Below are 71,294 nucleotides of genomic sequence, written 5' to 3' on the forward strand. Positions count from 1 at the left end.
CAGAACACATCTCGTATCCTGGCACGGGGCCTGGATGCGGCAACTGGATGAAACTCACCTCAAGTTCGCGGCCAAGAGCATGTACACATGCTACGAGATGCACAGGTGGATCGTTGACATGAGGAAGTGCCTTGTTACGGAGATCGACGAGGCCGGATCGAGCCACAACCAGAGCAAGCGTCACAAGAAGTAGATGATGATCAGATGATCTTTTATCCTTGTTAATCATGCATGTAATATATAGTTTACTTTGGTGTGTGGAAATGTCATGTGTGTAGTAGCCACCTATGTAATTATGCATGTAATAGTTTACTTTGGTGTGTGCAAATGCCATGGTTGTAGTAGCCACCTATGTAAGTGGATGTTTAATTTGGTTATGCAACCATGTCCTTATAAGTGTGTGTGTGTGTGTGTGTGTATGTATGTATGTATATGTATATATATATAGTAACACTATTCTGATCTTGGGATCAGAATAGTTATTTGGATCACGGCGAGCGCTATATAGGGGCGACGCACATGTTTCTGAGATCGCAGAAATGCCAAAAAAGCAAAACTGGTCGGTCCATCTAACCCCTCCGAGCGGCCCACCCTCCCTCCCGCACCACCTCTACCTGATCCTCCCGACCACCTCCCGCCACCGGCCACCTGGCCCCAGCGTCACCCGCCGCCGCCACCACCTCCCCCCAGCCTGCCGCGCCTCCTGGCGCCACCGGACCCCCGCACGACCACGCGTTGCCGGATTCCCGTGATCCCGCGCACAGCCGAGACCCGGCATCCCCACGCGCCGAGGCGGCCGCTAGATCCACTTCGCGCCGCCGCCGGAGCCACGCGTCGCGCCGCTGCCGGAGCTCCACTTCGCGCGCAACCAACCTACGGCGGGGCTCATGGCTTCCGCCTCCTCCTTGCTGCCCCGCCTACTTGCGCCTTCTGCCTCCTCCCTGTGGGGCTCCGCCACCATCAGCCTCCTCCTAGTGGGGTGAAAGGATCGAGAAGAGGTGTCTAGAGGGGGTGAATAGACTCTAATCAAGAAAAGCTGTAGTTTTTAATTGCTCTTAAGTTGATGTGGAGTTTTAGCACAAGTTTAAACATTCACAATACATATCAAGCAAGCATGCAAGCATACGAAGAGTATATGAGCAGCGGAAAGTAAAGCATGCAAGTTGCAAGAATGTAAAGAGAAGGGATTGGAGTGTGCAAACGCAATTTGGAGACACGGAGATTTTTTATCCGTGGTTCCGATAGGTGGTGCTATCGTACATCCATGTTGATGGAGACTTCAACCCACGAAGTGTAACGGTTGTGCGAGTCCACGGAGGGCTCCACCCACGAAGGGTCCACAAAGAAGCAACCTTGTCTATCCCACCATGGCCGTCGCCCACGAAGGACTTGCCTCACTAGGGTAGATCTTCACGAAGTAGGCGATCTCCTTGCCCTTACAAACTCCTTGGTTCAACTCCACAATCTTGACGGAGGCTCCCAAGTGACACCTAGCCAATCTAGGAGACACCACTCTCCAAGAAGTAACAAATGGTGTGTTGATGATGAACTCCTTGCTCTTGTGCTTCAAATGATAGTCTCCCCAACACTCAACTCTTTCTCATAGGATTAGATTTGGTAGAAAGAAGATTTGAGTGGAAAGCAACTTGGGGAAGGCTAGAGATCAAGATTTATGTGGTTGGAATGGAATATCTTGACCTCAACACAAGTGTAGGTGGTTCTCTCTCAGAAAATATGTGTTGGAAGTGTAGGTATGTTCTGATGGCTCTCTCCACGAATGAAGAGTGGGTGGAGGGGTATATATAGCCTCCACACAAAATCTAACCATTACACACAAATCACCAAACTCGGTGGGACCGATTCAGAGAACTCGTTCAGACCGATTTGGTTCATAATGTGACCGTTAGGCATTTTTGTGGGACCGACTAGATCAACTCGGTGGGGCCGATGTGCTAGGGTTAGGGTAAATCCAAAACTCGGTTTGACCGATTACTCAAACTCGGTGGGACCGATTTGGGTAATAAGCGAAACAGAGAGTTAGCCAAGCAAACTCGATGGGGCCGATTGCATATCTCGGTGGGACCGAAAATATTGCAATAGGCAACAGAGATTTTGCAAGCCCATCTCGGTGAGACCGAGATCCCATCGGTGAGACCGAACTGATTAGGGTTTCTGGCAGTGGCTATGTCAAGTGAACTCGGTGGCGCTGGATAGATCAAATCGGTGGGGCCGAGTTTGACTTTTGGTTTGGGACATATTTGGAAGTGAGGAAGTGGTTGAGGGCTTTGGAGCATATCACTGTGCACTTTGAGCAAGCAAGCCATTAAGCAACACCTCATCCCTTCTTAATAGTATTAGCTTTCCTATGGACTCAATGTGATCTTGGATCACTAAAATAGAAAATGTAGAGTCCTGAGCTTTGAGCTTGAGCCAATCCTTTGTCCTTAGCATATTGAAGGGGTTCCACATCCTCTAGTCCATGTCACTCCATTGTTGAACTTATCTGAAATATACTAGGTAGAAACATTAGTCCAACAAGAGATATGTTGACATTAATTACCAAAATCAACCAGGGAGCACTTGTGCTTTCAATCTCCCCCTTTTTGGTAATTGATGAGAACATACATCAAAGCTTTAGATAAAGATATAGAGAACAACAAGTAAAGCTTTGGAAAGACATGTAACATGCATAGGCTCCCCCTACATGTATGCAATCATATAAATATGAAACATAGGAGAATGTGAATGCATAAGCATGACAGAGTAATCCATGTGTTACATGTATCTTGGCTATATGCATCAGAGCAAATGATGTGAATATAGGAAATGTACCTTCATGCTCATGAGTCCTTCTTGCAAACAGTATGTACAACAGCAAGAGATCCTCATACACATGACTGTGATGCATATACTTACCTTGTGGTCTTGAGTTGGCTTAGAAGGGAATGAACCTGAGTAAACAAGGTTAGATAACACAGATACATCTACTAGCCAGAGCAAACAAAAGAACCACAAAAGTACCAAGACTGGAATGACATGTAGAGAGTGAGTACTGAGTACTCTGTTTGATATAGACATGTCCCCAAAAGTAAAGATGTGCAATGAATTCAAGGATTTCCTTCCCTTAGATGTCTTGCTCCCCCTGAATCTAACATGGGATATTGGGAGAAGATGGGGAACAGAAAATCAGAGCAAAAGAAAAGACAACAGAGCTAAAGCAAGCAATCAAATATGATCAAATATGAACATGTCTTTCCCCTCTTAAAGACATGTAACTTCTCTCATCTTGAACACCAAGCATCTGGGGTTTCTTACACACTCCCCCTGAGTATCCTCTCCCCCTTTGATGTGATCTCTCTTTAAGCTTTGATGTGATCTCTCTCTCCCCCTTTGACATCAATTTCCAAGAAGGGCTCTTCTAGATTTCTATTACAAAAGGGTTTGGTCCTTGAGTCACAAAGCAAGTCGAATGTGATGCTGGTAGAGGACAAGAGTCATTGAGTGGAGCTGGAGCAAAAAGACTGCAGGAATAAGTGGCAAGTTGTCTTTCCTGTAGTGAAATCGGTAGCACCGAGTTGTGTGCTTCGGTGGCACCGAGAGAATTCGGTTGGACCGAAAAAAACAAACCGGTGTGACCGAGTCCATCATAGAGAAAACACTTGTCACCTCAGCTCACTAGGCACTTAAGATCTCACAAGGATTTGCAAGGAATTTGCTGAAAGATTTGCAATGAATTGGATGCAGAAAATGCAGAACAAGAAGAAATGAAAAGATCTAGATGAAGTTTTTTTTTTGAAAGGGGAAACACATATGCATGTGACAAATGCAAGAGGAAACACAGGAGAACTTCATCTAGAATTGGGCGGTGACAAAGTCACCTATGTTAGAGTATATTGACATAAGATTCAAGTGAGGTCACTTGATCTTTGGTCATACTCATCGTTTAAGCTCAAAATGGGGTTACCATTTTTCGTTTAAGCATCTTGATGTATTCACATCTTGTTGAGTTGCTTTGCCCCATGATTTGGAGTAAAGCTTCTCTAAGATGGAATAACGTACCTTGGGTGGTGGTGTTGATCTTGATCATGTAGTTGAACTTGTGTGGGTTGCTCAAGGTTGATTAGCTCATCAAGAGTTGGGAGCACCACTTGGAATTTGAGTTCATCTACCTACATGGGTTAGTCTTGCAAGGAAGAGCACTTGTGTATCCAAAATGACAATCATAAATCTTAATGTAGAATTTGTCAAAGGATATGTTTGAAGAGTTTTGTGCTTCCTTGTCTTCAACCACCATTGTGTAGAGACTTGATGATGTAGAGATTGCTCAGGATGTGAGTGAGTTGCAATCTCATGGATTTAGTTTCATCCAAGTACCTACAAGGTTTAGATAGCATGCAAGGGTGCAAAAATATCCAAGACATATAGATGGCATCATGAAAGAAATATCAAGGATTAGTCAAAGGCTCATGCCTAGCATGTATCCAAATGGAGTTCCTACTCCAAGTTTGAAGCATCAATGATGTTCAATTCACCTCTCAAACGGCAAAAGACTTTCTCATCAAGCGGTTTGGTAAATATATCCGCTAATTGCTTACCGGTACGAACATGCTTAAGATCAATGTCCCCTTTGGCAACATGATCTCGAATGAAATGATGACGAACTTCAATATGCTTAGTTCGAGAATGTTGCACGGGATTGTGAGCAATCTTGATAGCACTTTCATTGTCGCAAAGCAATGGAACATGTTTCACATATATCCCATAATCTTTAAGAGTTTGGGTCATCCAAAGTAATTGAGCACAACATGATCCAGCGGCAATGTATTCCGCTTCGGCGATGGATAAGGATACCAAGTTTTGTTTCTTGGAGGACCAAGAGACAAGAGATCTACCAAGAAATTGACAAGTACCCGAAGTGGACTTTCTATCAACCTTGTCTCCGGCATAGTCCGAATCGGAGTAACCAACAAGATCGAAAGAAGACCTCTTAGGATACCAAATGCCAAAAATTGGTGTGTACAAGTATCTCACTATCCTTTTCACAGCCTTAAGATGACACTCTTTAGGGGCCGCTTGATATCGTGCACACATGCACACACTTAGCATAATGTCAGGACGGGAGGCACATAGATATAACAATGAACCAATCATAGAGCGGTAAACTTTTTGATCAACTGGTTCACCGTCCTTAGTCAAGTCAAGATGTCCACTAGTAGGCATGGGTGTAGACATACCTTTTGCATTCTTGCATATTGAACTTTTTGAATAAGTCTTTGGTGTACTTTGTTTGAGAAACAAAGGTACCTTCCTTAGTTTGCTTGATTTGCAAACCAAGAAAGAATTTGAGTTCACTCATCATAGACATCTCAAACTTCTCCGACATTAGCTTTCCAAACTTCTCACTAAAATGAGGGTTAGTTGAACCAAATATAATATCATCAACATAAATTTGGCACACAAATAGTTCTCCATTAACCCTTTTAGTAAAAAGAGTAGAATCAATTTTACCAATTTCAAAGCCTTTTTCAATAAGGAACTTGGTCAAGCATTTATACCACGCTCTAGGAGCTTGTTTAAGACCATAAAGGGCTTTGTGAAGTTTCTAAACATGATTAGGTTTCTTACGATTGACAAAGCCGGGAGGTTGCTTAACATAAACTTCCTCCTCAATTTCACCATTAGAAAAGCACTTTTAATGTCCATTTGGTATAAGGTGATATCATGGTGATTAGCATAAGCAAGTAAGATGCGAATGGACTCAAGTCTAGCAACGGGAGCATATGTCTCACCATAGTCCATACCTTCGACTTGAGTGCAGCCTTGGGCGACTAGGCGTGCTTTGTTGCGGACGACTTGACCATCTTCATCTTTCTTGTTGCGAAACACCCATTTGGTACCAATGATGTTGTGGTTGTTGTCGGGCTTCTCGACCAATGTCCACACTTGATTTCTCTCAAAGTTGTGTAGCTCTTCATGCATTGCATTTATCCAATCCGGATCTTCCAATGCTTCTTCAACCTTCATAGGTTCAATGCTAGAGATGAATGAGTAATGTTCACAAAAATTTTCCAATCAAGTTTTAGAGCGAGTGATTCTCCCGGTTTGGATATCATCGTAGATTTGCTCGACGGGATGATCTTTGGCGATTCTTGCTCAAACTCGTGGGAGCTTTGGCTTGGCTCGGGGTGGAACATCCTCTTCATCTTGTTCTTCTTCTTGGCCTTCTTCATTGCTGACGTTGTCATTCTCTTGTCGTGGTGGAGAAGGAGGTTGTTGATGTTCATCTTGGTGTACTTCCTTGTTTTCTTCGTCTTGGTGTGTCCCACTTGTGGATGCTTCCATATCAATTTTTGGTTCACCTTGTCGTGAGGTAGAAGCTTCCACTTGGACGGACGAGGTACTCTCCTTCACCTCCGTTGGACGAATCTTGCCAATAGACAAGTCTTGAATTGCTTCCGAAGGGTCTTTGTCTCCTACATCAATTGGCAATTGCTCTACTTGCGAGTCGTTAGATTCATCAAACTTCACATCTACCGTCTCTTCAACCTTTCGGGTGAAATTGTTGTAGACACGGTAAGTGTGAGAGTTTGAGCCATAACCAAGTAGGAAACCTTCATGAGATTTAGGAGCAAATTTAGAACGACGATGCTTATCAAGAATGTAGCACTTTGAGCCAAATACTCGAAAGTATCCAACTTGGGGTTTGTTACCGGTGAGGAGCTCGTATGTTGTCTTGCCGAGTAGCTTGTGAAGATACAAGCGATTTGTTGCATGACAAGCTGTCTCAACCGCTTCCGCCCAAAAGTGTTTTGGAGTCTTGTACTCATCAAGCATCGTTCTTGCCATCTCAATAAGAGTCCGGTTCTTTCTCTCAACAACTCCATTTTGTTGAGGTGTGTGCGTAGCCGAGAACTCGTGTGAAATCCCCTCTTCGTCAAGAAAGGTATCCACATTCGCGTTCTTGAACTCCGTTCCGTTGTCGCTCCGAACCTTTTTGATCTTCACGTCAAATTCATTTTGGGCCTTCCTAGCGAAGTTTTTGAAGATCTTTTGGACCTGCGATTTGTCTCAAGAAAGAACACCCACGTAAATCTTGAAAAAATCATCAACTATGACTAGACCAAATGAGTTACCACCGAGACTTTTGTAGGCATTGGGACCAAAGAGATCCATGTGACGTAGCTCGAGTGGTCTTCTCGTGGTCATGATGTTCTTCGCGCGATGACTTCCTCCAACCTGTTTTCCTGCCTGACAAGCACTATAAAGTCTATCATTGTCAAATATGACATCTTTTATTCCAAGGATATGATCACCTTTAATAAGCTTATCAAGATTTCGCATGCCCACATGACCTAGTCTTGTATGCCACAACCAGCCTTTAGAAGATTTAGCAATTAAGCAAGTTTTAGGTTGAGCCTTTTTAGTGAAATCAACAATGCAAAGATCACCTCTATGTATACCGGTAAAGACCATTTTACGATTGTCTCTACGAAACACTTGGCAATCTACCTCAGTAAATAGGACATTGAAACCGAAATCAGCAAGTCTAGATACTGAAAGTAAATTGTACCCAAGAGATTCAACGAGCATGACATTTTGTATGGAGCTATCATGTGAGATGGCCACCTTACCGAGGGCAACCACCTTACCCTTTGAGTTATCACCAAAGGTGACATACTTTCGAGGGCTGTCGTTTTCAGCAAGCTCACGGAACATATCTTTATCTCCGGTCATATGATCAGTACATCCACTATCAAGGACCCATTCCTTTCCTCCAGCCATGTAGCCGCGAAGATTTTCCATAAGACCAAAGTGTCTCATTGCATCATCAAGATCATAGTCACTATCATCATCATCCTCATCATAGTATCCATGTTCAACATCATCTTGTGATTGATCAACTCCTAGAGAGGGTAATTCATTAGATAAGTGATCATTCCTATGGTTATATTTATGAATTCTAATAGCTTCGGAAATGATATTGCTAATGATTCCAACATCTCCTTTGGCACGCATGAGATTTGTAAGCTCAAATAGACAATCACCAAAGCTAGGATCACTAGAATTCATCTTACTCAAGGCGGTAGATTTATGAAGGATTTCGTCTAAATTTTTCAAGGAATAATCTGGAAATCGTTCCTCAAGAAATCTCCATATAGTATAGGCACAATCAAGAGTAGGTAAATTAGCAATCAAATTTTTGGGCAATCCTCTAATGATAAGATTGATGGTTCTAAGATTGCGAATCATGTCAAGATCCTCTTCGGGTGTAGGATGAAAAGGATCAATATGAGGTGCACAAGGGCTAGTAATGTACTTGTTCAAATGATATTCATTGAAAATCTCAAGCATTTCATTTTTTTCCACTCATAGAAAAACTCTCCATCGAGAATAGGCACTCTACGTCTAAGACTCCCCAAAGTAGACACATCCATCTTCCTCCAAAGGTGTTTAAACCAAGGCAATGGAGACCAAAGCTCTGATACCAATTGAAAGGATCGAGAAGAGGTGTCTAGAGGAGGGTGAATAGACTCTAATCAAGAAAAGTTACAGTTTTTAATTTCTCTTAAGTTGATGTGGAGTTTTAGCACAAGTTTAAACATTCACAATACATATCAAGCAAGCATGCAAGCATACAAAGAGTATATGAGCAGCGGAAAGTAAAGCATGCAAGTTGCAAGAATGTAAAGAGAAGGGATTGGAGTGTGCAAACGCAATTTGGAGACACGGAGTTTTTTATCCGTGGTACCGATAGGTGGTGCTATCGTACATCCACGTTGATGGGGACTTCAACCCACGAAGGGTAACGGTTGTGCGAGTCCACGGAGGGCTCCACCCACGAAGGGTCCACGAAGAAGCAACCTTGTCTATCCCACCATGGTCGTCGCCCATGAAGGACTTGCCTCACTAGGGTAGATCTTCACGAAGTAGGCGATCTCCTTGCCCTTACAAACTCCTTGTTTCAACTCCATAATCTTGACGGAGGCTCCCAAGTGGCACCTAGCCAATCTAGGAGACACCATTCTCCAAGAAGTAACAAATGGTGTGTTGATGATGAACTCCTTGCTCTTGTGCTTCAAATGATAGTCTCCCCAACACTCAACTCTCTCTCTCATAGGATTAGATTTGGTAGAAAGAAGATTTGAGTGGAAAGCAACTTGGGGAAGGCTAGAGATCAAGATTTATGTGGTTGGAATGGAATATCTTGACCTCAACACAAGTGTAGGTGGTTCTCTCTCAGAAAATATGTGTTGGAAGTGTAGGTATGTTCTGATGGCTCTCTCCACGAATGAAGAGTGGGTGGAGGGGTATATATAGCCTCCACACAAAATCTAACCGTTACACATAAATCACCAAACTCGGTGGGACCAATTCAGAGAACTCGGTCAGACCGATTTGGTTCATAATGTGACTGTTAGGCATTTCGGTGGGACCGACTGGATCAACTCGGCGGGACCGATGTGCTAGGGTTAGGGTAAATCCAAAACTCGGTTTGACCGATTACTCAAACTCGGTGGGACCGATTTGGGTAATAAGCGAAACAGAGAGTTGGCCAAGCAAACTCGGTGGGGTCGATTGCATATCTCGGTGGGACCGAAAATATTGCAATAGGCAACAGAGAGTTTGCAAGCCCATCTCGGTGAGACCGAGATCCCATCGGTGAGACTGAACTGATTAGGGTTTCTGGCAGTGGCTATGTCAAGTGAACTCGGTGGCGCCGGATAGATCAAATTGGTGGGGCCGAGTTTGACTTTTGGTTTGGGACATATTTGGAAGTGAGGAAGTGGTTGAGGGCTTTGGAGCATATCACTAAGCACTTTGAGCAAGCAAGCCATTAAGCAACACCTTATCCCTTCTTAATAGTATCGGCTTTCCTATGGACTCAATGTGATCTTGGATCACTAAAATAGAAAATGTAGAGTCCTGAGCTTTGAGCTTGAACCAATCCTTTGTCCTTAGCATATTGAAGGGGTTCCACATCCTCTAGTCCATGTCACTCCATTGTTGAACTTATCTGAAACATACTAGGTAGAAACATTAGTCCAACAAGAGATATGTTGACATTAATTACCAATATCACCCAGGGAGCACTTGTGCTTTCATGGGGCTCCGTCACTGCAACACCAACGACGCTCGTCGCTACTTCCTCCGGCCGTCGTCGTGTTCGGGCTCATGCTCCTTGGCGGCGAGGGCCTTGGCCGCGGCGGCCTTGTGGGCAAGGGGCGCTGCGCCGGAGGAGGAGGAGCGGTGGAAGAGGAGTGCGACACCGCAGCCGACGAGTACGGGGACGGAGGTGGTAGGTTGGCGAAGTTCACCGAAGCACGTTACCAGCAGGGAGAGGTCCACGGCGAGGTGGCAGGGAAGTTCGCCGGAGGGTCAGCGACGACAGGAATCTCCGTGCAATGGGCGCTGCACTTGGTCTGCTCGACAGCTGCCATTGTGGCTGTACTTGGACGGCTGTAGATAGTGCAACCGAACGTCCGTGTGTGTTTTTGGAAAATCTGTACTTGGACGGCTGTAGATGCTGCCGAAGTTTGGTTTCAGGTGTCTTCACAAATTCTGGCATAACCTGCATAGAACTTTCCTCACTTAATGCTTCCAATTTATGTGTGCTACTATGCACTGCATGTGTTTGTGTTAATGCGTAAGTGTGTGAGCACTCTTGTACGTTCTCATAGCTTTGGAGAAAACAAAGTACGGGTAGTTTTAGCCATGGAGCCGCCACATGCTGCATGCCTCTGCTGGTTTGCCATGTTCCTCGTGGAGGAAAACAACAGCAAAGGCGCTGGCATGGCCAGCGGGGATGCCGCCACCTCTCCCCGGGGCTCACCGGCAACGGCCCCAGGATCTTGCTGGAATACTGGTCAAGCGCAACACCCTACTTCCCAACACATACAAACCCAGACAGAAGTTCAAATGTAAATTTGTGATGCCATCTTGTTCATGCTCACTGTTGTAGTAGCAGAGAGACCAACTATGTTCCTGCTCCATCGTTTATTTCTCCGATTTATTTCTCTGACCATTTTCCCAACGTCTGAATGCTTTCCTCACAGGATCTAGAGAACAAAAGAACAACTCTACTCCTGCTCCATCTACCTGGCCGTTGTAGTTTCTCTTTCATCCAATTATTATGTGTTACTTGTGCGCATGTGTTCGACCAAAAGAATAATAGAATATATGAAGAGAGCACATGCGGTGGTAAATGGGTAGGGGGAAGTCAAAATCCGTTATTTTTCCCGTGGATTTTTTAAAACCACCATTTCTATGCAAAAAAATTGTACATAAAAAAACTCTATGGAAAATCCCTGCTTCTAATGTTCTTGTCACTTGTTTTGCAGATGCACATCATGAAGTCCAAATCTAAAAAATGGAGCAGTGCGATGGTTATAAAAAAATCAGATTTTCCTCATTATTAAGGAATAAAAACAAGAAGCTCAATTATAAAAATTAGTTCAATTACATGTTTTAAAATGGCTAAAAATGACGTCCGACCTTCAATTAAGTTCATATTTCAGAAATTCTTAAGTTCACGTGTAGCACATACTGAAAAAATTCATCTATGAACAAAAAACGGACCGCCTAGGCCATTTCATCGACGGCAAAAAAGCCTAAAAATGCCCCGAGACAAAAAAAAACAAAACTTCAAATGATATAAAATAGTAAGTTCGTAGAAAGTGGACAAAAACATAATTTTGTTTTGTAAGTTTAACCATTTCTAAAAAAATACCTTGAAGTTCCAATTTAAATAATAGGGCGGTTCAATGTTTATTACAAACCTGTGATTTTCCCCGTTACCATAGAATAAACCAAGAAGTTCGAAAATAAAAAATGTTGCAGTTTGAAAAGTTTATAAAAAATGGTGTTTCTACATTTTACAAAAAAAATTGGAGAAGTTCAATTTTATATTGCGGGACGTCCGACCTACAACTACATGTTTTAAAATGGCAAAAAATGACGCCCAACCTTCAATTGTGTGTAATTCGACGTATACACAAAAATGCGACAGAAGTTCATAGTGAAAACAACGAGAAGTTCAGGTAAGAATAAAAGTATAGAAAAATAAAAGCTTAAAAGGTTTTGTTGAAAGAAGTTCAAGTGCTTTGTCCGGAGAAGTTCAAAATTTCTTGCGAGAGAGGTTCACCTTGTATTTCCATGTTCGATTTTTTCCGTATAAAAATTGAATACAATTATTACTCAAAATAAAAAAAAGGTGAAGTTCAAATTGAAATAACATAGAAGTCAGAGTTTATTAAAATCTAGGATTTACTTGTTCAAAAAATAAAAAACACAACGCCATTTTTTGCACTTTTAAAAACAACTCATAAACGAAAAAAATGGTTGCTAGAAGTTCAAGTGCTCGATGATGAAAAGTTCAAAAAATTCTTATGAGAGAGGTTCATCGTGTATTTAGATGTCCAAAAGACATAAAAAATATGTTGTTTTTGTGTTTTAAAATAATTTTCTCAAACCAGAGAGAAGTTCAAAGTGATAACAACCGTAAGTTCACGTACTACATGGTGTGTATTTCATATAAGAAAAATACAATAAAGTGAAACAGAGTGAAGTTCAAACAGACATGCCCCAGAAGTTCAACTACTTCACGCAGTGCAAAAAATAGCACGTCAAAAACAGAGTAAAGTTCAAACAGACATGCCCGAGAAGTTCAACTACTTCACTCAGTGCATTTACATTTGCGATAAAGGTAGAAATCATGATCTCGTCATTTTCTATTTTACTTCAAAATGGCAGGAATATCATTTGTGTAAGTTCAAGTCCTCGGTCGGAGAAATTTAAAAAAATATTGTGAGAGAGGTTTGTACAAAAATAATATCATTTGTGTAACATTGACGAAATGGATGAGAAAATTACAAATGAAAATAGGTCACAGAAGTTCAACGTGAAAACAGCAGGAAGTTCACCAACTACACTGAATGAATTTCAGATGAAAAACTTTCAAAATCGTCGCGAGTATGAAAAAATGATCAGCGCGGGAAAGTTGCGTGTTTACAGCAGCTTTCCATCGGTATATCACTTGCTCAATTACGATGAGCGGATGGAGAGCTAGAGCAAAAAAAGCACGTGAAAAACAGAGTGAAGTTCAAGTAGACATGCAGAGAAGTTCAAGTTCTTCACGTGGTGCATTTTCGAAGAATCTGTTTCGCGATAAAGGCAGAACGAATGATCTCGCCGTTTTCCAAATTACTTGAAAACGGCTAGGAATCAGAAAAAACCATCAACATGAAAAAGTTTCGCATTTTCCGTAGTTTTCAGCGGTATTATTTGCCCCATTCCGATAAAGTTTGTAGAAATTATGGCGAAAATACGTTTTTATCCATTTTCAAAATTTACTTAAAACATAAGGAATTAGGAGAAACAGTATATACCAAAAAGTTTCGCATTTCCTCAAGCTTTCCGACGCCATATCATTTTTTGCATTCGGACATACGGTTAAAAAATTTGCTCAAAAATACGAACTCGGTGGAACTTATATCGTTTTCTAAATTACTTTAAACCATTCAAAATTAGAAAAAACATTTAACATGAAGAAGTAGCGCATTTTTATAAGATTTCCAACGCCATGTTATTTGCCTCAATTGGATTAGCCGTTTAGAAATGGCATCGAAAATACGAACTCGGCTGTTCGGTCTGCGAAATTCTACGATTTTCCAAAATACTCTTTATCCATAGGGAATTAGAGAAAACTTTCAACAGGTGGAAGGGCGGTTTTGCAATAGCTTTCCAACGCCATACTATTTGCCTCATTCTTAGAAATGCGATCGAAAATATGATTCACGTTTTTTGTGTGAAGAAAAAACGGTTTTCAAAACTGCTCTTAAACATCTTACATTTTGCCAAAAAATTAAGTTGGGTCATGATACTCGTGTCCATAACTTTCCAACGGTATATCACGAGCCTCATTTGGTCAATGTTTGCGGAAGTTCAACCTAGCACTGTGGGAAGTTCAACGTATTGGTGTCTGGGTAGGTCAGGTTGTGATCAGAATAATATATATATATATATATATATATATATATATATATATATATATATATATATATATATATGTATATTGTTCTATATGCAATCCCATCGCACAACACACACATCCTGTTAAATTGAACTGTTTCTGTTCTCTTGGCTCAACGCAAATAGTTCATCCAAGTGAACCGTATGCCGTATATCGCACACACCTTGATCTGGCTGACCGTTTCTTTTGTGTTGCCTAATCACAAACAGTTCATCCAAGTGAACCGTATGCCGTATATCGCACACACCTTGATCTGGCTGACCATTTCTTTTGTGTTGCCTAATCACAAACAGTTCATCCAAATGAACTGTATGCTGTATATCGCACACACCTTCATCTGGCTACCGTTTCTGTTCTTCTGCCTCATCGCAAACAGTTCATTGAACTGAACCGTATGCCCCTCATCACACACACAACTAAATTTTGAACCGTGTTTGATGCATCCGTTATCGCAAATGTTTTGCATATTTTTTTGTGGTTTTTACATCACCGTTTGCGATTATTGCATCGCACACAGTTTCGTCGAAGGGTCTCTGATCATAGTGTCGCGTTAGCAGCATCCTGCAGTAGTGTTTGCTTGTTTTGATATTTTGTTTCCTTATAAAATGCCTATTCATAGGAAGTATGTTAGACTTAAATGTGATCTTCACATGCTATATGATTCTCTCTTTACGCTTCAATTCTTGTCTTTCATGCGAGCATTATTAAAATTATCAATGCCTAGCTTAGAGGCTTTAAAGAAAAGCGCTTGACAACCCAATATATTTTCTTTTCTGTTTTATGTAAGTACACAAGTATGCTACTGTTATGATTGTGTTTTAGTGTTTTAGTTAGATTTTGTGACAATCAAAACCTTTGGGATGATTTGGGTGATAGTTGCTTTGATTCTGTGCATTAACAAAAACTTTTGCGTCCAGTAGCAGAATTGTTAAATTTTTTGGAGCACGATAAAATTCTAAAAAATTTAAACATGGTTGATATAGAAATTTCCCACGTTTTCCTAAATTTTCAGAATTTTTGGAGTTACAGAAGTATGGTCAATGTTCAAATTGCTACAGATTGTTCTGTTTTTGACAGATTTTGTTTTTGATGCATTGTTTCGCCTGTTTTGATGAAATTATGGATTATATAGGGGGGTATAAGCCATGGAGTAGTTAGAATACAATAGCTATAATGAACAAATAAAATATGAATGGGTTTGCAACAGTACTTAAAGTAGTGATTTGCTTTATTATACTAGCGGATCTCACGAGGTTTTGTTGAGTTTTGTGTGATTGAAGTTTTCAAGTTTTGGGTGAGATCACAATGGATGAAGGAATAAGGAGTGGCAAGATCCTAAACTTGTGGATGCCCGAGGCACTCCAAGGTAATATTCAAGGACTCCCAAGCAACTAAGCTTGGGGGTGCCCCGGAAGGCATCCCCTCTTTCTTCTAATGACCATCGGTAATTTTACTTGGAGCTATATATTTTTTTGTCACATATCATTAGTTTGTATTGGAGTGTCATGTATTATATGAGTCTTTGCTTTGTTTGTCTTTTCTGTCAATTGCCCAACAGTAATTTGTTTATCCACCGTATGCTATTTTTATGAAAAAAGCCTCTAGTGAAAACTATGCCCCCCGGGCCTATCTTTTATCATATATTAAAACTAAAAATACCTTGCTGCAATTTTCCTTTATTTATTTTATTTTGTACTTTTCCGATCTATTTATCAAAAACTATACAATTTAATCCTGCTGGTAACTGTCAAGGGATTGACAACCCCTTGTTCGCATTGGGTTCAAGTATTTGTTGTTTGGGTGCAGATGTTGTTCACTAATCGTTGCTTGGTTCTCCAACTACATTGATAACCTTGGTTTCACAACTGAGGGGAATACTTATCCTCTCCTCTTTGGGGAAATCCCAACGCAGCTCACAAGTAGCAGTTGCGCGTAGCGCGCGGGAGGAGGAGGAGGCGGAGCAACACCGTCGATCTCTAGCCGAGCTCGACGACGTCCTCCTCGAGAAGGGGCTCGCGAAGGAGTAGGAGTTCGTCAACAACCAAGAGGCATGGTGCCGCGAAGCCAAGGCGCAGGACGACATCAACGTCGACCTTATTTCCTCCAACGACGACTGAGCTCCTCCGTCGTTGCAGCATCGCCGCTGCACCCGCAGGGCTCCGGTGAGCCCCATTTTGGCCAGTTTAGGGTTAGGGTAGGCCGGCGCGCAATATGTAAATCGATGAACTATATGTATGTATGAATGACCATCTCTATTATATATATGTATGAGTGATCATCTCTATTGTTTCTTGTTCATTCCTCGCGCGAAACATTTTTTCAAAATTTTATAGCTTCATATAAAGTTTCTGCTCAGCCGCAGCCAAATTCGTCCCTTATAAGAGGGAAAACGCGAACCATAAACCCCTTATAAGGGCTAGCCTTATAAGGGGTCTGCTAGAGATGCTCTTAGGGTCGCTAGGCACGTAGAATAGGGGCGGCAAAACTCCATGGCCATGGGATACCTTTTCCATTTTAGATGTTTGTAAATGCAACCTTGTGATCCAAGAATCTTGTCCCAAAGTGCATGAATTGTGCATGCCTGCGTCTAAAAGCTACACTGCTCCCCAAGCAAGTCGCACTGTTGAGCCCATGTCCGCTACCATTTTTTGAATACCAAACAGGACCAACACATGGCTTGATATCGCCGAAGCGTACTAGTAGCAACAGACTTTCCCCAGTTATAATTTGAGAATTTGGATACTCACTTGAGGATGTGTTCCGAAAAAACAAGATACTCACTTGAGGCATTTGTAGTCTAGTTGTGTTCCTTTCTTATGAAAGGCGAAAGGTGGCATGACCGCGGACAACACGGAAAATAGCAAAATAAAGTAATTAGAGCATTCATAGTTGGACTTGGCAAATCAGGCCTCCTATATGCATCCGGACGCGTCCGCGGACAATGCCCGCCGGCCCCTTATATGCTGCGGCACACATTCACATGCCTCAAATGCCAATTGTCAAATCCATGCAATTCATATACGTCGATTATACAATACAAATTGTCTGAATTCAACAGTTCGAAACAAAGCAAAGAAAATCATAGTTCAACAAATCGGACATGCCAAAATAAAATCAATGTCCGAACATGAGGGATGCATGCTTGTTGGATCACTGGTCGGGCGCCATCCATGTTGCCTGCTTTGAGCCCGGGTGGACTGCATTTTGCTTGTCCTACTCCTCCTGCATCCTGGCCGCGTGATCTGCTGCCGTCCTCGCCGCCTCATACTCCCTACGGGCGTTGGTCTCCTTCTTCTTGTCCACAAATCACTTCTTTGCATGCTCATCCAAGAGGGTTTCGTCCGCCAACATGATCTTCGCATCCTCCGCGTCCTGTGTGAGTTGCAACCTCTCCTTCTCAAGCTTAATCTCTCCAATGTCTAGGCCTTCTCGAGTTCCCATTTGATCGCCGCCTCTTGCTTCTCCACTCGATCTTCTCCCTCTCCATTTTTAGCTTTTTCTCCACCCTCTTTCCGTCCCACTCCATCCTCTCCTTTTGCGCATCCAACATGAACTTGTACCTCTCCTCTTTCTTGTTCTCCCTTACCCAAAAAATGCATGTTTATGTGGATGACATTTTTGTAGCCGCGGCATCACGGGAGGACCGTGCCTTCTCTCATTTGTTTCCCTTGACTTGTCGGTTATCTTTTGGCACGGTGGCTCTTCCATTCATGATGACAACATCGTCCGACCCAATTGATTGGTGGGAGCTTGAGCCATCATTCCTCTTCTTGCCGGCCATGAGATCGGCCACAAGTTGTGTCCACTTCTGCTTGCCATTCAATATGATCCAATAATGGCTAAAAGCAAATGGCTTCTTCTCCACCTCGTGATACAAAGTGGTCGCCACCGCTGTCTAGCAAACAACATATGTATGAGTATGAGAATGCAAACACAAGAAGCAATGACGACAGGATGAAGCAATTGAGCTTACGTGAGTTGCCACTCCCATCCCACTTTGAGGGCGTTTGCTCACTTGTGAGTAGTAGCCGGCGTACTTGTTCACTTCCCCTTGAATGATCCCCCATCAATGTTGTAGATATGCCACATTGCGGATGGTCACGATAGGATGCAGCTCCACATACTCCTTTTGTTCGTGATACTCCTTCCAAATCTTATCTCAATACTTGTTCCTCTTTTGCTCGGTGCCGCATATTGGATCCATTGTTGTGGCCAACCAAGCTTTGACCAACTCCTCAAATCTTGATAATTCTGGACCTCTTGCCTTCGTTGTCTTGCTCTTCTTCTTCTTCTTCTTGCTCGGATTGGGATCGGAGTCCCAACTTCAACTGCGGTGCCCTCCAATTCATACTCCATTTCGGTCGGATCTTCATTGTCATTGATCATGTTTGACAAGAACGCCTCCTACATGATCATGGTTTGCAAGCATTCATCATGTGCAAAAATGAACTAGTGGTCTATGCAAAGCATTGAACATGTCGTATACAACTTTGACTGGACAGGAGAAAACAAAACATACTGACACTTGTTCTGTCATTTTGTCAAACATGTCGAGGGCAGCCCACGCGCCGCTGGTGCCCGTGCTCACCCGCGCCCAAACGAGCTGCGGTGAGTCACATACGTCGATCGTTGGCATCTCCGTGGGTGGAAAGCTCTCCAGAATGGCCAAGCCGGCCGTCGAATCCTCCTCTGTCCCAACGGGGTCGGACGATGTAATCCGCGTCGACGCTCGGATGAAAGGGATGCGGGGTTTCGGGCGTGGCGGGGGAAACAACTGCTCGACCATGTCCGCACGTCCCTGCGACGTTGCCGCCGCCCCCCTCCCGCTGCCGGCATCGCCGCATCTTCCGGGCGACGTTCTTCGCCTTGCAAGATGATGTCAAGTACACAACTTATGCTTGTAGACTCGTGTTGGGCCTCCAAGCGCAGAGCTTTGTAGGACAGTAGCAATTTTCCCTCAAGTGCATGACCTAAGGTTTATCAATTCGTGGGAGGCGTAGGATGAAGATGGTCTCTTTCAAACAACCCCGCAATCAAATACAAGAAATATCTTGTGTCCCCAACACACCCAGTATAATGGCAAATTATATAGGTGCACTAGTTCGACGAAAAGATGGTGATACAAGTGTAGTATGGATAGTAGATGTAGGTTTTTGTAATCTGAAAATAAAATAAAAACAACAAGGTAGCAAGTAACAAAAATGAGCACAAACGGTATTGCAATGCTTGAAAACAAGGCCTAGGGTTCATACTTTCACTAGTGCAATCTCTCAACAGTGCTAACATAACTGAATCATATAGCAATCTCTCAATGTGCGACAAAGAGTCACTCCAAAGTTCTTATCTAGCGGAGAATATAAGATGAAATTGTTTGTAGGGTACGAAACCACCTCAAAGTTATCATTTCTGATCAATCTATTGAGCTATTCCTATAAGTGTCACAAATAGCCCTAGAATTCGTACTAAAATAACACGATATGATACACATCAACCAACTCTAATGTCACCTAATTACTCTAATGTGACCACAAGTATCCGTGAGTTGATTATACGATATGCATCAAACAACTTCAGATTCATAATATTCAATCCAATACAAAGAACTTCAAAGAGTGCCCAAGATTTCTGCCGAAGAAAGTAGGACGAAAACGTGCATCAACCCATATGCATAGATTACCCCAATGTCACCTAGGGAATCCGCGAGTTGAGTGTCAAAACATACATCAAATGAATAAATAGAATACCCCATTGTCACCACGGGTATTCATATGCACGACATACATCAAGTGTTCACAAATCCAACAAATATTCCATCCGATAATAGTAAAAGGGTCTGTCTAGGACACATCTACTATGTCACATCTAAGCTGATGTCCACTCTATTTATGGTCTTTTTTTTTGTCCTAGTTTTTTTTTGTTTCTTGTTGCTGCATTATATATTTGTGGAAGTTTAGATGTAACATTCTTAAAAAACATTTAGATGTGAATTAGACAAACTGATAGTAAAACCAGAAAGGTAAAAACTCAATTTGTCACATAATATATTAAGCACGTGGCCTGCAATCGTACATATAATATGCTTTCACGACCATCTGTCCCGTCGTGCTCAAAAGTTGCCGGAGAAGATAACCAATTCAACAGTAGCATGCACCCGCCTTTATAGTTTATAACCAACCAACGCGTATTAGTATCTGTATTGGTGCAACAATTAATTTATTTATACCTCGTGTACACACTACTGACCGACACTGCTAGCTCAACGGCTGTTCCGGCCGGTACCATGTTGGCCTCGCGAGAAAGGAAGGAACACTCCCCAGAGTTTCTTGGGGATGAAAACGTGCAACGACTCTTTGCTAGCTAGCTAGCGTTCCATGATCTCATGATCGCCTCCAGGAAACTTTGGTAGGTCGTACTATTTCGTACCGTACGTAGGCATGCCTGATGAGCGATCACATCTCGCTGTTGGCGACGTGTGCCGGGCGGCCGGGCCCGATTCTGTGGAACACCACCGGCAAGTGCTCATGCCGGCGGTGCCGACCCTGTCCCTTCCTCTGCCTGGCTGCCTGCCACTGCCAATGTATACATACCGATACCGATGCTGGGTTTCAAGGCATCCGATCATCACCTCACCTCCTGTCTTGCGCTGTGACCACCACCAACCGGATCGATGACCGGCCGACGGACGAAAGGGAACAGAACCACTTGGAAACAACAACGAGCGGTAGCCGGTAGGTCTGCTGACTCCTGTGGCTGGAGGGAGGGCTAGCGGATGCTCGGCAGCACTATCATGTGCGGTCTAGCGCAAAAGGGAAGGGAGATCGCCGTATCTTCCCGCGCGTGCATGCGTGGGATCGATGGAGGAGCATATGCCCATGCAACGTGACAGGCAGGCAGGAGGGCGCGCAACATACAAACCCTTGCTCTTATTACTATTTTCCATAGCCTACACGTACGGCCGGACCTGATCAAGCGTAAAATAACGAGGCGAATAATTCGGGCATGCAAGTGTGCTGCGTGCGGCTGACGTCAAAAGGCACAGAAAAGAAACATGCACGCGTATATATCTGCGTGTGCATAAACAAGCAGTGCATTCCTCCATTTCCATACCGACTACGGAGTAGACTAGAACGTACTACTGTATTATATATTGAGTTGCTTATCTTATATATCTGCTAAAGTCATTCTCTATGCCAATGCGGATTCATTTCGCTGTCCTTGATTTATTGCTGGACTATATCTTTATCAATATCGAGTATAGTTTTTATGTCTGGATTATGTACGTGATGTGCTTATCGTTGGTATTTCTACATCCCCACGTGTATCATGCCGCTTCTGCGTGCACTGTGCACGCAGCACAGCACATACAGCGCGCTGTCAAGCATCTTTGTGGGAAGCTAGGGGCCAATCAACCGATCAGACTTCCCTTTGCATCTCTGCGCCACAGAGACTATCTCCATTATTTGGATACTCCCAATTTTCTTGGACAACTTGCACTCTTTCACATCACTAACTACTCCTCCTTGGCTAGTATACTACCACACAAAGTTTCCGCATTGTTGACTGGAAATGAAAAGGATATCTTGTGTTTTGAGTAAAGCAGCTGAGGTAGATTACCTAGATTAAAGCAAGTTAATTCAGATTGTTGGAAAAGAAGAGAGCAAAAGCTAGCAACCGGAACCGGAATGCAGAATTTGATAGGACAGTAGCCGTGAGATCCCAAACCGTTTCTCCAAGTGATGCTGATCTTATTCTTAGCAGAAATTCTCTGCTAAACCGGTGGTTGCTAGATACAAAAAACAGACTTCAGCAACAAATCCAGCACGTATTGTACATTGCCGATCGAGGGCAGGGAGACGAGCACAGAGGAAGAAAAGTTGGGAGAAAATAAGATCACCAACTCTCTACGGCTAAACCAAGAAACAAACGACTCTCCGGTCACCATATCTTGGCGTGGACGGCATCCTGTCCGGCGTCGCCGCCGTCGGCCTCGTCCCCGGCGATCTGATCGAGCACGAGGACGATCCCCATGGCGAAGGCCGCGTCGAAGCCGGCGCCCACCCGCAGCACGAACACGTCCCTGCCCATCACCACCCGCGCCGCCTCGTCCACCTTCCTCCTGATCTCCGCCACCACCGTCTCCTCCCCGTCGTCGCCCTTGGCCACCACGCGGCAGCAGCGCCGTCCGAAGGAGCCCTCGACGCGGAGCTCGGCGGCGGCCGCGGAGGCGGGGGAAGGGAGGAGCTCGACGACGGCGCCGCGCCCGGCGCCGCCGAGAATGGAGGACCTCCGGGCGGAGAAGAGGGACTTCTGGCCGTCGGCGCGGGCGCCGAGGAAGCCCTCCCAGCGCTGGTGCAGGGACGGGCGGCGGCGGCGCACGGTGAGGAGGGGCTCGCCGGCGGGGCCGAGCAGCGCGAGCTCGCCCGGGGAGGCGGCGCCCCCGCCGTGGCCGCGGCCGTAGGTGTCGGCGCGGAAGGCGAGGCCGCCGGTGCGGTTGTCGTAGGCCGCGAAGCCGTCGCCGGGGGAGAAGTGGGAGGTCTTGCGCACCGTGAGCAGCCGCTCCTTGAGGTCGCAGTACTCCTCGCCCACGACCGCCATTGCTGTCTTGCTGCTGCCTCTCCCTCTGCGCGGTCGCGTGCTGCCTGTGCTCGAAGGCCGGGGCGCGCGCTCTCGTTGCTTGCTTGCTTTCTTTGGTAAGGTTCGGGAGCTCGAGGCTCCGAGGTCCACGATATATAGAAGGAGACCGCACGCTCCGCGTTGGCGTTCAGTTCAGTAGGGATGAAGTGAGAAAACGGTCGGTGTAGATTCGAAGGTGGTGGGGATCAGAGTGTTGATGTCGCAACGCCTTCGTCCTTCCGGAGGTGCATGCACTCGGTCCATTGGACGGGCCTTGTGAACAACTTAAAAAGGTGGATAAAGGAGTGTGAGTATATTGCAACGGATTTGTTAATTTCGTGCTGACTGAAATTGAATTCACCGACAATTGTTTTTTTTTCTGGAAATAATCTGGTCTTCTTTGATGCCGGTGAGTGTGAGTCGGATCCCGCCATGGCGCTGGGTGGGATCTCAAGCTGTTGAGCACATGGCGGAGCCGAGGGCGTGGCAAGACGTAATTTGAGCCGGAGCCAACAATGACACCGGCCTAGCATTGTTGGTGGGGGCGGGGCAGTTTTAAACTTGAGATGGGTCAGGGTTTAGATTAGGGTTTGAGACGAAGGAGTCATCGGTAAACTGGGGATGGTTTAACGAATTGTTTGAACAAGCGACGGTGGCCACCAAACTAGATGGTATGGAGCCGACGAAACGGAGGAATAAGAGCGAGGATGACTAAAGAAATCTCAAGAGACTAATTTGATGTCCTACATATTAATATATTAGCATATTGCAACAGATTTGTTAATTTTGTGTAAACTAAAATTGAATTCACCAACAATCGGGTTTTTTGTTGTTGGAAACAATCTCCTCTTCTCTCACTCATCTTCTTCGGTACCGGTGAATACGAGTTGTGGCCCACCATGACACCGGTCAGGCGACAACTTGTAATCACTAGCAGTCGTTGAGGACTTGGAAGCAATCTCCTCTTCTCTCTCTCTCTCTCTCATCTTCCTTGATATTGGTGAGCACGAGTTGGAGCCCGCCACGACACCAGGCAGGAGATCGAGCCGTTGAGGGCATGGCGGTGTCAAAGCAAGGCAAGATTTAATTTGAGCCAGTGGCATCTGTGCACGGTGTCACAAACACAAATGTTGTTGGTAGAGTCAAGGCAGAATCAAAAGTGAGACGAGTTAGAGGTTCAGATTAGGGTCGAAGATGTCATTGATGGCGGAAGATGGTTTAAGGGGATGATTGAGCATGTACGGTGGTGATGGCCACCAAACTTGATGGTGCGAATCTCACGAAACGGAGGAATAAAGACAGACTAGGGGAATCGTACGAGTCAATTTCAATATTCTAAATGTTAATGTATTTTTTATAACTTGATCAACTAGAAAAGGTCTACTTTAGAACAAAACATTGACTTAGAATGGAGGGGGTAGCGTCGTAGCCACTCATGGCGATTTGTATTGCTTCTTGGCATTTCTCATATGAAATGAGATACGTCTTATAGGGTGTATTCTAGAAAATTGCTCAACACACGATAGTAATCAAATGGCATAACTACAAAAAATATTAGGTATGCTCAAAAAAAATATTAGGTTGTATCTCACGAAGCATTTTTCTCCCTGTCTCCCTTCCGTGAAATCCTAGGAGCTAGGGCAGCGGCGGTCAGGGGCGGATCCAGACTGAAAATTACCCGGTGTTCACATAGAAAAACACATGTCTACATGTCAAACAATTTAATGACCTACACATTAAATCAGTAGATTACATTAAGCAAGTGCAAATTGCACCCGGTGTCAGTGACACCGGCTAGCTATACGTAGCTCCGCCCCTGGCGGCGGTGATCTAGCTCCTCCCCGATGAGATCACGGGCCTCTCACTCCCTCTGTCCGCCACTTCAGTGACGAGAGGGGCGGGGACCCTGTTTGTTTCAGACAGACATATGGTGGTAGGGTGAGGTATTTAGATTATGTTTTGGTCCTTAGTCGTCGGCGGTGAGATGGTTTATCCTCTCCAAGGCTCGCCCTTGCCGTGATGGTGCTTCTTGGTATCGTTTGAAGGCGTAGGTGGATAGTTTTTCATAAGATTAGGTTTTTCGGGTCGGGTTTTTCTTCCGCATGTTCGCCTCGGTGGCGCTGTCGAACGGATGGCGCACAAGTGGCACTCTCTAGCCAACACCCAACAAGTGGCGGTGCAAACACTGAACCCGGACGAACGTACGAGTACGACAGGAGTACGATCGAGGTCCGTTCCCAGCTAGCCGGCGCAGCCACGTCCACAGCCCTAGGCACCTAGCAAGCCAATAATTCCCATTCCCATGCCGGCTAGGCCGCGAGGCCGACGACGACTTGGCGCAACGCACGGCAACCACGGTGTCCGGCGTATGGCGCGGACTGCGCGTGAGAGTTAATTACGCCGCCGGATTGTTTCCTCGGATCGCAGCAAACGTATAGACGGACAGAGCACCGCATGGGGCAATGGAGTACGCTACGTGAACGTGATGACGCGTACATCTTGGGCGCCTCGTACGTGCACATGGGTGGACCTAACAGAAGGGCCGACCGATCAAGTTGACGTTTCCGGTTCGATGTACGGCGTGCCATACATACACCGAACTCGGGGAAATGGGAGTCTTGGCACGGGGGGCAGCTGATCTTGCCGTCCTGCGTCGATGGATCGAGCACGGCGTACGTCCTCGATCAAGGATAAGCTGACGCCCCCGCAAAAAAAAAAAAGATAAGCTGACGTCACTGATCTTTCAGGTTTATGCTACAGCTCAGCCATATCCCGTTTTGTCCACGGCAAGCAAGCATGCGCACCAAGCGCGGTAATCACGTACTCCGGAGCACGACGCGGTAAAGCCTGGACCAGCGCGATCCAATGATAGGTCCTCTTAGCCGGCGAATGTTTGCTAGGAGTGGATGACATTTGCGAAATGCTTAGAGCATCTCCACTCGTTTGCCCCGCCCCCTCGGGGGGAAATGTTCAGCTCCTTGGGGTTGCGCCGGCGGATTTTTTACGTTGGGGACAGAGTTTTCCCAGCCATGCCCCACGCACGCCTCATTCAGCGGATGCGTGGCGGTAGCAGCAAGCCCAGGGCCGTGCGGGTCGTGCCACGCGCGTCGGTCGTGCTTGCTTGCTTCCCGATGACGTCGACGGCCACTCATGCCGCCGCTCCCGCGCACGCAGTCGCTGCTCCCGGCCCCGGTCTCTACCACCCTTGCGACGGTGTCCGGACGAGGCCGGGTGCACGGCGGAGCTGCGGGCGATGAATCTTCACCCGCGCATGCTCGACGGCGGCGGCGTTTTCTTCGTCGTTGCCAGTGGGAGAGCTCGGCGGCGGCAAGCGGTGCTGTGAGGAGAAGTCGCACGGGAGAGAGAAGAAAGCAGATGCGGAGAGAGAAGGTCGGGGGGGAGGTATGTGGCCGCAGGTCGGCCACATCACGCAGAATATAGCGCCGGCATCCACAGCTGCCCCCTAGTGGGCTGGGTTTGGGGTGGGTTCGCCGGTGTCAGTTTTGCTCAAATCCGACGAAAACACAAGGTTTTGGGAGCGCGAGTGGAGCATTTTCCTATCGCCGGGGCTAGAAAAGTGGTCCTGTGGTGCTCTTGAGGGCACGGGTGGAGATGCCCTTAGATGGCAATTTTACTTAGGTAGAGGTTGACAGTTTCTTTAGGACAGCATTATAGTTTCTGAAAAGAAAAAAAATAAGCAAAAGGAGTAGAAAATGCCATTGTTTCACATCGCGTCGTAACTAAAACTGCCAGCAAACAATGTTTTTTTTCCCGAGGGGCGAACTCGTTTCTCATCCTCTTTCTAGAGAACGTCAGCTAGATAGCATTACCGTGATGATATTGCTCAAACGTCAAACAGTAACAGAGCGGGCGTCAGTTAACCAAACTTGAAGTGAAACTTAACTAGTATTCTTTACACGCGGACACCATACCAGACCACCCGCTCACTGATCCGATCCGGCCGTAAAACATCGTCCGTGTCAAGATCTTTTTCCCCGGGCACTGCGCTGCCCTGCATCATCATCAGCCGGAAAAAATCCAAAATAAACCCTGAACTCGTAGACCCTAGCTAAATCGAACCCTCAACTCCTAATCCCGGTAATCAGCACTCTCAACTCTCCAATCCCAGTCCAAAATGAACCCTGAGCCCACTTCCAAACAGGGATTGATGAGGTGGCAAACCAAAACTGGGATCGGTGGGTGTTGGCCGCGTTGCGGAGAAAAGTTGGGCCGGCCCATAAGGCCCAGAGCGTCCACGCAAGGGGCAGTCCATCCCCACTCGCGGCGTCCCCTGAAATTCCCCTGCTCGAGCGGCGGCAATGGCGACGGGCGGGTGATCGGCTCCGGCGGCAGCGATCGTGACGGCTTGACGACGAGCGACGTCAAAGGTACGGTCTCCGACCTCCTCCTCCTCCTACGGCTGCAATTGAAGCTCTGACTGCACTGTTACTATTAGGGTTTCAGAGAGAAAAATTGGGGATTTTCTGCGATTAGAGAGTTAGGGTTTTTGGCGATTTTCTATTCGTTTTTGTCAGTCCAATTGCTCGGATTAGCACAATGTAGTGATATACTCTTGTTTGTTGCAGCTCAATCATGGACCCTAGTGAGATTTTGAATGTCAGATTTCATTTTGGGGGCCAGTTCATCCACATTGGTCCTGTTTTGGATTATGTGGGGGGGAGATGAAGCACTTTCATTGATTGAGAGGGACAAGTTGTCATTGTTTGAAGTTCAAGGGCATTTGAAAGACCATCTGGAGTTCAAGGAATCGATGAAGTTGTATTTTCATGTTCCTGGGAAAGAACTAGCTGATGGTTTGAGGTTTTTGTTTGATGACAGTGGTTGTGCTAGCATGTCAGACTACATTTGTGTTGGAGATGTAGCTGATATTTATGTGGAATACCATGGGGAGCAGGACAGTGAGAGTAGCAGCAGTGCTAGTGATTATGAGAATGAGATTGTTGATGTTGATATGGATGATGATGAAGCTGAAGAACCTGACATGGTCATTACTGCAGAACCAGATGATAATGGTGTGCTCACTCAAATGAACAACATCCAATTTGAGCATCCTAGGGCAAGCAAAACCACAGTGGCAAATGAGGTTGATGAAGTGGCAGGAACTCAGTTGATATTTTCTCAAATATGCAGTCCAGATGAAGTGCCAGATGCGGTGCATTTTCAGAGCAATTTGAGGACAGATGCAGTGAACTTTCAGAGGAATGTGAGGACAGAGGAAGTGAAGGATCAGAGCAACAATCCAGCAGATCAAGTGAATGTTGAGAGCAACAATGCAGTTTCAGCTAGTGATTCTGAAGAAGATACAGAGTACATACCACACAGTGAGGACAGTGGAGAAAATTCAGAGGTTGTTGAGCTCAGAAGGCATGCTAGAAAATTTAAGAAGAGGATGAGAGATACCAAGAGTTGGCTTGCAGGTGATTCAACAGCTCCTATTCCTATTGACTTAATTGCAAATATGGAAGATCAGTTAGAGGGAGAGGAGAAACAGTGGGGCTATGACTCATCTGATGAGGATTATTCTTATGATGAAGATTCTGATGGGCACATGGTGAGGAGGAAGAGCCAGTATCCAAGATACAATAATGACTCAGAAATTCCACACTTTGCATTGACAATGGTATTCAGGAGCAAGAATCAGCTTGTGAAAGCATTGAAGAAATATGGGATTGTGACCAAAAAAAGCATTGTGTTCTTGAAGTCAGAGAGTAACAGAGTTAGGGCTAAGTGTGGATGGCCTGGCTGCCCTTGGCTTATTTATGGAGCCAAAACCTCAAGAACAAGCAGGTTTCAAATCATAACATTTAATGATGAGCACCATTGTGCACAAAACAGGGAGAACAGACTTGTGACAGCTAAGGTTATTGCTGAAAGATATGAGCACTTCATTTTAGCTAATCCAATGTGGAAAATTGAGAGCATGAAAGCAACAGTTCTTCAGGACATGTTTGCTGATGTATCAACTTCTAAGTGCAAGCATGCAAAGAAGCTTGTCATGGACAAGTTAAGGGCTGGAATGAAGAATGAATACACCAGGGTTTTTGATTATCAGCTGGAGCTACTTAGAAGTAATCCTGGAAGCACTGTTGCAGTCTGTTTGGATCCAACAAACATGGAACAGAACATATTTCAGAGTTTCTATGTCTGCTTTAATGCACTGAAGTTGGGATTTAAGGCTGGCTGCAGGAAAGTGATTGGTTTAGATGGTTGTTTTTTTAAAGGTGCTGTCAAAGGAGAGCTATTGTGTGCTGTTGCAAGAGATGCAAACAATCAAATGTATCCAGTGGCATGGGCAGTTGTTGAGAGGGAAACTAATGATACATGGAAGTGGTTCATTGCCCTGCTTATTAAAGATCTTGAGATTAATGACAATGGAGCTGGCTGGGTGTTCATTTCAGATCAGCAGAAGGGACTGATAAATGCAATGAAGGATTATTTGCCAAATGCAGAGCACAGAATGTGTGCTAGGCATATCTATGCCAACTGGAGGAAGAAGCATAGGGAACATCAGTGGCAGAAGAAGTTCTGGGCAGTTGCCATAGCAGCAAACAAGCAGGACTTCAACTACTATAAAGCAAAGCTTGCCCAAGAAACTCCAGAAGGTGCAAAAGACATCATGAGAACAGAGCCAGTGCACTGGGCAAGGGCTTTTTTTCCAGTGGGATCCAATTGTGAGTCTGTTGATAATAATTTGTGTGAATCCTTCAATCATGCAATTGTTGAAGCAAGGTTTTATCCAATAATTTCAATGCAAGAAAAAATAAGGAAAAAGGTTATGGTTAGAATTCAGGAACAACGGGAAAAAGGTCAGAACTTCCATGGAAAAATATGTCCAAGTGCATTCAAGAAATTGAAGAGCAGCATAGCAAGAACCCAGTTCATGGAAGTACTTTGGAATGGCAAAGATGGATTTGAAGTGAAACTTGTCACTGGGAGAAAAAGGCAGTACACAGTGAGTCTTGACATCTGGACATGTTCATGTGGCTACTTCCAGCTAGCAGGTCTACCTTGTTCCCATGCAATAACAGCTATCTACAAGTGTGGAAAAAAAAGTGGAAGATTTCATTGCCCCTTGCTATTTTGTTGATGTTTTCAACAAAATTTATGAACATTGTTTGATGCCTGTGGAAGGTGAGGAAATGTGGCCAGTTTCTGAGAAACCCAGGCCTCAAGCTCCAGCATATGCAACCATACCAGATAGCATGCCACGCAGGCCTAAGAATAATGATAGAAGGAGAGAAGAAAGTGAGAAACCTAAGCCTAGCAAAAATATGACCAAGCATGGCACTGTAATTATTTGCTCAATGTGTGGCACTGCTGGACACAACAAAACAGGTTGCAAGCAAAACCCATACAGAGGCAAAAAGAAGAAGACTACCAAAAAAAGGGACACCGCAAAGGTGAGTTTTATTTTTTCCATGCATTTCTCTGGATTTAAATGATTTAAGTTGGTTCTCTGCAATTTAAATTATCTAAGTTAACATCACTTCAAATATATTGACATGTAGCAAACCGGAGCTAGTGCACCTGCTACTGGCCCAACAACAGCATTTGCAGCAGCTACTGCCCCAGCAAGAACTTTTGCAACAACTACTGCCCAAGCAAGAGCCTCTACACCAGCCACTGGCCAAGCAAGAGCATCTGCAGCAGCCACTGCCCCAGGAAGAGCATCTGCACCAGCCACTGGCCAAGCAAGTGCACAACCTGGGCCATCTACTGGCTATAAGAGAAAAAGAGCTCCTGCATCATCTATTCCTAGCTTCAAGTACTTTACTGCTAGTGGCAATGTGTAATCTTGCCTAGTTTCATTTGTTGCAAACATTAAGGTTGTGTTGCAACAGAAATCTTTTGCAATGCCAGGCATATTAAGGCTATGGTCCTAGCTTTTGTAATCTATTTGCAAACATGGATTTGATGTTGCAGATTCTATCTACTTATAATGTCAAAGATATTTGCTACAATTTTCTTATGATGTTGTTTGCAAATGCTCAGGGTAAATGATATTTGCTATAATTTTCTTATTACAATTGGCAGCAAATGCAAATGCTATCTTATATTGTGTACATTCCAATGATCAGAGAAGTAATATATAACTTGGTTGCAATTGACTGCCAGATCACAAATTTCATTCCATACATTGCATTTCAAACAGAGTTCCACAACTGGACAGATAATTGGAATGATCCATACAGATAATTGGAATGACAAATAATTGCATTGCATACAAGATCCATACATTGCACATGCATACACTTGTGAGATCACAGCAACTTGACATTCAGTTCACTACAAATTTCCCTAGCACTAAACCAAGCACAAAGACAATCAGGACAAATATCACATTCATATACTTGCTCTTCATTGCATCTATTTCTTCATTCTTCAACCTCAACTGCTCTTGCAGAGACATAGCCAGCATTTCACCTCCTGCTTCATCCTCACTCATAGCCACAGCTGCAAATGCATCTTCAATTCGAGCAACAGTACCTCCACCCTTCAACCTCCACACCTCATCTCTCAAATCTCCAATTAAGTCACTAAAAAACTTTGGCAACGGATCATCATGCCATTCAACATACCCACAACCACCATGCTACGCAATTGAACAAAAGAAATAAATCAGAATGAGGGGATGAGGAAGAACAGAAGAATGAGCAGAAAAATCGGGGCTAACCATTGCATTGACGCACGCGTAATACCTCCTCCCCGGGTTCTGACGGCTCCAAGAAATCCATCTCGGTGCTTTCCGCCGTGGATTGCAGTGGCATAACTTCGCCGGCTCGTACGCCATAGGCTGCTCACAATAGCGCACCGGCGACCTCGCATCCGTGTCCCTCCTTCCCGACGCTCGCCGGAATCCAGGAGCAGAAGAACCGCCTGATGACCATGACATCGCAGTGTCCGCCGGCGCCGCCGCACCAATCGCCCACTCCTCTCTCCCTGGCCGCCGCCGGGCTAACCCTAGCTGTGATGAGGAATTCCCCAATTCGATTTGGATCGGGATATATCCCACCCGCGCGCGCACCGGTCAACTGGCCCACCTGACAGAAGAATCCCGGTTGACTATGCCACGTAAGCGTTTTCCTGCCCAAATCGACTGCAGGGTTCATTTTGGACCGGGATTAGAGAGTTGAGAGTGCTGATTACCGGGATTAGGAGTTGAGGGTTCGATTTAGCTAGGGTCTACGAGTTCAGAGTTTATTTTGGACTTTTTCCTCGTCAGCCAGCCTTCCGCGTCACGTCAGCCTTCCGCGTCACGTCATGTGCGTGCGTCGTGTCATGATGAACAAGGCATGGGGAAAATATGGAAATATCGGCGCGGGGCCAAACTTTTCGGGATCATGTCCCCCGGCGGAGTTTATCTCGATTAGGCAGGTTAGATCCTGGGCGACGTCAGCCATTATACGCACGCATGCGCGCTTCGCATGCCACGTCGCCATGGACACGAGGCATGGGCGCGCGATCCTTGGGGCCCCCGTTATCTTCCTGCTCCGGATAGTTCCACGGCGGCCGCTCGCCGGTCGCCGTGCTATGCTACGCTATGCTATGCTCCTCTCGTGCCGTGCGTGACCCTGGGAACAGCCGTATCTAGCTAGGGCCTAGGGCTGATCTGGCGCCCTAGTAGTTATGTTTAGTGAACAACCACTCCACGTGTTTCAACTTTTCTGTGGACGGACGGCCTCCATTGCCAGGCTGCTGCTCATGGTCAATTAGTTGGTCATGGTTCTGGCACTGGCGCCGTGGTCAAGCCGGTGGCGTCCCACGCTAAGAACGGAATGCCACTGATTCCCTAATATCCATATCATTACGGGAGAAAGTGACCGGGGCAGCCGATACAGTGTGCGTGCTTGTAGTAGAGCTAGCTTGTCTCCCAGCCATGACGTTTGTGTGTTTGCCTTGGCGTGTACTTAAAACAAACACGCGCATGGCGTGTAGGCGGCCGAATGGTTGGCCTGATCCTCTATGCAGCCTGCTGACGTCACGCTTGGGTGATCTTAGGCATCGAGTCATTTCCCAAAATTAACCTTCGCCCCTGATCCTGGAAGCGAAATTAAGCTTTGATCCTGAACCGCCGAGACCTGAGAAATGCTGTTGGCTGCGAGGAGCGAGCCTAACATTAATCGTATCCCAGAACCCAGATGGGAATGAGCATACATCTACGTTGACAGCGTCTCATCTACGTACAATAATAGTACTGTCTTGAGATATTCTCAGACAACCGACCGTTTCTTTTTTTCTCCTTTTCTCTGCGGGAAAGACATCCGACAGTTTCGTTGTCTCAGAGTCACAGATGTTTACTAGCTTGGTATACACGAAGGACTAAAGCTCCATTCAGGCAACAAAACAGGCGCATGATTGTACTACGGCGATGATAGCTTTTCTGGAAGCCACGGCATCACCATTCGATGAGCCTACCCACACAATGCCGGAGAAAGCAAGAAAAATGTTTATCTGAAATGTACGCATCTTTCCGCAAAAGGATGATGCATGATTGCCATGCAGAAGTATGACCCACGGTCGTGGAATAATTGAGAACCTAACAACCACCTCAGGATGTGATACGGCGGCGGATCACAGAAGCTAACGACATGCAATGAACACCCATCCAACTTAGCCCTCCAGTGGCACTATCATATGCATCCTCCAAAACACCAAGGGGTACAGTCAAAACTAAAGACAAGGCAATATATATTAGTTGATGGCACTATCTTGTACCCAAGCCAACTTTATACTACTAGCACTACTCTCAATCCTCTGGGTTCTACCAACAGGCAACAACTTCCGCAGTCGCCTTACTGGTGATCTTGAGCGAGGCATTCTTGTCATCTGAAAAGCATAAAACTGTACATCAACACTATGAGGCACCCCAGCTCATACTAGTGATTGTATTTCAAACTGATAACTCGTAGTAGCATTACAACTGACAATGCTCGCACTACTTTTCTCATGAACAGCCATAATATTACCTTAAACAGCCCAATAACGTAACAGAACACATGCTGAGTTTCAACACTCGACACTGCTCTATAGTGATAGCAATATTTGTTCCGATGAACTTCAATGCAACAAAGATGAGGCAGATGAGATATTGCAAGATGCAATGCACAGAGGAAAACGGTAACACACCTTACTCCGGCTTTGGCTCATTGATGACTGCACCCACACTCTTAAACCAGCGTATCAGGTTGCGGTGATCCTTCACATAGAGCCAGGCTTGTAGAAACGGGAAGAGCTTCTCATTTATGCCACGGGCCTCAATGTAAAAATGGAATGCATCGCGCACCTTCTCATCCAACTCTCTGTCAACCCAAAAGCAAATTTTGATAAATTATAAATAAAACCTAGCAAGTTAACACTCATGGCATCTGTTACTTTGTTAGTATTATCATGTATTCCCTCCGTAAACAAATATAAGAGTGTTTAGATCACTAAAGTAGTAATCTAAACGCTCTTATATTTCTTTACAGAGGGAGTACAAACAAGGCTAGCACCAGTACAAACCGAATTACTCTATCAGCAGGCAATTAAAAATTAAACATCGCGTCGCTTCTGCATACCAGGGAAAACAAGCAACCACAATCCAAGCAGCTATGCAGAGTTGCAAACAATAGCAGCACACAGGACAACTCGTCGATTATTACAGAAGGGTTAGGATCAGTGCTTACAAGAAACTCAATTTGGATATCCATCTGCATTGATATCCGCTCTCAAGAGGGCCTATTCAAACAAAGGTGACTGGACCACTGGAGAACAATGTAAATGATCTTTAATATTAGAATAAATATCAAGAAACCATAACTATTGGGACATAGGTTTCAAAAAGCCACAACTTATGGAATTTGTTTCACTTAACCATAACTCTTGGGGCAGATGGTTACAGCCCAAATCATATGTTTCAGCTAGGTCAACAACGATTCCGACCTACAGGGTCCACTGGCCAGATCTGAGTGACAAAAAGGCTGGGTTTGGAAAAGCTCATAGACCAGCTTACAGGTCCAAATAAGCCAGAAGCTATCCCTGATCAAAAGCTTAAAAACAGCTTAATCTCACAGGCCATTCGTTTTCCCGTTAGTGGCAGGAAGCCTCGAATGTGAGGCTTCCTGAGCTACTCAGCGCCCTCACCCACCATCCTCATGGCAATGCCCCTAAACTTCACGAAAATTACATCAAACATGCTTCCGGAGTGAATGCTGCTTTGCCACATGCTGGCTGGTACATATATATTTGAGATTAGGGCTTTGGTCTGAGACATAGCGACGGGCTTTGGTACAGGAGTCTGAGGTCAGGGAGGCTTTAAAAAGGGTGAAAGGTGGCAAGGAGTCTGAGGCCACTGAGGGCTAACTAAGCTTTTCAACCTCGTTTTTCAGGCAAACAAGATGCTAAAAGAATGGCTGGAGTATATTAGTACCAAACTTGAAAAACAAGGGGATGTTCAAAGTTGTACTAATTACAGTGGAATTAAGCTGACGAGCCATACAATGAAGCTATGAGAGAGTCATTGAGCACCGCTTAAGAAGAATGACAAGCGTGACCAAAAATCAGTTTGGTTTCATGCCTTGGAGGTCGACCATGGAAACCATTTTCTTGGTACACCAACTTATGGAGGGATACATGGAGCAAAAGAAGGACCTGCATATGGTGTTCATTGACTTAAGAAGGCCTATGACAAGATACCGCGCAATGTCATGTGGTGGGCCTTGGAGAAACACAAACTCCCAACAAAGTACATTACCCTCATCAAGGACATGTACGATAATGTTGTGACAAGTGTTCGAACAAGTGATGGCAACACTGATGACTTCCTGATGAAAATAGGACTGCACCAAGGGTTAGCTTTGAGCCATTATCTTTTTGCTTTGGTGATGGATGAGGTCACAAGGGATATACAAGGAGATATCCCATGGTGTATGCTCTTTGCGGATGATGTTGTGCTAGTCGATGATAGTCGGACAGGGTTAATAGAAAGTTAGAGCTATGGAGACAAACCTTGTTATCGGTTTTAGGCTTAGCAGAACTAAAATCAAGTACATGAGGTGTGGTTTCAGTACTACTAGGCACAAGCAGGAGGAGGTTAGCCTTGATGGGCAGGTGGTACCTCAAAAGAACACCTTCCGAAATCCAGGGTCAATGCTGCAGAAGGATGGTGATATTGACGAAGATGTGAGCCATCAAATCAAGGCCGGACGGATGAAGTGGCGCAGAGCTTTTTGGCTTTCTCAGTGACAAGAGAAGAGAGTGCCACAAAAGCTAAAAGGCAGGTTCTATAGGACGGCGATTCGACCCACAATGTTGTATGGCGTTGAGTGTTGGCCAACTAAAAGGCGGTTCAATAGTTAGGTGTAGTGGAGATGCGCATGTTGGGATGGATGTGTGGACACACAAAGAAGGATCTGGTCCAGAATAATGATATACGTGACACAGCTGGGGTAGCACCGATTGAAGAGAAGCTTGTCCAAAATCGTCTAAGATGGTTTGGGCATATTCAGCGCAGACCTCCAGAAGCTCCAGTGCATAGCGGACGGCTAAAACGTGTTGATAATATCAAGAGAGGTTGGGGTAGAACAAACTTGACATGGGAGGAGTCTGTAAAGAGAGATCCGAAGGACTGGAATATCACCAAAAGAACTGGTCATGGACAGGGGTAAGCTAGCTATCCATGTACCAGAACCATGGGTTGGTTGTGAGATCTTATGGGTTTCAGCTCTAGCCTACCCCAACTTGTTTGGGACTAAAGCCTTTGTTATTGTTGTTGTTGTTGTATTAGGGCTTTGGTCTGAAATTTGATGAATTAACAGTTCAACCGCATTCCTAAATTGCCTTGATGGGTGCGGGATGATATATTGGTAGACATCGATCCAACCAGGCTGGGTTTAACCCATTCCAGGTCAGTGTGTGACGAGGCAGTATCATCTTGGTCATTTTGCCACATCAGATATGAACCGGTGTGCCCGCAGGTCAGAGTCACTGTCAACTGAGCTGCAATGCAAGATTTGGAGTGGGCTCCTATAACCGACCACCCCAATAGTTGTGGTTAAGTGATTTCTCCCCTAATTCAGTTTTCTAAAACTTCGTCCCAACATATGCGGTTCCTTGATATTTATACTACATATTTCAATTTTAACTTCTTCAGCATTGTGCATATTGGAACCAAGTAGGCACATGCATTCTACACCCCTATTCCCTTCAAGACACGATAGCAGTAATTTAACCAAGTATATCATCATGCAACATTAAGATCATCCTATGTCTGCAGGCAGACAGCCATTGTTGCAGGGCCACAGGCCTAAGATTCTTTATCAAAGTATCCAACCATCTCTAGGATAGCAAATCACCATTTGTTCACAACATGTAAAATTCCAAAGATAGTGACTACGGAGTATTAACTACAAAAGGACTTGGCAATGAAAGATTCCCATATGAGTACCAAGTTCTGAGCACATTGGTATACCTAAAACTCTTCCTTTGACACAAAATATCCATGTTTTCAGTTCTCATGACGCATTGACAACAGCTACTTCATACAAAACAACAGGCAATATGCAGCTGAAATATCTCCTCACACCACTTGCAGGATGTTCTTACTTCTTAGTGCCCTTATTAAAGTTTCAATTTGAAACTCCTACCATCATTTATGATCGATCGATTATGAACGAAACCACCATCTTTGAGCCTATGTCTTACATTGATTAGTTAACAAATACAGGTCATGTCATAGCTAACATATAAAATCTGCTTTACTCAGTTCTATCAGACAGAATCAATCTAAAGGATATTGTCAACAAAGCTTCTACACATATGACACCAGGTCACCAGCTCTGCCAACTGAATTAGTAAAATCATGATTATTCATATGGATTTCACATTTCAATGCCGCACCAAAATTGGTCAACCTAATAACCTATTAACCAGTTTTATATTGCGCAGCAAATTAGATTCCTACTAAAACTGAAGCACTGACTTTATCGTACAAGCTCCTCTGTTAACAAAATTACAAACAATCAAATTCGCACGCATTGAGAAGAAATAACTCACTGGAAGATGCGACCCTGGTACTCGCCACCGCCCTTCGTCGCCGCGGCCACCGCCACCGCCCCAGACGCGGACGTCTTCGACCGAAGGCAGACGGAGTGGATCCCCACGGCGTCAGGGTACAATCCACACAGGAACTGCAGCGACTTGCTGCTCTCTGGCCTGGAGATGTCGACGTGGAGGAAGAGCTGGCTGATTGACCCGCTCACCCCGCCTGCGCCGTCGGAGCCGTCGGAATCAGAGTCGGCACCGGGGGGCATGATGTTGGAGAGCCTGGCGACGGAGATGGAGATCTCCTCGCCGGCCTCGCCGTAGCTGCGGCGGAGCACGGGGCCCGAGGTCTGGTCCAGGGCGCCCTTGACGATGGTGTAGGGCTTGGGCGGGCTGATCTTGGGCGGGGGCGTCATTTTGGAGACCTCGAGGTAGTGCTCCTTGAGGGAGCGGAGGAGGATGGAGTTCACGGCCGAGGAGGACGCGACTGCGGTGGCCGCGGCGGAGGAGCGTGGCCGTGGCGAGTTGGAGAGGGCACGGCGAAGGAGCGCCGTGGCGGCGGAGGGGGCGGCGCGGCGGAGCATCCTGGCGAGGCGGAGAGAAGGGTTTAGGGGTTACTGCGGATGGGGAATTATGCGGTTTGTTTGTCTGTTTATTATTTTCGTCCGGAGGAAAATACGGCTACCAATGACATGTGGGCCGAGTGGTACAGTTTGCTGTCTTTCTCATTAACCGTGTTTTCTCCTTTGAGTTACGAATCGTGATGGTTTAAGCTCAAAAACGAATCGTAATGGTTTATCAGAGGCACCTAGCTGATTTTCATACCTAGACTGAAAACATATACAGTAAGAATCAGAAGATCAAAATACTAAAAGACAATTGACGCTCTGGTGTGTTGATCATGTGAGGTCTTAGCATGACGATTTTTTAATTGTCTACTACAAGAAGACTTACCTAAACCTATGAGGAAGGATCAATGACACACTTCTTCGACTCGCTCTAGTCCTTATAGTTACTAGATCGGAATCACGCATTGGCGCGAGGGTGCCGGTCCCAACGTTTTGCCGAAACATGTAACACTATCTTAGTAGGAACCCGGGTATAGCATTTGCACTTATACAGGGTAATAATAAAGTAAAGAAATAATTTGCGTTCATACGACCACAAATGATAACCATTCGACATGAAGTTCGATACCAAAAGTGAGAACACATAAGAGGAGGTAATAAGAACAAAGGAGACCGGGATCGCGCCTTAGCACAAGGGTTACGGTCCCAATGTTTTGGTCAAGTTAAGAAACCTCATTTACCATATGCATTCAAACAAAAAAATAAAATAAAATAAAGAAAAACATTAATTTGTAACAGAAGCAAGACAGCAAAATATAACCATTTGACACCAAGTTTAGTACTAAGAGCGCAAACATGAGAGGAAGTACTAATCTAAAACAAAGTTTGCAACATATCCATATATAAGCAAAGCAGCTACCCATTTTATGCTAAATTTATACCAAAAGCAAATTCGCTACAAAGGAAACATCTCAAGAAGCAGTAGGTAGTAAACACTTACTAATAGCTACAAAACATTACAGTAGCGAACGGTTCCACGTTGAACAGCAATGCATCAAATATTTGATCATATGAGTCCAGTCAAAGTAAATATTGCCCGGTATGATTGAGATATATAAGTTTGGCATAAAGAAATAGACAAAAAATCGACACAGTTGCATGGATCAGGATTACAGCAAGTTGTTCATATAAAAAGCAACACATCTCACAAATCTAAAGACCATTGGTAATAATTAGCACAAGTCGTTTACAAAGAAATGCCCGAAAACCAAGTAGGACATTACAGGGCAGTTGGACAGTACAGTACAGAAAGCAAGGCATACAAAAGGCAAGTGACAAAATCCGATAGCATCCTTGATAAGTACACAAAATGAATCAATGGTGTAGCTCATCATGGCAAGTGATACCGCTGGAAGCATAGCTCCAATCGCCGATCAGTAGTGTTTTGCTGGTGGAAATAAACATTGTAAGGATACAATAAACATTTGTTTACCAACATGGCTAACAGAAATACTCAAATGCGTGCATCTTTCTCCAGTAGAAAAGCACATTGACAGTCAATGTGTTCTGTGAGTACATCCTTCTCCGGTAAATAGCTCTAGGAATTCCAAGATGATCCAACATAGTATCAAGAACCATTCTGCCAAAAATTCCCACAATAGTATGGTCAACCTGAGTGTTTGGAAATGGCATAGAGAAAAACATAAATATGTGACTGATAAATGAGGGTCAACCTGAGCGTGGTATAGAGAAAACATAAATATGTGACTGATAAATGAGCCGCAAAGGAACATATAGGCGCAGGACAACGGACCAATTTTAATTGGATTTCTTGCACAAGCATATAAGGCGCATGATATAAGGCTCCGTTCGGTCTGCAGGAAAAACAAAGGAAATCTACAGGTTTGCAAACCCGTAGTTTTGTCTACCTCTGAACCGTTCGCTTCATATGATTGTGCTACAGAAATTTGAAGGAAACCCTGCATTCGAGTGCTCATTCCAGAGGATTGCAAAAATCCACTACAATCTCATTTTTGGGCGGATGCCCGAGGCAAAGCGACACAACTTCGAATAAAAAACCTAAACAGTACAGCCATGCATGAGGCAAGAGACAAACTGACAGCGTAACATGCGAATAAAAAATACCACCACAACGTACACAGTCTCGTCGGTAACAAAGCTTTTCACACCTACGCTTCGAACGCCGCGCATGCTTCTCTTCGTCTGTTTTACAACCCCATAGGCTGGTACTGTACAATCAATTGTATTCCTTTGTAGTTTTCTGGTCTTGAGTTTTCTATACCTACAAACCGAATGCAGCCTAAAGTTAGTTGATAACCTCTGTCTAACCTTTCTAGGTAGGCGCATCCTTTTGTTACTGGAGCAGTAAACTAACAAGCACCATGACCAAACTAATAAGCAGTAACCTATAACAAACTAACAAGCAGCGGCTCCTCCCTGCAAATAAAATCACATCTAAATCAACTATCTAACAAGAAAATGACCATGAATGAATCATGGACAGTCAACAAAAATCAAAACTAACTAATTGACCTCGTTGATAGAAACAAAAAATATGATTGGAAGAATATACATAACTCTGCATAGCTAAACCGTAGTTAAACCAAGTTCACATCAGCAATAACCAACAGAAAGATACAAAAAATTACATGATTCGGACCCAACAGAAGCTCCTGCCAGGACAAAATTACCATGAGCATCTTTCCCAGAGGACCTATCCTACCCACATGGCAATAGCACCTGATGGCTAAAAGAGAACCATACAAGCCCCTAGCTACTATGGCATTGACTTGTTTGGTAGCTCCGGCAACATCTCATAACTGAACCAAAAAACAATATGAACCAACAAGCATTTGGCAGGACCAAACAGAATTAATAAACAAAGCAAGGAAGAATACAAAAGCCTACATCGACAAAGACAAGCACAGTTGTTTTTACAACAATATGCATCATCAAAAGGCTATGCAGAGTTGTTCTTTAGAGGCTATGCGAAGTTGTTCTTTAGAGGCTATGCAGAGTTGTGTATATTCTTCCAATAAAGCAGTTGACCTGTATGATGAGATCCATGGACGCGCGACAACACAAGAAAAAACAACTACCCTCTAAAGAACCCCATGCCAGCCATAGACAGACCGCACAGATCCTCCCTACAACTCGAACGAAGAGGACCACATCAAACACCGGCCAAAAAAGGGGAAAAAAGAGGCAGACCTGCAGGTCCGTGGACTCAGCCTACGTAGGAAGACCATGTTGAGCACAAAACGGACGAAGGCCAGGACGAGGCGGAACACAACAAACCTGCAACAAAATAATCATAGGGATATTAGAGGAAACCAAGAGAGGGCAGGGGAGGAGGAAACTTTACAATAATATGCATCATCAAAAGAAGAAAAGGATAAGAAATCCAAGATGAACTCATCATACCACTTTCTGTTGGGGGGGCCTTTGGTGATGGCTTGGTCGCAACCGCCGATGGGGAGGAGGAAGATGAGGCCACCAATGAGAAGGAGGGCAGCATCAGCAAGGGGCGTGGATGAGAAGGAGAGCGACAGCAAGGGGTTGTCTCTGTAAGGAATCACTGCTTGTTAATGAAGATAGCCAGCAAGATAATGGGGGAAATAAACACTCTGTCAATCCTGTGGCTTAGAATGCAACACTCTGAATGAGCAAATTCATGTTAAAACTAAAATCCTACATTACCATCTACCTGGAGCTAAGAATACAAATTAGTCTAGCTAACGTCCTTTTAAACCTTAATTAAAGTTTCCCCTGATTGAGTATAGTCCTTGTAAAAAAAAGTTGCATAAGCAATTATTCACTGGAAACATATTAATTTTAGTACTGTATATTATGTACAGATGGACATCTACACACAAACAACTCATGAGTCAATCCAAACTACACCACGAGTGGTGCATACTAATAAACTGGTATATCCATATATATAAAGGATATTAAGAAAGCTAACAGGATTATCAAGAACACAGTGTAACAATCAGAGGGATTCCAAAGCTATTAATTATTTAAGAAGGGACTAAGCTGGAAAGAGGAAAGAAAATACAACAAAGAGAGCAATAAAAATTCAAGCTTATATTCACAGGCTTTTGAAAAAAAATACAGCTAGAGGCTATCTTGCATACTCTCAAGCTCCAACAGTATCTGTAGTACCTTTGGAGGAGGTGATTCTTAGCAAATCAGGAAAGAAGCTACTTTCTACCAAACTGGCCTGACCGTGAACAGCGCCATTGGAAACAAAAACAGAACGATCAAAGACTCTAAACTCTCCACCATCCATGCATGTCACTACCACACCAGCTTCTTCAACTATCTATTGAAAAATGACTAAATTCGCCAAATAATTATATACTGGCAAACTCCACGGAGTAAAGAGTTGCTTAGAGAAGTAAATAAGAAGCCATACTACTCAGGATCGATGAAATTTATCTAATTGAAATAAAGACTGATAGATAAATATATTTCAGAATATCAATATACACATCACTTTGATACTCCCTCCTTCCCAAAATATCTCATATGTTTTTATAATAATTTTGTAGCATACAATAAGTGAAAATAATAGTCAAAGTTATGCGACGAAGACCCAAAAAGTCAACTGCGCCTTATATTTTGGGAAGGAGGGTGTACCTTTTACTATGCGAATTCTAGATTTGATTACAGAAACTGAAATCAATTTCTTTCAAAGATTAGTTCAGAACTGCTCAATGATATCCTTAAGATAAGATTAACTCTGTTATTTTCAACCCAAATTATGAGAGTACGGAAATATAAGAACCATCATAAACATGAGGAAAGATTATCTGAATGAAAAGATGGTAAGGTTTGAAAATAAGCAAATAAGCCAGTCCCACTTTCTACCAAACTGATGATTATTTAGCAAATCTGATTCCACGGTGTAAGGAGTACCAGAATGCCAGCAACCATATCACACGGCTTAAGCCGATATTCCCAGTAAGCCTCTGTAATGCCTAGACCAACATGGGACATATCAGCAGCAGCAGAGCCTAGCCTTCGTACTCCATGAAAGCATGTACATTTTGAAAAATGATTAAAGAAACAACATAAAAGAGGAAAGTGGTGCATGGTGTTTGGCTTCCTTGTTACTGAACCCATGTCCAGAAAATAAAGTAACCCTCAGAATCAGAAACACTACGGGAATTTATACATCCAATTCTATAAATGATGGTTGTTCATGACTCACTCAGTTTATCTGTGCTGAACAGAAGGATAGAACAATAAATCCACCAAGTGAGAACACATACATAAATTTAAGGACCACGTTCATACAAACTGAAATCAACAGCAGATGCAGAAATAAGAGTGTACATGAGAAGCATTCTTACTCTGTCACCAAGTCTGCAACCCCCTTGTGTTGGATATTATGCAGCTTAATAACAGCTTCCATTACAACCTAAAACGGATGGAAGACAAGAAAAACTGGCCTGAGAATTTATTCATCAAAATTAGAACGAGGGGGATGCGACAAATTTGCATAAGGGCATGGAATGGAAGTACCACGACCCTCTTACGAAAATGGCGAACTGGGCACTTAGAAGGCCGTGAATTATGCAACACATAATGCATAGTAGTATATCCCATATGTTTGTCTTCTCTTGGTTAGCAAAAGAACTAATTTGGACTCTCTAAATTGTCAAAATAGTGGAATTTGTCAAATTTATCCTCGGAAACCAATGAAACCAGTAGTTGTCATCACATTAACCAGCACAGCTTGAAACTAAGTGGCATCGCAATCGAAGCAAGCAATTCCATCTACGAATTGAAACACAGGCAGAACCTAGGCGAAGCAATCCCACCACACCAAGAGAGCGCCGACGAGAAAAGGGGGATCTGAAACGCACCTCGGCACATGCCTTGGTGGCGGCATGGATGGGGAGGGGAGCCCCCATTTAGCAATGGCATCTCGAGGTATCGGCGGACGGTTCACTGACCTGCTTGAGGTCCGCGAGGGAGAGGCCGGACATGGCCAAGAACTTGGTGGCATTGGCGCCCGTGACGCGCCCGTCTCCATCTGCAAGGACAGCCGGGGACGCAGCCACCAGAGAATCAGTGAAGTGCCGTCCATCCCCTCTCAATCCTTCGGTTTGGGGGCGCTAGTGGTAGGAACTGCAAAGTTTGCAAAACACGCACCTGGATCGGCGAGGACGAACCAGTCGGTGTAGATCCTCTGGTGCTCCTCAGCCCACGGCGGCGGCGGACCGCGCAATCTCCATCCACGGTCTCCCTCCTCGCGTCGGCGGCGGCTGACGAGGTGCGGGTGCTCCCCCTCCTAGATCCGTTGGCCCTCCTCCTGCTGCTGCTGAATCCCAAGACGCCAGCGGCGTCCTGCACCGCCGACGGCGCCTGATGGGAGAGCAGCGACGGCGGCGAGCTTGCTGAAGGGAGAGGAACGGGAGGGCAGTGGCGGCGATGGCTGCAGGGAGCGAAGAAGAGTGCTGGTGTAACACCCACGATGCGTCTATATCTCCCACGTGTCGAGGCACGACTTAGAGGCATAACTGCATTATGGTTTTGTCGCAAGAAGGGTCATCTTCACACAATCCCATGTAATGAATAAGAATGGGATAAAGAGTTGGCTTACAATCGCCACTTCACACAATACATAAATAAATCATACATCAATCAGGGTACACATTGGTCCGACTACGGATCCAAAAGAAAAGAAGACAACCCCAAATGCTAGATCCCCGATCGTCCCAACTGGGCTCCACTACTGATTAATAGGAAAAGAAACATAGTAACGACCAAGGTCCTCATCGAACTCCCACTTGAGCTCGGTTGCATCACCTGCACTGGTATCGTCGGCACCTGCAACTGTTTTGGAAGAATCTGGTGAGTCACGAGGACACAGCAATCTCACACCCGCGAGAGCAAGACTATTTAAGCTTATGGGTAGGAGAAGGTAGTGAGGTGGAGCTGCAGCAAGCACTAAGCATATATGGTGGCTAACATACGCAAATAAGAGCGAGAAGAGGAGCAACGGAACGGTCGTCAACTAGTAACGATCAAGAAGTGATCCTGAACTCCTACTTACGTCAAACATAACCCAAAAGCCGTGTTCACTTCCCGGACTCTGCCGAAAAGAGACCATCACGGCTACACACGCGGTTGATGCGTTTTAATTAAGTCGAGTGTCAAGTTCTCTACAACCGGATATTAACAAATTCCCATCTGCCTCATAACCGCGGGCACGGCTTTCGAAAGTTTATACCCTGCAGGGGTGTCCCAACTTAGCCCATTATAAGCTCTCACGGTCAACGAAGGATATTCCTTCTCCCAGGAAGACCCGATCAGTCTCGGAATCCCGGTTTACAAGACATTTCGACAATGGTAAAACAAGACCAGCAAAGCCGCCCGAATGCCGACAAATCCCGATAGGAGCTGCGCATGTCTCGTTCTCAGGGCACACCGGATGAGCCAGACGTCGGGTTGGCATAGACTCTGGTTGCCCGGGGGGCGCCGGACATCGCTCGGTTTGGACCAGCACTCGAAGGAGCATTGGCCCGAGGGGGTAAATAAAGATGACCCTTGAGTCTGCAGAACCCAAGGAAAAAAGGCTTAGGTAGGCAAATGGTAAAACCAAGGTTGGGCCTTGATGGAGGAGTTTTATTCAAAGCGAACTGTCAAGGGGGTCTCATAAATCACCCAACCGCGTAAGGAACGCAAAATCAAGGAACATAACACCGGTATGACGGAAACTAGGGCGGCAAGAGTGAAACAAAACACCAGGCATAAGGCCGAGCCTTCCACCCTTTACCAAGTATATAGATGCATTAATTAAATAAGAGATATTGTGATATCCCAACAAAGTTCATAATATCCATGTTCCAACAAGGAACAAACTTCATCTTCACCTGCAACTAGCAACGCTATAAGAGGGGCTGAGCAAAAGCGGTAACATAGCCAAACAACGGTTTGCTAGAAAAGGTGGGTTAGAGGCTTGACATGGAAATATGGGAGGCATGATATGGCAAGTGGTAGGTAGCGCGGCATAGCAATAGAGCGAACAACTAGCAAGCAAAGATAGAAGTGATTTCGAGGGTATGGTCATCTTGCCTGAAATCCCGCTAGGAAGAAGAACGAGTCCATGAAGAAGACAAACGGATGTAGTCGAACGAATCCTCACAACTCCGGAACGAAACCGAAGGTAACGAGAGAAGCAACCCGGAAAGAAACAAACAACATAGTAAAACAACCATCACATAAACATGGCATGATGCACAAATAAGTATGATGCATGTCCGGTTTAAATGAGGCATGGCATGGCAAAATGCAACAAACAATACTACAAATTAAGTGGAGCTCAATATGCAACGAGTTGCATACTGACAAAACACCACATCAATTATTTAGTTCTCTCTCGTTTATGTATCCAACAATATTAAATGTTATTAAACATGGCAAGAGGTGAAGCATAGTAAGACTATCTATCTAGGCAAGTTTAAACGAGGCCGGAAATAAGAAACAACAAGTCCGGAAAATCCCCATATGTCATTTAGCAATTTAAAGCAAACAACAATTTTAAATGTTGTTAACATGATGCGGATGACAATGCAAGTTTTAAGCAATTTTATGAAAATGTTGACATGAGCATGTTTTGAAGCATTTGTCACCGTGGTGGAAGAAAGGGGTGCCATGGTAACGAATCCGAAAATGATGCCACGACAACATATCGGTTCCGATAGCTCACGGAGATACCGGTGCAAAAGGAAGTGTGTGGATGTGCGGAACATGCTAGAGATGGTGGGGTGCTCCCGACTACCGGGTGTCCCACATGTCGGTGGCATGGAAACAAGGAACGCGCAAGCGACAACTGGGACACGGTGCAAACACAAGCATTTCATACAACACACATGCATTCGTTCACGAGCGTCGCCTCGGGGTTATACCTTCGAAGCGTGCGTTTTCGGGGCGGATCGAGTCGGTGCGATGTAGAGGAAGTAGACGTTCTCGGGATGGTCGTCGTGGAAGTAGTGGCACACGGCGACGGTAGTGGAAGTAGTGGTTCACGAGTCGAAGAGGAAGTAGTCGTTCATGTTCCGTAGATGTTTCGGGGTCGCCGGTAGTTGTACACAGCCGTTGTTGGACTTGACGGATCCGAGGTCTCCTGGCGAAGTGGTACTTGGCGATTTCGGAGACGGCGGAAGACGAACTTGGCGGTCCTTGTTGACCTGGTACTTGGCGTTATTCCCTGTTCGGTGGTCGAACTTGGCGTCAACAGCGACAGCAAGTGGAGGTGCATGAGGCGGGGCGTGCACGGGATGTTGGGAATCGTAGCATAATTTTAAAATTTTCCTACGCTCACCAAGATGCATCTATGGAGTATAACTAGCAACGAGGGGAAAGGAGTGCATCTACATACCCTTGTAGATCGCGAGCGGAAGCGTTCCAATGAACGTGGATGACGGAGTCGTACTCGCCGTGATCCAAATCACCGATGACCGAGTGCCGAACGGACGGCACCTCCGCGTTCAACACACGTACGGTGCAGCGACGTCTCCTCCTTCTTGATCCAGCAAGGGGGAAGGAGAGGTTGATGGAGATCCAGCAGCACGACGGCGTGGTGGTGGATGTAGCGGGTCTCCGTCAGGGCTTCGTCGAGCTTCTGCGAGAGAGAGAGAGGTGTTGCAGGGGAGGAGGGAGGCGCCCAAGGCTGTGTTTTGCTGCCCTCCCTCCCCCCCTTTATATAGGCCCCCTGGGGGGCGCCGGCCCTGGGAGATGGGATCTCCAAGGGGGGGCGGCGGCCAAAGGGGGGAAGGGGTTGCCTTGCCCCCCAAGGCAAGGGGGAAGCTCCCCCCTAGGGTTCCCAACCCTAGGCGCATGGGGAAGGCCCAAGGGGGGCGCCCCAGCCCACTAAGGGCTGGTTCCCTTCCACTTTCAGCCCACGGGGCCCTCCGGGATAGGTGGCCCCACCCGGTGGACCCTCGGGACCCTTCCGGTGGTCCCGGTACAATATTGGTAACCCCCGAAACTTTCCCGGTGGCCGAAACTTGACTTCCTATATATAATTCTTCACCTTCGGACCATTCTGGAACCTCTCGTGACGTCCGGGATCTCATCCAGGACTCCGAACAACTTTCGGGTTTCCGCATACATATATCTCTACAACCCTAGCGTCACCGAACCTTAAGTGTGTAGACCCTACGGGTTCGGGAGACATGCAGACATGACCGAGACGCCTCTCCGGTCAATAACCAACAGCGGGATCTGGATACCCATGTTGGCTCCCACATGTTCCACGATGATCTCATCGGATGAACCACGGTGTCGAGGATTCAATCAATCCGTATGCAATTCCCTTTGTCAATCGGTATGTTACTTGCCCGAGATTCGATCGTCGGTATCCCAATACCTTGTTCAATCTCGTTACCGGCAAGTCTCTTTACTCGTACCGCAATGCATGATCCCGTGACTAACGCCTTAGTCACATTGAGCTCATTATGATGATGCATTACCGAGTGGGCCCAGAGATACCTCTCCGTCACACGGAGTGACAAATCCCAGTCTCGATCCGTGCCAACCCAACAGACACTTTCGGAGATACCCGTAGTGCACCTTTATAGTCACCCAGTTACGTTGTGACGTTTGGCACACCCAAAGCACTCCTACGGTATCCGGGAGTTGCACGATCTCATGGTCTAAGGAAAAGATACTTGACATTGGAAAAGCTCTAGCAAACGAAACTACACGATCTTTTATGCTATGCTTAGGATTGGGTCTTGTCCATCACATCATTCTCCTAATGATGTGATCCCGTTATCAATGACATCCAATGTCCATAGTCAGGAAACCATGACTATCTGTTGATCAACGAGCTAGTCAACTAGAGGCTTACTAGGGACACATTGTGGTCTATGTGTTCACACATGTATTACGATTTCCGGACAATACAATTATAGCATGAACAATAGACAATTATCATGAACAAAGAAATATAATAATAACCATTTATTATTGCCTCTAGGGCATATTTCCAACACAGGAGCCAAAGGTCATCGAGGCCAAACAGAGGGCCTTGGCAGTCTTTGATGGAGGCAGCGGCAGGGTTTGAAGGAGGGGCTCCGAGAGCAAAACCCCAACAGAGAAGACAATAAGTGGCCTCGGACGGGAAGTTGCGTGGCCTGTTGGTGGAGTTGCAGCAGAGCAGGGGCTTGCCGGAGCAGGGGAGCAACGGAACAGCGGCGAACGAGCTCCTCCTAGTGCTGCTCACCGGCGAGAGGACGGCAAGGGAGGAGCAAGGTGGCCGCAAACTCGGAGATCGGGGACGAGGCGCCGAGGACGAGGCAGGGAAGCAGCGGCCTGGTGGTACTCCGGCGAACTTGGCCGCATGGACGTCCGGGTAGCAGCGAAGGAGCGGGCGCGACGAGGGAGGCGGGGCGTGCGCGGCAGAGTAGCGGCAGTGCATGTCCATGGCTGAGGTCGGGCGGAGGAAGGAGAGTCCTGCATGGGCGCGCGCACAGGGCGGCGGCCTGCTGGTGGTCGGCGGCGCGGCTCCATGGCCAAAGGCCGAGGTCAGGGTCTAGGGGATCGGGCGTCTCCCTTGGGGGCGCTGGGTGTATGCGTGTGGGAGATCGAGAGGGTGAGGAGGAGATCGAGCGGAGGGAGATGGGGATCGGGGTCCTGGCGGCGCTGGAGGGAGATGGGATCGAGAGAAGGGAGGCTAGGGTTAGCGAGGGAGAGAGGCTGGGCTGGGCCTAACGGGCTGTGGCTACAGGAGGCCCAAGTGGCCGGCTGGGGTGCGCTGGGGGTCTCTCTCTTCTCTCTCCCTTAATTCTTTGGCAGAATGGTATTAGAGAGAAGAAAAAGAAAGAAAGGGTTAGAGAAAGGATTTGCGCATGCGGTTAATTTTCCCGGGCTCATAAAAATGCGCTTGATCCAGGAAAAATAGAAGTGGCATGATTGAAAGATATAAATTCAATTGGTTAGAACAAGGAGTGTGGATCCGAAGTTTCCAAAATGTTGAACATTTAGGAAGAGCCTCGATAAAACGATAAAAGAATATGAGGACAAGTCGGAGACCAAGAATTGAGATAACAAAGGCATTGGGATTATTTGCAAGTGTGTTATGGTGATTTCCAAATTAAAGAAATATTTAATATAGCTCCCTAATATTGGGAGGATATGTTATAAAGAGAAGTCACCCTTCCCTCGGTTTAAATAGATCAAAAATCTATGCAATTTATTAGTTGAGTTGAGATGCAAAGATTAATGACAAGATGGCATGATGACATGATGCAATGCAAAAATAAAAGAGCAAGCACAAAAGAAACACATGGTGACCACGGAATATATGGAAATCTTCTGAAGCGTCGGTCTCGGGGCGTTACAGCTGGCTAGGCTTTTCACCCAATGGCGAAGTGGAGAGAAGCAGGCGTCCCCATCCGTTCCCTAGCCAGCCATAGCATGCCACGCACGGGCCTAGCACACGAAATACCACTCATACCCTCGGCGGGATGTGAAAATTACAGGCGGTGGCATGATATTTTGACCGCGAAAGACATACACCGGACGCCTCTCCAGGCACAGCCGCCGACAGCCGCGGCCCACCAGCGTGGGGCGCCACACGTCGGAAACCATAGAGTGAGCGATAGCGCGTGGGAGTAGTAACTATTCATTGTAGCAGTAACTCGGCTCGATCCGACGGCGGTGGACATCCAGGAGCAAGATCTGACGGTCCAGAACACATCAAGAATTCGATCCGACGGCCGACAGTGGCTAAGCTCTGAGAGAGCTCATGTTCTCCCAACTAACATATTTCCTGACTGATTGATATGTGGTCTATGAGTCTGAATGCAATCTCTGTCACTTCTTGTGTTTTTTGTATTTCCTTGACAGATGGTAAATAGGTTGCAAGTATTTTTCGGAAGAAAAATATTAAAGACAGGTAAAAATAAAATATATTCAGTAACACAATAAATTATTTGCACAATAAAGAAGTAATATTTTCATCAGGAAATATCAAAAAGGAGATTAGTAGTAAAAAACAGTTTGTACAAAATATAGAAAACGTGCAGGAAAGTGTAAATAAAGTTCTGAAATCAAATTAGCAGTTGAAACATATTGAGCAATACGAAAATAAGTTGTATTATAAATACACGGGTTGGAAAGTTTGAAAATGCAACCCTGTACATTCATAAAGTTAAATAGAAATAATTTTAAAAAACTCAAAATGTATGATTGAAAGAACCAAATAAAAAATTACATAACAAATACAGCGGTTGCATTTAAAGAAACGCGAAATTAGTTTAGATAAAAAGAAATGGTTAATTTTGCAACAAAGCAAATACAATCGACTTATTGCACCAAAAGAACAATGAATCAACTAAAGCGTATTCGTCATGCAAAAAAGAACTAAAGGGTAACCATTTTCTGCTATTTTCTGACCGTAGCGAATTATTTTGTTTTCAGTAGCAAGGAAATTAACTCGAGGGACCAAATTTTGGTATAAAACAATTAGCTTAATTTTTCCCTAAAAATATTCAATAAATAGGCATATTTGGTAGGTTAGATAAATTCACAATTTATCATCAAAAGCTAGACACGGATAAGTAGGTAAGATAAATTCAAAATTCATTAGGCCCACTGTTAGCTTATTTTGTATGCCTCTGCGCCATTTTCTGATCTTCCATTGCAACGCACGGTCATGATTACTAATACAACTAATTAGCTTAATTTTTTTCCTAAAGACCCCCTCTTAATTACTTTCACCACACTCGGCCATACCTGGCCAAACGGGCCGGCCCGGCACGGCCCGGCCCAGCCTGTGCTAATCGTGTCTGGCCCGGCATGGCTCGCCGTGGCACGTTTAATAGCCGGGCCGTGCCGTGCCGGCCCACGGGCGCTGCTCCTTGGCCCAGGCACGGCCTGACTAGTAAATGGCCCGGCCCGATGGCCCGTTTAGCACGTTGGGCTGCATGTTTTCAACCTGTTGGGCTGGTTTTTAGGCCTATTGGGCTATATTTTATGTATACATTTATAAAAAAATTCTGAAATATATATATAAAAAATAAACCGGCCGTGCCGTGCCAGCCCGCGTGCCCAGGCTCCAGGCCCAGGCACGGCCCAAGGCGTGCCGCGTGCCGGGCACGGCCCGTTTAGCCCGTGCCGTGCCTGGCCCATGGCGGGCCGTGCCGGCGTGCTCGCGGGCTGGCCTGTTTGGCCCGGCCCATTTGGCCAGCTATACACTCGGCCGACGAGTAAAGCTGTAGCAATTCTTGCGAGAGACGAACACGACAAACTTTTCCCAAGGGTTAGACACGTAGGCTTCCGTGTCAAGGCTGGTCACGCCCTTCCACGTGCTTCTGGAAGCGGCCAGCCCACAACGGGATTGCTCTCCAAGGCAAAGCCCAAACACGCCACCAGAAATAAGGGGCGGCCCAACCCCTCCCCCCAATTCAGATTCCCCAACATCGTCGCATCCATGGGTTGGCGTTGGCACGACGACGGCGAGGGCGACCGTGGCCGCGGCGGGCTCGGCGACATCCCCGACCTCGCCGGCCGAGGCGGCGGCGAGGGGGCGCACGTCGGCACGCGCCGGGTGGTGCAGTCCCGCTGCCACACGGAGGAGGTGGAGCCCGGCCGCTTCGTCCGCAAGTGCGAGAAGACCGAGCAGCTCCTCCGCGACTGCGTCGGCAGGTAAAAGTCCCGGCTCCCGCCCCCCGCCCCCCGCCCCCCACTCGTCCCCGTCCCCGCAATCCGCCTGAGCTCTCCTGCAAGGATCGCATATTTGCATGTTATTATCTTGGTAATAATTGAAGTAGTGCTTTCCTGGAATGCGTGGAGTCGATTTCCTGGTGATTGAGGCTCCCGGTTTGAGGTGCCTTCGCGCCTCTTGGAATCGATTTGTGTGAGGCAGGCGCGGTTGATTTGAATACCGATTGTTTTGGTCATGTGGAGGCGGATGAGTGAAAATGACGAGTAATCTATACAGAACAATTATTTCTTCGGGTTCAGAATTGGGCCGTTAATGGCTATGGAATTGCCATCCAATTTTAGGTTTAGATGTAGGTATCGATGTCTATGCTTTCAGTCATCTCTGTTGTTAGCGTCTTGTGTTGTACCTGTCGATTTACAGCTTTGATGACTTAACAGTTCGAAAGTAAAATTGTGTGATAACTATGTATGGTTGATACACTTGTCTGTATTCACGAGCATGTTCATTCTTGGTAGACTTGTAGGTAGTTGAGCGCGGACATCACCTTGCTATATTTTACACATAGTCAATAATGAAATGTTGCGCGTTCCAGAGTTCTTGTTGCTTGTCAGTTGAGGAACAGCAAACAGAGACAATCTTTCTGTTCTGCACATTGTTATGATGTGGTGTGTTAGAGGAAGTAAGCAATTTCTTTGTACCCATAGAAGATACAACATCTTATCAATGGAAATACAAATGTGGAAACCATCGGAAATTCGTATAAACTTGCTATTTTGTCAACTTCCTTGCACACGGCTCAACATTGATTGGTGATTGAATCACAATTTCATGAATTCCCCTTCCTCAGAGTGAGTTACTTAGTACCTGCTCATTCTGAACAGAATACTGCATCATGTCCAACTAGGCTGGATAGGTTTATACTTTGGTATTTTCTCTTTTTGATGTTATTATATGGACATATTACTCATGTGCTTTATTCCTACTTGGCTGATCTGAATTAACCCACAATGTTCCTCCATTAGGCCTTCTGAACTGGTGGAGTCGAAAACTGAGAACACCGAAGAAGATGTCGCAGATGAAATGACCGGTGGTGCCTCGCGTTCTCTTGGCTTCCCAACAAAAGAGCCCTTTGCATTTCCAGGACTTCGCAGTGACATAGAAGCTATTGAGAAAGGCTTCGGTAGCTTTCTGGATGAAGCTGAGCGGATGACCAACGAATTCTTCAAATCTTTTGGATTTCCACCCATTCATGACGGGGACTCGAGACCATTTCCTAGGCAACCTGCAGAGAGGCATATTGGGGAAGGTACTGCGAAGAAGCCCAATGAGAATGAGTACTCAGAATTCGGTAGCCAGATAACCGATGTGTAACAAGCTACAGTCATATAACATGCCTTGGAGCTGAAGCCAGAGAAGTGTGTTTCACTGGGTATCTAGGGTACTAAAGTGGTTTCTCTTTTGAACTCTTCATTATGGTTGTAATAGGCGATGAAGAATCATATTTTACTAATTTTATCTGCAACTATCATAAGTGTATGACTTTTGGTTGTATGGGCATTATGTATAGTACTGTTTTCAGACGCTTCAGCTAAAACATTTTAATTTGGGATGGAATTGTGGTGCGAAGTGTATCTATCTTCTCTGTTGCCTATCATATAACCAGGTATTGCAGTGCGACATGAAGATCTTAGGGCTGAACAGTTGCAACATCGATAAATCTGAAGATCTTAGGGCTGCAAAAGTTGCAACATTGATAAATCTGACTGGTAACATCAGTTTTGGTACATAGTATAAAAACATGAACTAAACAGGGGACGTGGAGCCATCGTACGTACTATATCTTATCAGAAGATTAAGGACGGGTATACATGGACAGGGCGAAACATACAATTCTGCATATTCTAATACATCATCGCCATCGTATATACTCATATCTATCTAAACAGTTCGGCAATGGAGAGAGTCCTCCATTTATCTGTACAGCGCCCACACATAAACTCGCAACTTGCCCGGTTGACAAATGCACATGATGTTCTGTAGCTGGGGCTGGGGCTACAAGCGCTTAGAGTAACCAGAACCTGAGCACTTCTTGCAGAGTATCAGCCCTGCGTGACAAACATATAGCGGATTGTCAGAAGAGGTTGCCGGAAAGACAAAATGAAGATAATGAGCATTTTGTCCAGTCCAGAATGAATTAGTGTTTGGTGATCTATTAACAGCTTTTGCACTCCAATGCACAATGTGAAGGAAGGAAATGAAACAAGGTAAGAAGGCAACCTGCTCCTCTGCATACCCTGCATTCAACCACCCCGTTATCCGCCTTCATCTTGCCGTCATTGCAGAAGACGCACTTTGTGCCTCCTGCCCTAGGCACAACGGAAAACAATGCTTAGCAGTCTGCACGCAGGTATGTTTTGAGCGTGCGACATGCACAAAATGTCATAACCATAAATACATTACTGTGCTGTTAAACGAACAACTTCGTTGAATTTATATGCTCCATTCGTTTTGTTTCTTCCGTATGACTAGTTAGTTTGTTCAAATTTACAAACTGAATTCACAGATCGGCAATTCATGATACTACATCGCTAGCTGGATAGGGTGTAAGTGTGCAAAGCTTCAGCTCTAGTACAATCGCCAAGCAATGCATCTGCGGAGCAATTTCATTTCCAAAACTTGATCAAGAGAGGAGACGAGAGCAAGGAAAGGTACCGTTTCCAGCACACCGGTCGCACGGAACGGGGTCCCCCTGCGAACGAGAAAGGAACGAAATCACACTTCGCAACAGCCACTCGTCGCTTATCGCTAAGAAACAGGGAGAGGAGGAGGAGGAGGCACCGCGCGGAGACCTTGAGGCCGAGGACGAGGGACAAGGAAACCGCGGTAACGACGGAGGCGGCGATGATGAATGTCTGCGTGTCGACGGGACCCAGCAGCTGGGCGCCTCCGTAGGCCGCGGCGGCGGCGACGCGGGGCCGGGAAGGAGGGGCGTGGGGCGTGGGTGGGGCGGGAGGTGCCTTTTGCCGCCTGGAAAGGAGGCTCGGCGGAGGTGCAGAGGCTGTGGAGGAGGGGAGGCGAAAGGAGGGGCACGACGAGGCGGGCCGGAGATGGGACGCCATGGAAGCACCGGGCGCAACAACGGGGGAAGGTAAAGGAGGAGAGGACTATGGGTATTTGGTTTGCCCCCAACCAGTTCGACCAAAGGGGTATAATTGTAGCTAGGATAATGTATTGGCACTACTTTACGTTTTGCTTATTCCAGTATCAAGTCTGGGGAGTGCGGCAACAAATCGAGCTGATTCGCGTTCTAACGAGTTTTGACAGGGAAACTGAACACATCAAATGAGATATTACTCAAGCAAATAACCAATGAGGAAAGAAGCAAACAAAGACGAAGCATCTTGCTCTTTTATACATTTCTTGAGTAACAGGGATCTCGCACTATTAAGAGGGGATCCGAGGTGTAGGTTCAAGGCTTGCTCATAATCTACCTCACAAGTAGTTTTTACAAAGACCAAAAATTCCTAGCAAAACTACTTAGCCAAAACCTACTCTCCATTCTCTTCATTCTTTCCACATGCTGACCCCATAGCCGGATCATCCGAACGAGGCCCTGGATCATCTGGGCTTGTCCCCGGATCGTCCGGAGCTGGATCCGGATCGTCCGGTTAATGCATCCAGGGGGCATCTTTTGGCACTGATTATAGCCGGATCATCCGGACCTGCCCCGGATCATCCGGGCTGTGCCCGGATCGTCCGGACCTTGTCCCGGATCGTCCGGGTAATATTGCTCCTTTTGCTACCTCTTGAGCACTGTGTTGGTTTTCCCTTGAAGAGGAAACGGTGATGCAGCAAAGTAGCGCAAGTATTTCCCTCAGTTTTTGAGAACCAAGGTATCAATCCAGTAGGAGACTACACGCAAGTCGCCTTGTACCTACACAAACAAATAACAACCTTGCAACCAATGCAATAAAGGGGTAGTCAATCCCTTCACGGCCACTTGCAAAAGTGAGATATGATAGAGATAATAAGATAAATATTTTTGGTATTTTTTATGATATAGATTGAAAGTAAAGATTGCAAAGTAAAATAAATTGGAAACTTATATGATGGAAAATAGACCCGGGGGCCATAGGTTTCACTAGTGGCTTCTCTCAAGATAGCATAAGTATTACGGTGGGTGAACAAATTACGGTCGAGCAATTGACAGAAAAGTGCATAATTACGAGAATATCTAGGCATGATCATGTATATAGGCATCACGTCCGCGACAAGTAGACCGAAACGATTCTGCATCTACTACTATTACTCCACACATCGACAGCTATCCAGCATGCATCTAGAGTACTAAGTTAATAAGAACAGAGTAACGCATTAGGCAAGATGACATGATGTAGAGGGATAAACTCAAGCAATTTGATATAAACCCCATCTTTTTATCCTCGATGGCAACAATACAATGCGTGCCTTGCTGCCGCTGCTATCACTGGGAAAGGACACCGCAAGATTGAACCCAAAGCTAAGCACTTCTCCCATTGCAAGAAAGATCAATCTAGTAGGCCAAACCAAACTGATAATTCGAAGAGACTTGCAAGGATAACAAATCATACATAAAAGAATTCAGAGGAGATTCAAATATTGTTCATAGATAATCTTGATCATAAACCCATAATTCATCGGATCTCGACAAACACACCGCAAAAAGAATTACATCGAATAGATCTCCAAGAAGATCGAGGAGAACTTTGTATTAAGATCCAAAGAGAGAGAAGAAGCCATCTAGCTAATAACTATGGACCCGAAGGTCTGTGGTAAACTACTCACACATCATCGCAGAGGCTATGGTGTTGATGTAGAAGCCCTCCGTGATCGATTCCCCCTCCGGCGGAGCGCCGGAAAAGGCCCCAAGATGGGATCTCACGGGTACAGAAGGTTGCAGCGGTGGAAATAGGGTTTCGTGGTGATCTCTGATGTTTTCAGGGTATATGAGTATATATAGGCGAAAGAAGTCGGTCAGGGGAGCCATGAGGGGCCCACGAGGGTGGGGGCGCGCCCTCCTGCCTCGTGGCCTCCTCGTGTCTTTCTTGACGTCCACTCCAAGTCTCATGGATTGCGTTTGTTCCAAAAATCACTCTCCCGAAGGTTTCATTCCGTTTGGATTTCGTTTGATATTCCTTTTCTGCGAAACACTGAAATAGGCAAAAAAACAGCAATTTGCACTGGGCCTTTGGTTAGTAGGTTAGTCCCAAAAATAATATAAAAGTGTATAATAAAGCCCATTAAACATCCAAAACAGATAATATAATAGCATGGAACAATAAAAAATTATAGATACATTGGAGACGTATCAAGCATCCCCAAGCTTAATTCCTGCTCGTCCTCGAGTAGGTAAATGATAAAAACAGAATTTTTTATGTGGAATGCTACCTAGCATAATTTTCTATGTAAATTTCTTTATTGTGGCATGAATGTTCAGATCCGAATGATTCAAGACAAAAGTTTAATATTGACATAATAATAATAATACTTCAAGCATACTAACTAAGCAATCATGTCTTCTCAAAATAACATGGCCAAAGAAAGTTCATCCCTACAAAATCATATAGTTTGGTCATGCTCCATTTTCGTCACACAAAAATTCTCTCATCATGCACAACCCCGATGACAAGCCAAGCAATTGTTTCATACTTTAGTAATCTCAAACTTTTTTCAACTTTCACGCAATACATGAGCGTGAGCCATGGATATAGCACTATGGGTGGAATAGAATATAATGATGGGGGTTATGTGGAGAAGACAAAAAAGGAGAAAGTCTCACATTGACGTGGCTAATCAACGGGCTAGGGAGATGCCCATCAATTGATGTCAATGCAAGGAGTAGGGGTTGCCATGCAACAGATGCACTAGAGCTATAAATGTATGAAAGATCAACAAAAGAAACTAAGTGGGTGTGCATCCAACTTGCTTGCTCACGAAGACCTAGGGCATTTGAGGAAGCCCATTGTTGGAATATACATGCCAAGTTCTATAATGAAAAATTCCCACTAGTATATGAAAGTGACAAAACAAGAGACTCTCTATCATGAAGATCATGGTGCTACTTTGAAGCACGAGTGTGGAAAAAAAAGGATAGTAGCATTGTCCCTTTTTATTTCCTTTCTCTTTTTTGGCCCTTTTTTTATTTGGCCTTTCTTCTTCTTCTTTTTTATTTGGGACAATGCTCTATTAATGATGTTCATCACACTTCTATTTATTTACAACTCAATGATTACAACTCGATACTAGAACAAAATATGACTCTATATGAATGCCTCCGGCGGTGTACCTGGATGGGCAATGAATCAAGAGTGAGTTGTATGATAAATTATGCATGGTGGCTTTGCCACAAATATGATGTCAACTACATGATCATGCAAGGCAATATGACAATGATGAAGCGTGTCATAATGAATGAAATGGTGGAAAGTTGCATGGCAATATATCTCGGAATGGCTATGGAAATGCCATAATAGGTAGGTATGGTGGCTGTTTTGAGGAAGATATAAGGAGGTTTATGTGTGATAGAGTGTATCATATCACAGGGTTTGGATGCACCGGCGAAGTTCGCACCAACTCTCAAGGTGAGAAAGGGCAATGCACGGTACCGAAGAGGCTAGCAATGATGGAAAGGTGAGAGTGCGTATAATCCATGGACTCAACATTAGTCATAAAGAACTCACATACTTATTGCAAAAATCTACAAGTCATCAAAAACCAAGCATTACGCGCATGCTCCTAGGGGGATAGATTGGTAGGAAAATACTATCGCTCGTCCCCGACCGCCACTCATAAGGATGACAATGAAAGAACACCTCATGTTTCAAATTTGTTACACAACGATCACCACACGTGCATGCTACAGGACTTGCAAACTTCAACAGACGTATTTCTCAAATTCACAACTACTCAACTAGCACGACTCTAATATTACCATCTTCATATCTCAAAACAATCATCAAGTATCAAACTTCTCATAGTATTCAATGCACTTTTAATGAAAGTTTTTATTATACCGATCTTGGATGCCTATCATATTAGGACTAATTTTATAGCCAAAGAAAATTACCATGCTGCTATAAAGGACTCTCAAAATAATATAAGTGAAGCATGAGAGATCAATAATTTCTATAAAATAAAACCACCACCGTGCTCTAAAAGATATAAGTGAAGCACTAGAGCAAAATTATCTAGCTCAAAAGATATAAGTGAAGCACATAGAGTATTCTAATAAATTCTGATTCATGTGTGTCTCTCCCAAAAGGTGTGTACATCAAGGATGATTGTGGTAAACTAAAAAGCAAAGACTCAAATCATACAAGACACTCCAAGCAAAACACATATCATGTGGTGAATAAAAATATAGCATCAAGTAAAGTTACCGATGGACGAAGACGAAAGAGGGGATGCCTTCCGGGGCATCCCCAAGCTTAAGCTTTTGGTTGTCCTTAAATTTTACCTTGGGGTGCCTTGGGCATCCCCAAGTTTAGGCTCTTGCCACTCCTTATTCCATAATCCATCAAATCTTTACCCAAAACTTGAAAACTTCACAACACAAAACTCAACAGAAAATCTCATGAGCTCCGTTAGCGGAAAAAAACAAACCACCACTTCAAGGTACTGTAATGAACTCATTATTTATTTATATTGGTGTTAAACCTACTGTATTCCAACTTCTCTATGGTTCATACCCCCCGATACTAGCCATAGATTCATCAAAATAAGCAAACAACACACGAAAAACAGAATCTGTCAAAAACAAAACAGTCTGTAGTAATCTGTATCAAATGTATACTTATGTAACTTCAAAAATTCTGAAATAAATTGGTGTACGTGAGCAATGTATATATTAATCATCTTCAAAAATAATCAACCTAAAAGCACTCTCCAGTAAAAATGGCAGCTAATCTCGTGAGCGCTAAAGTTTCTGTTTTTTACAGCAAGATCATGAAAACTTCACCCAAGTCTTCCCAAAGGTACTACTTGGCACAAACACTAATTTAAAACATAAAACCACATCTAAAAAGAGTCTAGATGAATTATTTATTAGTAAACAGAACCAAAAAGCAAGAAACAAAAATAAAATTGGGTTGCCTCCCAAAAGGCGCTATCGTTTAACGCCCCTAGCTAGGCATAAAGGTAAGGATAGATCTAGGTATTATCATATTTGGTATGCAATCCGTAAGTGGCTATCATAATAGATTCAAGGTAATTTAATTTTATTTCTAGGAAAGTGTTCCATGCCTTTCCTTAACGGAAGCTGGAATCTAATATTTCCTTCTTTCATATCAATAATTGCACCAATCGTTCTAAGGAAAGGTCTACCAAGAATAATAGGACATGTAGGATTGCAATCTATGTCAAGAACAATGAAATCTATGGGCACATAATTCCTATTTGCAATAATAAGAACATCATTAATCCTTCCCATAGGTTTCTTAATGGTGGAATCCGCAAGATGCAAGTTTAAAGAACAATCATCACGGAAACCTAACACATCACACAAAGTTTTTGGAATCGTGGAAACACTAGCACCCAAATCACATAAAGCATAGCATTCATGATGTTTAATCTTAATTTTAATAGTAGGTTCCCACTCATCATAAAGTTTTCTAGGGATAGAAACTTCTAATTCAAGCTTTTCTTCATAAGATTGCATTAAAGCATCAACAATATGTTTGGTAAAAGCTTTATTTTGACTATAAGCATGAGGAGAATTTAACACGGATTGCAACAAGGAAATACAATCTATTAAATAACAATTATCATAATTAAATTCCTTGAAATCCAAAATAGTGGGTTCATTGTTATGTAAAGTTTTGACCTCTTCAATCCCACTTTTACCAATTTTTGCATCAAGATCTAAAAACTCTGAATCATTGGGACGCCTTTTAACTAAAGTTGACTCATGTCTAGTCCCATCATTATCAAGATTCATATTGCAAAACAAAGATTTAATAGGAGACACATCAATCACTTTTAGATCTTCATCCCTATTATCATGAAAACTAGAAGAACAAGCTTTTACAAAGCAATCTTTCTTAGCATGCATCCTAGTGGTTCTTTCCTTGCACTCATCAATAGAAATTCTCATAGATTTGAGAGACTCATTGATATCATGCTTAGGTGGAATAGATCTAAGTTTCAAAGAATCAACATCAAGAGAAATTCTATCCATGTTCCTAGCCAACTCATCAATCTTAGGCAATTTTTCTTCAAGCAAAGCATTAAAATTCTTTTGAGAAATCATAAATTCTTTAACACTAGTCTCAAAATCAGAGGGCATCTTATTAAAATTTCCATAAGAGTTGTTGTAGGAATTACCATAATTATTAGAGGAGTTACTAGGATACGGCCTAGGATTAAAGTTTCCTCTATACACGCTGTTACCAAAATTGTTCCTACATAGATTTTTTGTATAATCATCCATAGATTCAAACCATGTGTAGGGCAATTACGTATCATTAATTTCATCCTCTCCCAAGCTTGCGCAACATGTTCATGATCAAGTTGCTTAAAATTCATAATATCGTTTCTAAGGGAGATGATCTTAGCGGGAGGAAAATACTTAGAGATAAAAGCATCTTTGCACTTATTCCAAGAATCAATACTATTTTTAGGCAAAGACGAAAACCAAGTTTTAGCACGATCTCTATGCGAAAACGGAAATAGCTTCAATTTAACAATATCGTTATCCACATCTTTATTCTTTTGCATATCACACAAATCAACAAAGTTGTTTAGATGTGTGGCGACATCTTCACTAGGAAGGCCAGAGAATTGATCTTTCATGGCAAGATTCAACAAGGCAGCATTAATTTCACAAGATTCAGCATCGGTAATAGGAGCAATCAGAGTGCTAAGAAAATCATTGTTGTTGGTATTGGAAAAATCACACAATTTAATATTATCTTGAGCCATCGTGATAAACAATCCAACACACAAGCAACAAGAAGCAAGCGAAAAAAAGGTGAACGGAAAAAGAGGGCGAATAAAACGGCAAGGGTGAAGTGGGGGAGAGTAAAACGAGAGGCAAATGGCGAATAATGTAATGCGAGGTATAAGAGTTTGTGATGGGTACTTGGTATGTCTTGACTTCACTTGACTTGGCATAGATCTCCCTGGCAACGGCGCCAGAAATCGCACGTTGGTGGGAGATCAAATCTTGACTTGACTTGGCGTAAGCCTCCCCGGCAACGGCGCCGGAAATCCTTCCTGCTACCTCTTGAGCACTGCGTTGGTTTTCCCTTGAAGAGGAAAGGGTGCTGCAGCAAATTAGCGTAAGTATTTCCCTCAGTTTTTGAGAACCAAGGTATCAATCTAGTAGGAGACTACACGCAAGTGGCCTCGTACCTACACAAACAAATAAGAACCTTGCAACCAACGCAATAAAGGGGTTGTCAATCCCTTCACGGCCACTTGCAAAAGTGAGATCTGATAGAGATAATAAGATAAATATTTTTGGTATTTTTTATGATATAGATTGAAAGTAAAGATTGCAAAGTAAAATAGATTGGAAACTTATATGATGGAAAATAGACCCGGGGGCCATAGGTTTCACTAGTGGCTTCTCTCAAGATAGCATAAGTATTACGGTGGGTGAACAAATTACTGTCGAGCAATTGATAGAAAAGTGCATAATTATGAGAATATCTAGGCATGATCATGTATATAGGCATCACGTTCGCGACAATTAGACCGAAACGATTCTGCATCTACTACTATTACTCCACAGATCGACCGCTATCCAACATGCATCTAGAGTACTAAGTTCATAAGAACAGAGTAACGCATTAGGCAAGATGACATGATGTAGAGGGATAAACTCAAGCAATATGATATAAACCCCATCGTTTGATCCTCGATGGCAACAATACAATGCGTGCCTTGCTGCCCCTACTGTCACTGGGAAAGGACACTGCAAGATTGAACCCAAAGCTAAGCACTTCTCCCATTGCAAAAAAGATCAATCTAGTAGGCCAAACCAAACTGATAATTCGAAGAGACTTGCAAAGATAACAAATCATACATAAAAGAATTCAGAGGAGATTCAAATATTGTTCATAGATAATCTTGATCATAAACCCACAATTCATCGGATCTCGACAAACACACCACAAAAAGAATTACATCGAGTAGATCTCCAAGAAGATCGAGGAGAACTTTGTATTGAGATCCAAAGAGAGAGAAGAAGCGATCTAGCTAATAACTATGGACCCGAGGTCTGTGGTAAACTACTCACACATCATCGGAGAGGGCATGGTGTTGATGTAGAAGCCCTCCGTGATCGATTCCCCATCCGGCGAAGCGCCGGAAAAGGTCCCAAGATGGGATCTCACTGGTACAGAAGTTTGCAGTGGTGGAAATAGGGTTTCGTGGTGCTCTCTGATGTTTTTGGGGTATATGAGTATATATAGGCGAAAGAAGTCGGTCAGGGGAGCCATGAGGGGCCCACGAGGGTGGGGGCGCGCCTACCCCCTAGGCGCGCCCTCCTTCCTCGTGGCCTTCTAGTTTCTTTCTTGGCATCCACTCCAAGTCTCCTGGATTGCATTTGTTCCAAAAATCAATCTCCCGTAGGTTTCATTCCGTTTGGATTCCGTTTGATATACCTTTTCTATGAAACACTGAAATAGACAAAAAAACAGCAATTTGCGCTGGGCCTTTGGTTAGTAGGTTAGTCCCAAAAATAATAAGTGTATAATAAAGTCCATTAAACATTCAAAACAGATAATATAATATCATGGAACAATAAAAAATTATAGATACGTTAGAGACGTATCAAGCATCCCCAAGCTTAATTCCTGCTCGTCCTCGAGTAGGTAAATGATAAAAAAGAATTTGAAGAGACTTGCAAAGATATTAAATCATGCATATAAGAATTCAAAAAAGAATCAAATATTGTTCATAGATAATCTTGATCATAAACCCACAATTCATCGGATCTCGACAAACACACCGCAAAAAGAATTACATCGAATAGATCTCCAAGAAGATCGAGGAGAACTTTGTATTGAGATCCAAAGAGAGAGAAGAAGCCATCTAGCTAATAACTATGGACCCAAAGGTCTGTGGTAAACTACTCACACATCATCAGAGAGGCTATGGTGTTAACGTAGAAGCCCTCCGTGATCGAATCCCCCTTCGGCAGAGCGCCGAAAAAGGCCCCAAGATGGGATCTCACGGGTACAGAAGGTTGCGGTGGTGGAAAAGGTGTTTCGTGGCTCTCCCCGATGGTTTCAGGGTATAAGAGTATATATAGGCGAAAGAAGTAGGTCGGTGGAGCTACGAGGGGCCCACGAGGGTGGGGGGTGCGCCTACCCCCCTGGGCGCGCCCTCCCGCCTCGTGGCCGCCTTGTTGTTTCCTTGACTTCCACTCCAAGTCTCCTGGATTGCATCTGTTCCAAAAAAGATCCTCGCGAAGGTTTCGTTCCGTTTGGATTCCATTTGATATTCCTTTTCTGCGAAACACTGAAATAGGCAAAAAAACAACAATGTGCACTGGGCCTTCGGTTAATAGGTTAGTCCCAAAAATAATATAAAAAGGTATATTAAAGCCCATTAAACATCCAAAACAGATAATATAATAGCATGGAACAATCAAAAAATATAGATACGTTGGAGATGTATCAAGCATCCCCAAGCTTAATTCCTGCTCGTCCTCGAGTAGGTAAATGTTAAAAAAGAATTTTTGATGTGGAATGATACCTAGCATAATTTTAATGTAATTCTCTATATTGTGGCATGAATGTTCAGATCCGAAAGATTCAAGATAAAAGTTTAATATTGGCATAAAAATAATAATATTTCAAGCATACTAACCAAGCAATTATGTCTTATCAAAATAACATAGCCAAAGAAAGCTCATCCCTACAAAATCATATAGTTTGGCCATGCTTCATTTTCGTCACACAAAAATGTTCTCATCATGCACAACCCCGATGACAAGCCAAGCAATTGTTTCATACTTTAGTATTCTCAAACTTATTTCAACTTTCACGCAATACATGAGCGTGAGCCATGGACATAGCACCATGGGTGGAATAGAATATGATGATGGGGGTTGTGTGGAGAAGACAAAAAAGGAGAAAGTCTCACATTGACGCGGCTAATCAACGGGCTATGGAGATGCCCATCAATTGATGTCAATGAGGAGTAGGGATTGCCATGCAACGGATGCACTAGAGCTATAAATGTATGCTCAACAAAAGAAACTAAGTGGGTGTACATCCAACTTGCTTGCTCACGAAGACCTAGGGCATTTGAGGAAGCCCATTGTTGGAATATACAAGCCATGTTCTATAATGAAAAATTCCCACTAGTATATGAAAGTGACAAAATAAAAGACTCTCTATCATGAAGATCATGGTGCTACTTTGAAGCACAAGTGTGGAAAAAGGATAGTAGCATTGTCTCTTTTATCTTTTTTTATTTGGCCTTTCACTTTTTTTGGGACAATGCTCTAATAATGATAATCATCACACTTCTATTTATTTACAACTCAAAGATTACAACTCGATACTAGAACAAAGTATGACTCTATATGAATGCCTCCGACGGTGTACCGGGATGGGCAATGAATCAAGAGTGACATGTATGAAAAATTATGCATGGTGGCCTTGCCACAAATACGATGTCAACTACATGATCATGCAAGGCAATATGACAATGATGAAGCGTGTCATGATAAACGGAACGGTGGAAAGTTGCATGGCAATATATCTCGGAATGGCTATGGAAATGCCATAATAGGTAGGTATGGTGGCTGTTTTGAGGAAGATATAAGGAGGTTTATGTGTGATAGAGCGTATCGTATCACGGGGTTTGGATGCACCGGCGAAGTTTGCACCAACTCTCAAGGTGAGAAAGGGCAATGCACGGTACCGAAGAGGATAGCAATGATGGAAGGGTGAGAGTGCGTATAATCCATGGACTCAACATTAGTCATAATGAACTCACATACTTATTGCAAAAATCTACAAGTCATCGAAACCAAGCACTACACGCATGCTCCCAGGGGGATAGATTGGTAGGAAAAGACCATCGCTTGTCCCCGACCGCCACTCATAAGGAAAGCAATCAAAGAACACCTCATGCTTCAAATTTGTCACACAACGCTTACCATACGTGCATGCTATGGGACTTGCAAACCTCAACATAAGTATTTCTCAATTCCACAATTACTCAACTAGCACGACTCTAATATTACCATCTTCATATCTCAAAACAATCATCAACTATCAAACTTCTCATAGTATTCAGTGTACTCTATATGGAAGTTTTTATTATACCCATCTTGGATGCCTATCATATTAGGACTAATTTTATAACCAAAGCAAATTACCATGCTGTTCTAAAAGACTCTCAAAATAATATAAGTGAAGCATGAGAGATCAATAATTTCTTTAAAAAAACCCACCACCGTGCTCTAAAAAGGTATAAGTGAAGTACTAGAGCAAAATTATCTAGCTCAAAAGATATAAGTGAAGCACATAGAGTATTCTAATAAATTCCGATACATGTGTGTCTCTCCAAAAGGTGTTTACAGCAAGGATGATTGTGGTAAACTAAAAATCAAGGACTCAAATCATACAAGACGCTCCAAGCAAAACACATATAATGTGGTGAATAAAAATATAGCCTCAAGTAAAGTTACCGATAGACGAAGACGAAAGAGGGGATGCCTTCCGGGGCATCCCCAAGCTTAGGCTTTTGGTTGTCCTTGAATTTTACCTTGGGGTGCCTTGGGAATCCCCAAGCTTAGGCTCTTGCCACTCCTTGTTCCAAAGTCCATCAAATCTTTACCCAAAAACTTGAAAACTTCACAACACAAAACTCAAACAGAAAATCTCATGAGCTCTGTTAGTATAAGAAAACAAATCACCACCTTAAGGTACTGTAATGAACTCATTATTTATTTATATTGGTGTTAAACCTACTGTATTTCAACTTCTCTATGGTTCATACCCCCGATACTAGCCATAGATTCATCAAAATAAGCAAACAACACACAAAAACAGAATCTGTCAAAAACATAACAGTCTGTAGTAATCTGTATCAAACGTATACTTCTGTAACTCCAAAAATTCTGAAATAAATTTATGGACGTGAGGAATTTGTCTATTAATCATATTCAAAAAGAATCAACCTAAAAGCACTCTCCAGTAAAACATGGCAGCTAATCTCGTGAGTGCTAAAGTTTCTGTTTTTTACAGCACGATCATAAAGACTTCACCCAAGTCTTCCCAAAGGTTCTACTTGGCACAAACACTAATTTAAAACATAAAAACACATCTAAACAGAAGCTAGATGAATTATTTATTACTAAACAGAAAAAAAAACAAGAAACAAAAATAAAATTGGGTTGCCTCCCAACAAGCGCTATTGTTTAACGCCCCTAGCTAGGCATTGATAGATTCGATGATGCTCACATGAAAGACAAGGATTGAAGCACAAAGAGAGCATCATAAAACATGTGACAAACACATCTAAGTCTAACATACTACCTATGCATAGGCATCTTATAGGCAAACAAATTATCAAGGCAAGCAAAAACTAGCATATGCAAGGAAGCGGAAAGAAACAATAGCAATCTCAACATAACGAGAGGTAATTTAGTGACATGAAAATTTCTACAATCATATTTTCCTCTCTCATAACAATTACATGTAGGATCATAAGCAAATTCAACAATATAGCAATCATAAAACATATTCTCAACATGATCCACATGCATGCGAAGTTGACACTCTTCCAAAATAGTGGGATTATCATTAACTAAAGTCATGACCTCTCCAAACTCACTTTTATCAAAAAATTCATTAGATTGAACATTCTCCAAATATGTGGGGTCTAAAGTTGAAACTCTTCCAAACCCATTTTTAATATTATTGCAAACACCATTATCAATCTCATATTCACCATGGGGCTTAAATAACTTTTTAAGATCATAAGAAGAATCACCCCAATCATGATCATTGCAACAAGTAGTAGACATAGCAAAACTAGCATCCCCAAGCTTAGGGTTTTGCATATTATTAGCACAATTGACATCAAGAGAATTTATAGTAAAATTATTGCAATCATGCTTTTTATTCAAGGAGCTATCGTGAATCTCTTCATAAATTTCTTCATCATAATTTTCAGATTCACGCATTTCAAGCAAAACCTCATAAAGATAATCTAGTACCACTACTAGGGAAAACCCTAGTAGTAGTTTGGGTTTAATGCCCACTAGTAGCGCGGGCTGCCGCGCTACTAATAAGGCGCTACAGCTATCACTCAGCAGTAGCGCGTGCGACACGCGCTACTACTAAGACACATAGCCGCAGCGCTTGTTCTCTCCCGCGCTGCTGCTAATCTAGCTAGTAGCAGCGTGTTTACTATCCATTGCTACTAGTATTCTTTTTTTCATTTTTTTATTTTTAGTGTATTTATACGCCGTTATACAAATTTTGGTACAATACCAATTATGAGGTTTATATCATTATGTCCATAACAGTGTGTCAAATGAAGGTGAATTAGGTTCAAGTGGAGGCAATATGTGGTGCATGTCAAAAGTATACTACTAATCCAAACTTGATCTAGTTTGGACTAGTAGTACTTTTGATGTGCACCACATGTTGCCTCCACTTGAATCTAATCCGCCAGCACAAGCTATTTAATCATAATCATAGTCATTACCACCAACAATATTTATTTAATCACCATAATCATAGTGTAGCACATCATCATCTTCAAACTCATTCTAGCTAGCTAATCACCACCAACACTAGCTGCGGTAGCTATCTAATCACCACCAACACTAGCTAATAATAATCATCATAGTCATTATCACCAACACTAGCTATTTAATCATCATAGTCATAGTGTAGCACATCATCATCTTCAAACTCATTTCTAGCTAGCTAATCACTCCCGCTGCTCTCTCTCAGGTAAAATAACATAAAACATGTGTAGCAATCCTCCTTCATCAAGTTGGAGCATGCAGATGAACCTGTCTCCTAATCGTGGGCCGCGCTTCAGATTGCTGCCCCCTAGTACTTCTCTGCACTCCCCCTTCACAATTTTGCTCCAGTCTTTCACTATTAAGCATTCCTCGCTATTAGAAATCCTGAATGCACTAAAGTGCATTGTAGGATATCTTGGCCGTAAGCTAACAATACTCATGGTACCTTTAGTCTCGATCCCATGAGGCACAACATTCTTCGGGAGTCCTTGTTGAAGAACATCGTATAGTAACATACTTAGCAATGAAGTTTAGCTTAAAAAATAATGTATGCAAAAGATGCACTGAGGACAAATAGTAAAAATCTTACCATCTTTCCTAAATAGATGTGACCGTAGTTCAGTACGAACACTATTGGTCGCACGTTTTGAGTACTAACATTTCTAAGTGCAGGAAGAAAATTTGTCTTGACAGTCTGAAGATCCTCAAGCCATGAAACATAATGACTTATCTCCTCGCAGTTTGGTTCAGCCCCGAGACAGTAGTAGGTCATGTCTACCAAGTGCTGGACATGTTTGCTTGAACGGAAAGAAGCTGACAATAGAAATTAGTTGTCAACTATTTTTGAATAAACAATATCAAAGACATAAATATGGTTGAGAAACTCACATAATGGTATAAGTGGAGGCGTCTGCACATGGACCCAGATGTCGATATTACCTTCAATATCATATTCCGGACAAATATCAAAGGTGATAACCATATCAGGCTCAAATGCATAAGTCTTGCATAGTGCTCGCCAAGTTTTGCATCCAAAATAGGTGTAGTCGTCTGCGTTGTATAATTTTGCATGGAAAATACAACCATGCTCGGTCTTCAAGTAAACTTTCTTTACCTCCATAGTACGACTGAAACCTATCTTATCCAAGACAAAAACTCTTGCATGGCAGGGGATACGCTAGTAGAATAGTAAAATAATTAAATTATAAGTTGAAGCAAATGAAGCAGATGTCATGCTTAATTACGAAAAAAAGACTTGTCGTTGTGACTTACTGTATCCACTTCGAAGTTCTCGTCTAGCTTGATGCTAAAGCACCTATCATCATCTAGGAAGATTCCGTCGCACAGGCCGCGCTCGTCTTCACAGTATTTGCAAATACCAAAATCCTTTTCATCGTCAGACATTTCCTATGTTCATAGTTGAAACATTAATTGAAAATCAATCGAAGACAACTACCAGGATACTCAACACATAAATCTGGGGCACTCGATATTTCCTACATATTCTGGCACAAGTCATGCCAAAATTCAAGGAAAAATCCGGCATGACCTTTGCTAAAATAAGACATA

The 71,294-nt window shown here is 44.1% G+C and overlaps 5 protein-coding genes across 10 annotated transcripts; 1 reads left to right on the plus strand and 4 right to left on the minus strand.

Annotated features, from left to right (window-relative positions):
• Positions 1 to 21,738: 21,738 nt before the first annotated feature.
• LOC109740896 (protein LURP-one-related 5) lies at positions 21,739 to 22,782 on the minus strand. The gene has a single exon (XM_020299952.3). It carries the CDS (start codon positions 22,622 to 22,624, stop codon positions 21,965 to 21,967), a length of 660 nt encoding a protein of 219 aa, XP_020155541.1. The 5' UTR covers positions 22,625 to 22,782; the 3' UTR covers positions 21,739 to 21,964.
• Positions 22,783 to 33,094: 10,312 nt separating this feature from the next.
• Positions 33,095 to 38,327, minus strand: LOC109740915 (uncharacterized). The gene is made up of 3 exons (XM_020299976.3): positions 37,697 to 38,327; positions 33,791 to 33,963; positions 33,095 to 33,490 (listed from the first exon to the last, which is right to left on the minus strand). The coding sequence occupies exons 1-2, from the start codon at positions 38,266 to 38,268 to the stop codon at positions 33,792 to 33,794; spliced, it is 744 nt and encodes a 247-aa protein (XP_020155565.1). The 5' UTR covers positions 38,269 to 38,327; the 3' UTR covers positions 33,095 to 33,490; position 33,791.
• Positions 38,328 to 39,457: 1,130 nt separating this feature from the next.
• Positions 39,458 to 44,778, minus strand: LOC109740908 (uncharacterized). Of its 6 annotated transcripts, none has more exons than XM_040404269.3 (7): positions 44,440 to 44,776; positions 44,151 to 44,320; positions 43,635 to 43,702; positions 41,698 to 41,838; positions 41,485 to 41,571; positions 40,412 to 40,555; positions 39,458 to 39,924 (listed from the first exon to the last, which is right to left on the minus strand). In XM_040404269.3, exons 2-7 carry the CDS (start codon positions 44,196 to 44,198, stop codon positions 39,810 to 39,812), a joined length of 603 nt encoding a protein of 200 aa, XP_040260203.1. In that variant the 5' UTR covers positions 44,199 to 44,320; positions 44,440 to 44,776; the 3' UTR covers positions 39,458 to 39,809. The 6 variants fall into 6 exon arrangements, with proteins under 6 accessions (XP_040260203.1, XP_020155552.1, XP_020155556.1 ...); XM_020299963.4 differs by having other exon boundaries at positions 39,458 to 39,892; positions 44,440 to 44,771; XM_045234947.2 differs by having other exon boundaries at positions 39,682 to 39,892; positions 40,443 to 40,555; positions 44,440 to 44,778.
• Positions 44,779 to 52,643: 7,865 nt separating this feature from the next.
• Positions 52,644 to 54,577, plus strand: LOC109740909 (fra a 1-associated protein). Its single transcript, XM_020292789.2, has 2 exons — positions 52,644 to 52,944; positions 53,986 to 54,577. Exons 1-2 carry the CDS (start codon positions 52,730 to 52,732, stop codon positions 54,332 to 54,334), a joined length of 564 nt encoding a protein of 187 aa, XP_020148378.1. The 5' UTR covers positions 52,644 to 52,729; the 3' UTR covers positions 54,335 to 54,577.
• Positions 54,578 to 54,690: 113 nt separating this feature from the next.
• LOC109733561 (protein BUNDLE SHEATH DEFECTIVE 2, chloroplastic) lies at positions 54,691 to 56,166 on the minus strand. The gene is made up of 4 exons (XM_020292784.4): positions 55,813 to 56,166; positions 55,676 to 55,712; positions 55,241 to 55,324; positions 54,691 to 55,068 (listed from the first exon to the last, which is right to left on the minus strand). The coding sequence occupies exons 1-4, from the start codon at positions 56,080 to 56,082 to the stop codon at positions 55,016 to 55,018; spliced, it is 444 nt and encodes a 147-aa protein (XP_020148373.1). The 5' UTR covers positions 56,083 to 56,166; the 3' UTR covers positions 54,691 to 55,015.
• Between the last annotated feature and the right edge of the window lie 15,128 nt (positions 56,167 to 71,294).

This window comes from Aegilops tauschii, chromosome 3 (genome assembly GCF_002575655.3).
Source record: "Aegilops tauschii subsp. strangulata cultivar AL8/78 chromosome 3, Aet v6.0, whole genome shotgun sequence".
Lineage (NCBI taxonomy): Eukaryota > Viridiplantae > Streptophyta > Magnoliopsida > Poales > Poaceae > Aegilops > Aegilops tauschii.

What these genes read in the sequence shown, in the direction of transcription:
- LOC109740909 (XM_020292789.2), top strand. Translation starts at nt 52,730, where the DNA reads ATGGGTTGGCGTTGGCACGACGACGGCGAGGGCGACCGTGGCCGCGGC. An exon ending in CTCCGCGACTGCGTCGGCAG is followed by an intron (nt 52,945 to 53,985) that starts GTAAAAGTCCCG and finishes TTCCTCCATTAG; the next exon opens with GCCTTCTGAACTGGTGGAGT.
- LOC109733561 (XM_020292784.4), bottom strand. Translation starts at nt 56,082, where the DNA reads ATGGCGTCCCATCTCCGGCCCGCCTCGTCGTGCCCCTCCTTTCGCCTC. An exon ending in CGACCGGTGTGCTGGAAACG is followed by an intron (nt 55,325 to 55,675) that starts GTACCTTTCCTT and finishes TGCCTAGGGCAG; the next exon opens with GAGGCACAAAGTGCGTCTTC. An exon ending in CAGGGTATGCAGAGGAGCAG is followed by an intron (nt 55,069 to 55,240) that starts GTTGCCTTCTTA and finishes TTTGTCACGCAG; the next exon opens with GGCTGATACTCTGCAAGAAG.
- LOC109740896 (XM_020299952.3), bottom strand. Translation starts at nt 22,624, where the DNA reads ATGGCGGTCGTGGGCGAGGAGTACTGCGACCTCAAGGAGCGGCTGCTC.
- LOC109740908 (XM_020299963.4), bottom strand. Translation starts at nt 44,198, where the DNA reads ATGGGGGCTCCCCTCCCCATCCATGCCGCCACCAAGGCATGTGCCGAG. An exon ending in CCACCAAGGCATGTGCCGAG is followed by an intron (nt 43,703 to 44,150) that starts GTGCGTTTCAGA and finishes CATCCGTTTTAG; the next exon opens with GTTGTAATGGAAGCTGTTAT. An exon ending in TTTGTTACCGACGAGACTGT is followed by an intron (nt 39,893 to 40,411) that starts GTACGTTGTGGT and finishes AATTTTTGGCAG; the next exon opens with AATGGTTCTTGATACTATGT.
- LOC109740915 (XM_020299976.3), bottom strand. Translation starts at nt 38,268, where the DNA reads ATGCTCCGCCGCGCCGCCCCCTCCGCCGCCACGGCGCTCCTTCGCCGT. An exon ending in TACCAGGGTCGCATCTTCCA is followed by an intron (nt 33,964 to 37,696) that starts GTGAGTTATTTC and finishes TTGGGTTGACAG; the next exon opens with AGAGTTGGATGAGAAGGTGC.